This window comes from Gymnoscopelus microlampas, assembly GCF_963454915.1.
Source record: "Gymnoscopelus microlampas genome assembly, chromosome: 7".
Taxonomy (NCBI): Eukaryota; Metazoa; Chordata; class Actinopteri; order Myctophiformes; family Myctophidae; genus Gymnoscopelus; species Gymnoscopelus microlampas.
The window spans coordinates 45,501,304-45,571,981 of NC_139944.1; the positions used below are offsets into that span (position 1 = coordinate 45,501,304).

At 39.9% G+C, this 70,678-nt stretch overlaps 8 protein-coding genes across 8 annotated transcripts in view; 2 read left to right on the top strand and 6 right to left on the bottom strand.

Annotated features, from left to right (window-relative positions):
- Positions 1-2,055: 2,055 nt before the first annotated feature.
- On the bottom strand, positions 2,056-11,014 carry acy1 (aminoacylase 1). Its single transcript, XM_084061961.1, has 15 exons — positions 10,924-11,014; positions 9,875-10,018; positions 9,427-9,491; positions 7,008-7,112; positions 6,818-6,912; positions 6,480-6,556; positions 6,125-6,214; positions 5,624-5,680; positions 5,394-5,467; positions 5,203-5,252; positions 3,703-3,847; positions 3,162-3,230; positions 2,964-3,043; positions 2,787-2,847; positions 2,056-2,629 (listed from the first exon to the last, which is right to left on the bottom strand). The coding sequence occupies exons 2-15, from the start codon at positions 10,008-10,010 to the stop codon at positions 2,465-2,467; spliced, it is 1,269 nt and encodes a 422-aa protein (XP_083918087.1). The 5' UTR covers positions 10,011-10,018; positions 10,924-11,014; the 3' UTR covers positions 2,056-2,464.
- Positions 11,015-11,575: 561 nt separating this feature from the next.
- On the bottom strand, positions 11,576-18,458 carry abhd14a (abhydrolase domain containing 14A). The gene is made up of 5 exons (XM_084062575.1): positions 18,179-18,458; positions 16,189-16,475; positions 15,196-15,311; positions 13,963-14,198; positions 11,576-13,103 (listed from the first exon to the last, which is right to left on the bottom strand). Exons 2-5 carry the CDS (start codon positions 16,455-16,457, stop codon positions 12,921-12,923), a joined length of 804 nt encoding a protein of 267 aa, XP_083918701.1. The 5' UTR covers positions 16,458-16,475; positions 18,179-18,458; the 3' UTR covers positions 11,576-12,920.
- A 3,430-nt stretch (positions 18,459-21,888) lies between these two features.
- LOC311048839 (uncharacterized protein) lies at positions 21,889-26,110 on the top strand. The gene is made up of 4 exons (XM_084062151.1): positions 21,889-22,054; positions 23,245-23,589; positions 24,067-24,132; positions 24,319-26,110. The coding sequence occupies exons 1-4, from the start codon at positions 21,937-21,939 to the stop codon at positions 24,462-24,464; spliced, it is 675 nt and encodes a 224-aa protein (XP_083918277.1). The 5' UTR covers positions 21,889-21,936; the 3' UTR covers positions 24,465-26,110.
- Positions 26,111-26,552: 442 nt separating this feature from the next.
- hyal2b (hyaluronidase 2b) lies at positions 26,553-34,321 on the bottom strand. Its single transcript, XM_084063298.1, has 4 exons — positions 34,120-34,321; positions 31,529-32,497; positions 30,390-30,479; positions 26,553-30,304 (listed from the first exon to the last, which is right to left on the bottom strand). Exons 2-4 carry the CDS (start codon positions 32,474-32,476, stop codon positions 29,915-29,917), a joined length of 1,428 nt encoding a protein of 475 aa, XP_083919424.1. The 5' UTR covers positions 32,477-32,497; positions 34,120-34,321; the 3' UTR covers positions 26,553-29,914.
- Positions 34,322-39,259: 4,938 nt separating this feature from the next.
- Positions 39,260-42,950, bottom strand: tusc2b (tumor suppressor 2, mitochondrial calcium regulator b). The gene is made up of 4 exons (XM_084062477.1): positions 42,805-42,950; positions 41,735-41,974; positions 41,138-41,258; positions 39,260-40,318 (listed from the first exon to the last, which is right to left on the bottom strand). Exons 2-4 carry the CDS (start codon positions 41,890-41,892, stop codon positions 40,253-40,255), a joined length of 345 nt encoding a protein of 114 aa, XP_083918603.1. The 5' UTR covers positions 41,893-41,974; positions 42,805-42,950; the 3' UTR covers positions 39,260-40,252.
- A 2,377-nt stretch (positions 42,951-45,327) lies between these two features.
- rassf1 (Ras association domain family member 1) lies at positions 45,328-50,520 on the bottom strand (the record flags this gene model as incomplete). Its single annotated transcript, XM_084062244.1, has 6 exons — positions 45,328-45,477; positions 45,952-46,067; positions 47,104-47,389; positions 47,574-47,678; positions 48,616-48,743; positions 50,226-50,520. The coding sequence occupies 6 exons, from the start codon at positions 50,518-50,520 to the stop codon at positions 45,328-45,330; spliced, it is 1,080 nt and encodes a 359-aa protein (XP_083918370.1).
- Positions 50,521-55,400: 4,880 nt separating this feature from the next.
- cyb561d2 (cytochrome b561 family, member D2) lies at positions 55,401-57,171 on the top strand. The gene is made up of 3 exons (XM_084062329.1): positions 55,401-55,814; positions 55,921-55,958; positions 56,407-57,171. Exons 1-3 carry the CDS (start codon positions 55,619-55,621, stop codon positions 56,908-56,910), a joined length of 738 nt encoding a protein of 245 aa, XP_083918455.1. The 5' UTR covers positions 55,401-55,618; the 3' UTR covers positions 56,911-57,171.
- A 1,168-nt stretch (positions 57,172-58,339) lies between these two features.
- rad54l2 (RAD54 like 2) overlaps positions 58,340-70,678 on the bottom strand; it is a 22,161-nt gene continuing 9,822 nt past the window's right edge. The window contains exons 13-22 of the mRNA XM_084062323.1: positions 69,598-69,716; positions 69,136-69,254; positions 68,597-68,696; positions 68,217-68,422; positions 66,818-66,993; positions 64,520-64,716; positions 63,820-63,998; positions 62,736-62,825; positions 62,549-62,641; positions 58,340-61,909 (exon numbers count right to left, since the gene is read on the bottom strand). Of these exons, the coding sequence (XP_083918449.1) occupies positions 60,846-61,909; positions 62,549-62,641; positions 62,736-62,825; positions 63,820-63,998; positions 64,520-64,716; positions 66,818-66,993; positions 68,217-68,422; positions 68,597-68,696; positions 69,136-69,254; positions 69,598-69,716 (2,343 nt within the window). The 3' untranslated portion in view covers positions 58,340-60,845. The remainder of the gene's footprint in view (positions 61,910-62,548; positions 62,642-62,735; positions 62,826-63,819; positions 63,999-64,519; positions 64,717-66,817; positions 66,994-68,216; positions 68,423-68,596; positions 68,697-69,135; positions 69,255-69,597; positions 69,717-70,678) is intronic.

Consider the following 70,678-nt stretch of genomic DNA (forward strand, 5'->3'; position numbering starts at 1 on the left):
GACTCTGCTTTCTTCCATTGGGGCAGATAGTTGATTGGACCACTCTTAGACAGAGGAATAATAACACATTATTTCTGACGCAGTGTGTAATAAGGTTGCGGTTCATTAAAGCAGAGGTGATTCTGTATCCTCTGGTCTCAGCTGTATCAAAGTGTTGGTAGCCTATCATCTAGGCTCCAAAAATGGGAACACATTGTGTGTCTATATACAGCGTTTGTGTAAATCAGTGTACAGCACTGGTTCCCCCACAGGTCCTTGAGGGGGTTTCCAGGGGGTCCCTAGCAAAATGAGGAACAGATTAAACAAGTCCCATATTTTCATATTTTAAAATAGCCCCGCTATCTAAGCCCACAATGTTTTTGAAACATTTTGACAGGTGTGACAAATCTTCTCTTATGGGGGTCCCTGGCAACATATTTTCAAAAGGGGTCCATCCATGGCCAAATCTACAGCTGGCCAGGTCTACAGCAGCCCAACTGAAATGATAGCTGCACCTACTGCTGTTCCTTTGGGATTGAGGATGTACTTTCAGCTTTAGCCCTCCTCTCCCTGACAGCCCTGTGTGCTAATACCGCTGTCGTGTCCCAGGGAGAGAAGTCTAATTACCGACCGTCTTCCTTCTAATCCCCCATGGAGAGTCATACACTGTTAATTAGAACACAACTCCAAAGGGAATTGCCGATCAGACTGTCCTTTACCTCGTGTCAACAGCCTAACAAATCTGTGCTCCCTCTTCCATCAATGTGTCTTAATGTACATGATCCAATACCCATATACCTTCATACATTATGGCATATTCAACGTTTTCAGGCCAAGGACCCCCTAGCTGAGAGAGAGATGAAGCAGGGACCCCCTACTATATATTGTATAAAATTGTGTTTCAGATTAAAGTTTTTTTTACTTAGTCTGCTCTTTTTTCCCTCTACACCTATAGCCTCTTTGCCAAAAATAGCCGATCTACAAGCTCTCAACGCGTTGAGAGCTTGTAGATCTGCTATTTTCGGCTAATGTTCCCCTCAGAAAAGGAATTCTAGGGTTCAAGTGGTTAATGTAAAAAAACGAAATCCTCACACAAAGATTTGGCAGACCCCCTGTAGTAGCTCTGAGGACCCCCTAGGGGTCCCGGACCCCCTGTTGAAGACCCCATTATGGATTATTATCGTAACGCTTTGGGGCAAGCTGACCTATGGATGCTTGAACTGCCATTCATTTCAAGGTCAAGGTCGAGGGAGGCCATGGCCAAAATAGTAAAAGCTGGTGCTCTGTTCTTGTTTTACTGAGGTATTTATAAAAAATAATGTAACATATCATGTAAATATTATATAAATGTGATTTATAGAGTTCTCAGAAATCTCTAAGTACAACACATTTTAAAAGTACATGAATGAAAATAGAGTGCAAAGAAAAAGAAAAACAGGACAGTGGGATGGGAAGGTCGGTTCATAACATAACATGGTCCCGCACACGTCTTTTTAATTAATATTGTATTGTATTTCATTAGTAACACCTTGGCTTCATTTGAAATAAATAGCAGTTCAAAACAGTTCCAGTGGCCATTCTTGGAGAATGGTAAATTGATCAAATTGAATACATAGGACCACAATGGAAACAAGTCCCCAGGACTTTTTTCTGTTATCCTTTTAGCCTAAATGTCTGACTGTACCTCATGTTGTTTACATTTCTGACTAATCCAGTATTCAATCAATCAATACAAAGTCAATATGTGAGGGCTACTGCACGGTGGAGGACTGGGAAGTCAGATTACATACTACAAAAATGTATAAATCAACTTTCTTCTTTAATACTATATTACTTTCCATTATCAGCATTTGTCTAAATGTCAGAATAAAGGTACTTGGTTATTGTTTGATAAGCTGTTTACAACAAAATATCCAGTTGAGTTCACACACCACACACCAATTATAGAAAGCCATGTCCTGTATGCACAACATATTCCAAAACAGGAATGTGATCTGGAATGTGCATTGCTGTTATTATATAATACTGCACACACACACACACACACTAAGAAAAATACAGTACTAAGTATTAAGAAATTATTCAAATCTTTATTAAATAAAACTTGTCTCACGAAACATACAAATTCAAAAGTATACCGATTTACAAAGTGCCAATCAAAAGATTCCAGATTCAAACAAGTCTAAAACCGTTTTTTAACATGCTTATTTTTGTAATTTTTGTATTCCATTAGGACTGCTCATACTTAAACACACACACACACACACACACAACCTACAATGATGATATAATTATGTTGCTACAAAGCCACTACGGTATTGAGTAACAGAGCTACTGTAGCTGTGTCCTGAGTATTGCTAAATTAAGTGCTCAGAGGAATATTCAGTATGTTCTCATTCTTTGGTAATATAGGCAAGTTATTCAAGTTAATTCATCACTTCTTTATTAAAAATCTGTCAAAGCAAAGATTAGAGACAGGGCTTATCTAAGCCTCATTAGGAAGGGCTGGAACACTGGCCAGAGCTGGAATGAGTCTCTCATACACATCAATGCCCTTGATGAACACCTGCTCATTCAGGTATTCATTGTGATCGTGCAGTAGGATGGGTGTGCGGTTCATTGGTGAAAAGCCAATAGCAGGAATACCGACCTATTTTCAAGAAAAGCATCACCAAAGAAAACAACAGTCAGGTTGAAACATAGCGAACACGTATTCACAATAATTACTGATAACCATAACCTTTACTTGGCTTTCAGCGTAATTGTTTATCATAGTTTATAATTGGTATCCTATTCCTTATACTCACCGCTCTGATAAATCGACTATCTGTGGCTGCAGGAAATATCTCCTTTTCCAAATTAAGATTCCTGCAGAGCAGATGTTAGTGAGAGACTGTATTTGCCTCAAAAATCAAAAAGGTAAAAAAAAAACATACATTTAATGCTCAATCTAGTGGGCTTTGTACACAACGCTGCACACTCACATTTCCTTGCATGCAGTGCTGAAGGCATTCCACCAGGGGTCATGAAGGTCTGTGGAGGTCACATTCTGGTTCATGTGTTTCTACAAAGGAAGTGAATTTGTTTTAGAACCATCTGACACTTCAAAGCAAGAGAGCTTTTATTACATTTTAATTATTAATATATCTTTTATATGAAATACTGAGTGGAAGTTCACTGACCTGTGCAAACTCATAGGTAATCCCTTCTCCTGCTTCCTTGCACCACTGTTTGATCTGTTCTTCAAACTCCTGTCAGGGATTTAGAGGTTTTTGTTAAGTGGTAGCTTTGATCTTTGACCTGGAAAAGTAATATATAAGACATGCATACAGACAGTGGTAACTAAGTAACTAAGTACTTTTATTTTTATATTCTACTCCACTACATCTCAGAGGCAAATATTGTACTTTTACTCCACTACAATCATTTAAAAACTTTACCCACTTCAGCCCTATATGCCATTTGAAAATAGCCAGCTAATTTCAAAAGATTTGTATACATTTTGTACATTTGAAAACTTGTGAAATGGGACATTCTGCATAATGAATACTTTCTACTTTTGGTACTTTAAGTATATTTTGATGCCAACGCTTATGTACTTTTACTCAAGTAAATTTTGAGTTCCAGATTATTACTTGTAACAGAGTATTTCTACATTGCAGTATTGATACTTTTACTTAAGGAAAAAAATGTTTGAGTCCTTTTCCACCACTGCGTACAGACCTGAAGATTGACTGTGGGAGGTATTCTCAGGTCAAAGCTCACATCCATTTCAGCAGGGATGACATTGTAAGCAATCCCTCCTTTCACCATGGTCATGTTCACAGTGGTAACATCACCCAGGGTGAAACACTCACTGGTATTTAGCCTGCAATTCACAGACATTTTAGAGCAGTGTCATCATTACATAGCAATAAAATGAAAACATGACTTTCCAAATCAGTCAAAGGTCAAGATCACAATGCAAGATCAAACTTTAGTCCTATTCTCACACATGGATCATTTAGAACGACCATAAACATACCATTAAATGACCATAAACGGACATGGCATGGTGTAGCATCTCTAAATTAACTCAGCAGGGCAATAACCGCTGCACCAAAGTCACACAAGTCATGCACACAGACAAAAGACATTCACTGCCTTGCCTTTCTTCCAAAAAGCCTATTTCTCAATACCATGAACGCAAAGAACGGACTTGCGTTCTTACATGACATGGCAAACTTTCAGAAAACACCTCACAGGCTTGGTAATCGAGAATGAATGACCAGGACATGTGTTAACCACTTTAGCCCTATTTTCAGAATTGTCTAAATCTATCAAAAAAATCAAACATTTAAGACTAATTTAAAAAGACACTTCATACAGTAAATACAAGGCTTTCCATTATTGCTGTGAAAACTGAATGGTTTGGTGAAGTCCACAATAATATACATAATAATTATATATTATGTATATAATAATATACAAATATACAAAGCAAGTTTACTACGACTACTTTTGTTTTATTATTGCCATTTTTACTTTTTGTTTTCTTAAAGTGCAGGTGGCAGGTTATAGCATTATTAGAGTAATCCTGCATAAATCCAATATTCTGTTACCCCAGGCTTATTAAAACCCCCAGTGACAGTGCTCTTGTCCTGCAGGGACCAACCAGAAACAGCCCCATGACCCATTTAAAGAATAACCTTTGTGGAGTTTTGAATTGTTAGCACTACATTCTATAGCCCCAGAGAGCTGCTTTCTTACATAATATAATGTTTTGGCTCTGTGTTACCCTTTATGGTAACCGGAACAGTGGGCACCTCAGAACCTGAAACATTAGGGTGCACTAAGGAGATATCTACAACGATATCTATAAGCTCACAATGCGTCGCAACACGACCAACATACTCAAGAGTATAGGCTAAATAGCTTTACACTCTCTCAGCTGAGACACATGAGGCACATGTTGCAAACACTTTTATTCCACATGGGGGAAAAATAACATTCTCATGAATTCTGCAAACATTGCAACATTCAGCGTCATTGAGGTGCCTAGAGTTCTAGGGAACCCACTGTTCCTGCATCCCTTTTTGTGAAAATAATGAGTATACTACTGTAGCTACCAAACAACAGCAGATCATTAGGTCAACTGTTTTTAATGATAGAAGCTGCATTTTGCAGCCCCAACAAGTGGAATGTTTTTAATATATCTGGATTTGACATTAACTCTTATCTCACCTTTGTTTCTCCTTCTCTCTGAAGTCCAGGAAAGAGTTGATGATGCAGCGCTGTAAGAAGATAGACAGTCAAACAAACCCAGTCACTGTCAACATCCTTCTAAAGCCTCTCATAATCCTCCTAAATTATGCAAATTATAATCATAATAAAACACCCTCTAATGACATTTGGAATAACATTTTGAAACTCACCAGCTTCTCTGCAGCTGTGTTCTCCACAAACCTTGATCCATGGCCGGGACTGCCTGGACAATGGACTGTGATCCCTGCATGAAATATCTTACTTACTGTTGGCATCCCCATGAGTTTGAAACAGAGTAAACTACCGGTAGATTAAAAAAATGTAATAAATAACGGCATATATTGGGGAAGATGTAGTGCCCTCAAATGAGTAGCAATCAGGTGGTGTATTTGATACTCACACCAAGGGTTCCTCTCTCCATAGAACACTGTGAAGGCCTCACCGGGGTTGGCCAGACCTGATGTGAAACACACACACACACACACACACACATATTTATCAAAAGTAGCAGATCTGTAAACATCACCCCCCCCCCCCCCCCCCCCCACACACGTATAAAGGCTAACTCTGTTGGGAGAGAGACGGACTCTAGCACAACACAAAGATTGATGATGCAACCCAGGAGTATGTGGTCCAGCTCTTTGGCGTCCCCTAGCAAGTGGAACTCCATTGACCTACATCATGGCCCCAGAATCTTGTCAATGCACATACAGTATGTGCATTGAAAATCCACTATACATTCCTTAGTGGCTTGTTCCATCTTAATATGATAGTGACTGAGTCTCAGTAATTTCTCTGTTTTAAGTGGACCCCTCAACAATGCAACAATAAAACAAGTATCCATGTTGCTGCTGTTAATTCTGGGAAAAAACACGGTTAGGGTCTAAAGTTATTTATCTACCTTCATCAAGTGCAAAGCCAATGTTTAATTTCTGGAACTCAGGGAGCTTCACAAATGTTTCCATTCCTTTGTGACCTCCAACTTCTTCATCTGCGAAAATTAACAGCACAAAATGTGAATGAATGATTAACAACTGATAGCAAAGTGCAACAAGTACATTATTAAACAACAACATCTAAACGATTGAACCTTGAACAATTCCTTTGGTAAGTGTTTGCATATTTGGTGCATATATCATATATGGCATATATGGTCTTTAGAATTATGTCAGTAAAATAGAGGGTAAGAAAAGAAATGGTGTTCTTCCTAAATTGATAATTAGTAAATGGGATATAATAAGAATACATGTTCCTACCTGGGACAAACATCAAGTGCACGGTGCGCATGGGTTTCTTTCCCCCTGCTTTGAGTCTTCGGATGGCCTGGATATACCTATGATGGCAAGCAAATCACTTCAAACCATTGGCTCTCTCACAGTCATAGTGGGGGACATATGCAACTTTGAAAACAGGGGAATCACCACAGACAACGACATTGGTAACTCTTCCTTCCTTCGTGTGGAAAACAGCCAAAAACATGTTTTGTACACTGTGGACAAAAACTAATTGTTCACCATTTTGCCCACATGAAGTAAAGAGATTATAAATACGAAGCATAGTTATAAGCCACATATCCAAAGTTCCTTCTACTCACTGAATGGTAACAGACTTCATGTCCTGTGTTCCCCGAGCATAAATGTTCCCTTCTGCATCCTTGACAGCTGTGAAAGCATCGTACTTCCAATGTTCCTGTAGAGGAGATTATGGAAAGTTTTTGTTTCCGATTTTTTCAACAAAAGGTAATAACATTGTTCTGAAAGCCTCAACACAGACAGTCACTGTACCTGGTATACAGGTACCACATCTGTGTGGGAATTCAGCAAAATGGACTTCAGGGTAGGATTTGTCCCCTCCCATGTCATGATGGACACAACTCTGCGAGGGCAAACCTGCAAGGAGAGGGGACAAGTAGACAAGAGATACTAGAAACGGAGACAGTACAATAAATAGAGGAGAAAAAGCACTAAGATGGGAAAACTTGAAATGCTGAAGATAGCGGACATCAATAGAAAAGCTGTCACAAAATTGGCCAGGAAGGAAGGCACTGGAGCCAACTCAGACAATTAAAGCCTTATACATCTTCATCAGGTCATCATGACCTGAATTTGGCTGGAGGCACGGTGAAACCCCTTTGTTCTCAACATACAGTACATTTGTCTGTGTATCATTGAGAATCATAGCCTTGTGTTTGAACGTTATTAATCTCATAGTTTCATGAAGCGGTGCATGGAACAAGCATCGGTAAGTGGTAAAAAATGTATTTCGCTGTCCATTGCGACAAATGTTAACACTCCATGTTGTATACAATTTGCCAATATTTCTAAATATAAAATACTAATTATACGATGCACTGTATGTCTGAGTTTTAGATTAAAACGACTCAGCATTCAAATAAACTGTATAAAATGGGTCTTCAACAGGGGGTCCGGGACCCTAGGGGGTCCTCAGAGTTACAACAGGGGGTGCGCCAAATCGTTATGTGATGGGGAACATTAGCCGAAAATAGCAGATCTACAAGCTCACAACACTGCGAGGCGTTGTGAGTTTGTAGATCAGCTATTTTTGGAGATCCGGTGTATCGAGAAAAAGAGCAGACCAAGTAGAGCCAATGAAATCTATGAAAAAGTTTAATCGGCAACACCGTTTTAAACATAATGGGGGTCCCTGCTTCATCTCTGTCTCAGCTAATGGGTCCTTGGCTTGAAAAACATTGAAGACCCCTGCTCAATACTTAGCAAACTAATACTTATTTGACCAGGTTCAGCGCTGTATACAAAACATGTCATGTTGTGTGCTTGTAGATCTGCTATTTTCTGTGAATGTTCTAATTGATTCCCCCCCAAAATAGGGATGCCGGGGTTTAAGTGGTTAAAGAGACTATGCTAGTAAATGTATTTTTCTTAGAGAACAGCAAATTCCTTTCTGGCAAAGTATTGAATATCGACACTCTCTACGCTAGCCCTAGAATGTCTGTGATCTTGCATACATTTTATGTATTCCAAATACACAGCCATAGACCATATTCACACGGCAGCCATATTGCCATTAAGTCAATGAAATGCCACCCCAGTTGCCACCCCAGTTGCCACAGCAACGCAATGTTAAATTCCAAAATGGCCGCCGTGTGAATATGGACTATAGATCGGTCCCATCTGCATACGGTTAGCAGAGTGATCTGCTATGTTTGGGGCACACAATAGGCTCTATGCACAGCAGCCATAATGGACAAAAATTGGGCCCCTTCCTTACTTCCTTCACAGGTGTTACCAATGATTCTAATGAAGGCTCTGTTCCATTTAGTGTAGCACAGTGGTTCTCAAACTTTTAAATTTCAAGGACCCCCATAACTCTGAGTGTACAAATGGAACCAAATGGACCCGGGAGGGTCCATTTGGTTCCATTTGTACACTCTCAGAGTTACACCCCTTCAAGGAACCATGAGGGTCCCTGGACCACACTTTGAGACCCACTAGTGTTTCTAGTGGGCCAACATGCACAATATCAGCACCCTGCCTCTGTTTGACCAGAATGGAACAGAGCCTTCATTAGTATCATTGGTAACACCTGTGAAGGAAGTAAGACGAGGCCCAATTTCTCTCCAAAATGGCTGCTGTGCATAGAGCCTATAGACCATATTCACACAGTGGCCATATTGCCATTAAGTCAATGAAATGCCACCCCAGTTGCCACGGCAACGCAATGTTAAATTCCAAAATGTCCACCGTGTGAATATGGACTATAGGCAGGTGGTGTGATTCATTACCCCGCACCAATCACAACGCACCTGTCAATTGTGTGTGTGCCCCATTCGTTTGTGCTTCCCAAAGGAAGTTTAGATATATTCAGTCCTGCACTCATTCCGGGCCCCTCGCCCGGACAGTAAGTCGTCCGTGTGCAGCTAGTGGAAAAGTGTAGATATTTTACTAAACACACGTTTTCTGGGAGAACTTTCAAATGGATATGAAACTAGAGGATAATATCTGACTCCAAGTCTTAGGAATTAATCATTGGGTGAGTACAGACGCAGCGGGGAGCACTTTTATGCCGCGCAGATCACTCTGCTAACCGTATGCGGATGGGTCCGATCTATGGCTGTGTATTTGGAATACATGAAATGTACTGTATGTAAGATCACAGACATTCTAGGGCTATCTATCTCTACGCTTACTTACTTATAATCAAGCTAGGTACAGTACTACACACCTCAATTTTCTTCAGCGGCAGCTCAAGCTCTTCTGCTATTCTGTCCAGGAACCTAAGGGCAGCATCTGAAATTAAATGAATACAGAGCAATGTTTAAACATTAAACTTTAATAATCTTATGCTTGTCAGAATTCCACTGATATTGGTTGTGGCGATAGTATTACCACAACACAACAATGGTAAACTAAATCCATATTGTATGAATGTAATGCACAGAAAATAAGACCTCATCTCTATTTGGTCTTAGCCTTGGATCAAGACTATCATACATGTATTTTAATGACTTTGACATGTGCATATCATAGATATGAAAGCTAAAGTCAGACTCGATAGTCTTGATGCAAGGCTAATTGTGGTCTATTGGAACAGAGCTGACACACAAAGATGAATGATTGATAAGAAATAGACTTTGACAGATTACGTAACATGATGAAAACACAAAGCCTACCATAATCAGGGTCTGGGTGGACAGTCCTCAGACGGAGGTATTCTCTGAACAGACTCACAGAGGGGTCTTCTCCCACAGAGGAGGTCTGGCAGCCTGGACCACCTCCTGCTCCTGGACCATCTTTGTCAGGCAACATCCTTCAATCTGGACAGAAAGACATAAACATCTAAAGTTGATCAACATTATTCATACTTACAGTATGTGCATGACAGTGATATGCGATAAGTCTACTGTACATATCTTACTGTGCATATTTTTCTCTCTTTTTTTTCTTTTTTTTTTAAGTATAGATGATGTTTTGCATATCATTACATGTCTTTAAAGTCTCAATGAATTGAATACACAGGCCAGGACCACAATGGAAATAAGCCTCAATAAGAAAAAGAGGTTGCATCAGCAATGGGTTTTCTCAGTGGAGTGCTAGACCCAAAATCCAGTATACATATCAAAATATTCATTGGCACACACCAATAAGGTTTATTGGTGTGTGCCAATAAATTAAGTGGAAATGTGAGTATTTTGTCCTCCATTGATTTGAAATGTTGGATGTGCTATCTTTTTGGGATTTTTTTCAATTCCTACTTTTGAAATGGAAATAAGCCCTCAGGGCTTTTTGTGTTATCCTTTTAGCACCATGTATATAATCGTACCACTGTTAATACAGTAATCAATCAATCAGTCAGTTCCAGAATAACAGTCCCAATCTAACTGTAATTACCTATAACCAGGAAAGATACCGTTTTGTCCTTTCTGATATTATTGATACATTGACACACTTGTCTCAGTCCAGATTATAAATGTGGTGTCGATGAAAACTAGACATCTAATATCTTTGCTGACGTAAAGGTTGAGGTTCACCTTTTACCACCAGAGCTATGATAGCGAGTTAGCTGTAACTTCACATTATCTAGCAAACGCCTAAGACATCGGCTGCCGTTGCCCGTTAGTTTAGCAGCTTACAGTGAAGAGCAAGGTAAATACACCCTAGTCAGTTGTGCATTTTAATACAAGGTCAGGCTTATTATTCTGATGTAAAAGAAATCACCCACCGTAATGTTGTGAAGGCTTGTGTTGTTAGGAGGAACCTGCTGGTTAAACCCAGGTGTCAGCTGACCAAAGCTGCTGACTTCGCCACCAAGCTCTGTGCTTTAATGGAACTACCGCCCCCTAGCGCTCACTAACAGTGGTGGGGGGAAAAGTACTCACTCATTCTTTACTTAAAGTAAAAAAAAAACTGCTACAAGTAAAAGTCCAGAATTAAAAATGTACTTGAGTAACAGTAAAAAAGTATTGGTATCAAAAATGTACTTAAACCAAAAGTAGAAAGTACTCATTACGCAGAATGTTCCCATTTCACAAGTTTCCAATGTATCAATGTATAAAGATCTTTTAAAACTCTACAAAGTACCTAGCAATTAAAGTTTTCAAATACTGTAGAGGAGTAAAGAGTACATTTGACTCTCTGATGCAGTGGAGTAAAATTAAAAGTATAACAAATTGGAAATACTGTATGATGTGTGTGTGCATGTATGCATGCATGGGCAACCGATATCCCACTGAAAGACAATATTGGCATTTAGGCCATGCCACACAATATCTCATAGGAAGAGCATGAGTTGGTGTGAGACATGTTGAAATCACTGTCTTTGATGCTGCAGATGTCTGGTTTTAATCAACATACAACACTATAGCTGTATATATCTTTTTTTATTGTATGCAATGCATGTTATTCATATCTCATTTATACAGTAACTTTGTTTTTATACACGATTGTCCAAACAAAACTACTGCAAATATATTACATACAACTTTACATTTTAAATAAATAGCAGTTTATTTAATAATCTCAGCACGGACCATTGTCTTTTTATTTCTTATGAACATTCAGCAGGTAAATGATTCTATAGTTGATCGGCTTTCGTGAAGTCCAGTACAGGTCTGTCTTAGTGTCTTGAGCTGGAATGGTTACCAGATTATAATAAATATATAAATCCATTAGTCAAATGCAAAGTTAAAATGAGATGTGAAGCCGAAAACAATTTCCTGCTATGTTTGCATACTTTCAGCAGGCTATTTCACAGACAAAGATGGTAACAATGGAACAAAGACATTCCATGTTTAACATGCAAAGGGACACATGAAACACATTAAATAAATTACTAATACAAATCTGAAGCAACTAGTCCCAGAGCTAGTCCCATGTTCTTTTTTTTTCCTTACATATAACTGGAAATAAAAGGTGAACTTGACATTATGGATTATGGCCGACTACAATGTGCACCATAATCACGTTTACTAACATGTCGTTGCTGTCAGGCAGAAACCTTGTATCTCCGTGTTAAAACTTTGTGGGTTTTTTCCCCCCATAAATGAATGCCCTATTACAGTGTCACACAAAAATAGCTATCTACAGTACAAGCTCACAACGCTTTGTAGATCTGCTACTTTTGATAAATATATGTGTGTGTGTGTGTGTGTGTGTGTGTGTGTGTGTGTGTGTGTGTGTGTGTGTGTGTGTGTGTGTGTGTGTGTGAGAGAGAGAGATAGATCATGTGTGCACTTTGAGAGATTAATTGTATTTAGTGAGACCTTTACTGTACACAAATGCTTTATATAGTCCATATGCAAATATTCTCAATTATTTTATCAGACATCAAAGTTCCAAATTAATATTAGAAGAGGATGTGTGTGGATGTGGATGTGTGTGTGTGTGTGTGTGTGTGTGTGTGTGTGTGTGTGTGTGTGTGTGTGTGTGTGTGTGTGTGTGTGTGTGTGTGTGTGTGTGTGTGTGTGTGTGTGTGTTATGACTAAATAATAACTGCATTAGATCAATTGGAACAAATGTTATTTTTTCCATTTCGAGAAAAGTAACAGTTTTGGACATATGAGGTTTCCACGCCAAAGCGACGATGTGTATCATGTTATTGTCGTTCACCTGAAACTACACTTCATGTTAATGTTCTTTGTTCCAGGTGACAAGAATAATGTTCCTAAGTCTGTAACAATGTAACAATGAAATCGCATGAAACAGTTCCCCCTCCACGTTTCACTGCAATTTGCTAAGAAAGTCAAGTAGCCCTTGGTGAAACTCTCTGGGTTTGTCCATGTAGCATGCATGGCGCGCTCCGTCTAGCTTCAGAACCGAGTGATGTGGAATTTGCATGAGGTTCTTGTGGGACTGGGCGCCCAGATTTGTGTCCAGCGCGCCGAACACAATCAGAGTGGGAGTCTGCAATGGAAAGAGCAAGAAAGCAGAGAGACCACAATGTAAAGAGCTTTAAGACAAATGTGGGAAAAGTATGCACACACACACACAGACAGTACATGGCCTATCAGCATGCTTGAAATTGGTGAAAACTGTCCTGTATTTTGTTAACCCAGTTGAGCCTATTCACAAATTGTAGAAAATAACTACATCCAAGAGCTCACAACGTGATATAATGTGTGTTGTGAGCTTGTAGAGCCTACAATGACATGTCAAAAATAGGGACACCAGGTTGAAAGTGGTTAATTCTGTATAATTTAGTATTTAAGTGTTTGTGTTATGTAAGCACTTACAGTGGGAAAAAATGTCCCCCGCCGGAGGGGGCGAGCGTTCTGCTTTTTATTAGGTTTGTAATCAGCTCCTGTCTTTTCTCTATGAGCTCTGCCTTTGTTTATACAAAAGCATAAAGGTATATCCTTTCCTCACAGAACCAACATTATCAGGTACTCAGTTTTGAAATGAGGATAAAATGTACTCAATTTAGCCAACAATTATCTTGCAGAACTACTTTACATAAGTAACTTTACACTTTGTTCTTTGTACTCACTTTGTAGCATAGTTATTAATCAGTTAAACGTGAGTAAATACATAGCGGTATTATTATCTATTAGTTTGTTAGTTAGTTAGTTAGTTTTTTTACATTGGGGATGGATTGAAAAATAAATATTACACATTCGTGTTCCCTTTATGTATTTGTGTAAATCTGTACTAATTTATGTTCATATTTGTAAAACTATAATGTATAAGACATATGTACAGTATATGTTTATTTGATTTACAATCAAATAAACATGAACATTACATAGGCAAACCCATCACTCACCTGAATATTCTGATACTGCTGTGGAGTGTAACTTCGCGTTCCGACCGGAGCTATGGGAATAAATCCATGCAGCTGGACACTGTGCTTCATAAGGAAGGGTATGGAGTAGTGTCCACTCATAGAAGGGCTCAAAAGCACAGCTGTCCTAACGCCAAGCGCTTCCATGAACCTCCGGAGAAGATCCACCCGATTCTGATCCGTCTTCAAGGCATCCGAGTCAGGCGAGTTCCCGAATCCTCCAAGATAGAACAAGAATATTAGGAAAAGGGGAAGAAAAACGTATTGTAATGCCGTTTGCTACAGTGTTAGCATAATGTTATAGAGAAATTTGTACTACCATATCAGACATACTGTAAAATGTATTTTTCTTTGCTTTTGGAAGTTGACACTATGTTTATAATCTTTTCCAATCCTTCAACATTTCCAGGTGTTAAAGCAAAATGGGTATTGGGTAGATGTTGACATGTACAACGTATTAGTGAGATATCTTCTTTGACATACATTGCAGAGTCCATAAAATAATAAGTTACCATGGTAATGCTGTGAAGTAGTTACATTACAAGCTCTTAACACACTGTTGGACTGCAAATCATTAAAGAAGCTGAGTAATCTGATATATATTGGAGAGTTAATTCAGCTTTCAGCTGACCAGCTCAGTGGCCTTGTGGTTAGAGTGTCTGCCCTGACAATGGGAAGTCGGAGTTCAATATCCCGGCTGGTCATACCAAAGACTATTCAAAAAATTGCCTCCCTTCTTGGCACTCAGCATCAAGGGTTGGAAAGGGGTTAAGTCCCTGCGACTTACTAGCATCATGTCCAGGGGCTGTACATCAAGCCACCTCACGCTACAGAAACAGGAGATAGGCTCCTGCCCTATGTGCCACATGCCTCGGGAACCGTTGGTTTCAAAGGCTACTTACTTACAACTTCAGCTCTCTGAAGATCAAATAAAACCAATCACTATATCATATATTACTATTAATCTACTGTTTCGTCTAGCTTCTCATTTATTATACTCACATATGGCTACATATCACCTTATTATACTCACATATGGCTACATATCACCTTTGTATTATTGTTGTATTGTATTTCTATGTTGTTACCTTGTGGTATTGTGTGTAGATGTGAACATAAAGAGCAGCCAACCAAGTCAAGTCTAATAATTTATATGCACACACACATAAGAAATTGCTCAGCCAGTGTTGATATATGTTGAGATTGCATCTCTACCTGGCAGGTCCATCGCCAAGGCCTGGTATCCATTAGTTGCCAGTAATGCGAGTGTGCCTAGCTCTTCCCATGTTTTCGATGAGAAGGCCTGGCCGTGCAGAAGGACCACTTGCAGTCTGCAGAAAAATAAACAATGTTTTTTTCCCCCCACCAAACTTCCTAAAAGTAAGTGCTGTGTCCAAAATATCTCCCTATTGACTATATAGTGCACTATATAGTGATTATTATTATGCCATTTTGTAGAGGTGTTCAAAAGTATAGTGATAATTGTTATACCATAAATAGTGGACTCGTCTTATCCTACAATGAATGGTGAAAAGTAAGATACAACCGACAGTCACTAGCAAACCCTATCCATTATTGCACTTAAAGAAAAATGCAGACGTTTATCTGGCAAGAGAAAATGTGTTTTTTATTTTTGCGGATGAGTTCACTATATAGTCCCCCCCCCCAAGATAGAACTCCCTATATAGGGAGTACAGAGTAGTAAATGACTGAATGATTTCGGACACACAGCCTAGGGATTTGAATCCTCTGTGGTGCTACCAGCTTGGCCAGTTGGTCCAATGAATACAATTGCCTGTGTTCATGGGAGGGAAGATGGGCGGAGAGTAGTGGTGGATAATTGGGAAGACTAGCGGGTTCTTCCTCATGCCTTACATCGTCCTGATTATATACCTCACTGTCAGGTGAAAAGAAGCGGCTGGCGACTTAACTTGTATCGGAGGGGACACATGCTTGTCTACACCCTCCTCCCTAGCGAACCAACCAGTAGTGGTCGCGAGCGAGCCGAGCGACAACGGACTTAAGTACAAGGAAATTGGCAGAATTACTAAATTGGGAGAAAATGGGGACGATAACATTTTTTGGGAGAAAGAGAAACTCCAAAAAGTAGGTTTCACAACCAGTAGTAGCCTGACACACATTTATTTTTCCATAATAAAATAACAATAATAATCGAGACAATCTCCTCTAGCCATTGAGTCAGCTCACCTTGGCAATATTTGCCTACCAGCTCCATCAACAGGCAGAGCTTCTCTGAAGAACAGCGGGGGGTCTCCGGGTAGCTGCCCTGTGCGTACAGACACGTTTATGGTTGGTGGGGGAGGAGGTGACGCAGGAATCAACCCCAACCCTATTCTTTGAACGTCAAGAGAAGGCTCCATGCTGCCCTGACGGATGGACGGCAGTAGCAGGTACAGCAGAACGGTGGCCAACAACACCAGGCCCAAAACCACAAGGCGATTACGCAAGAAATTCATTTCAGCACAATGTATGATCTGCAAAGCAATGGTAGAGAAAAAAGTACATTGCTTGAAAGTGTATTAAATTCACTATAAGTAATCATGGCTGGAGATGTACGATACTATTTTTTCCTTCCCGATACCCATAACTTGCATATTGGTCGATACAGAGTATAGATCCGACAGACCAGTGTTTAATAAAATGTCTAGGACAGTGGGGTCCAGGGACTCTCAGGGTTCATTGAGAAGGTTATAAATGGACCTTTACAGGTCTGTAACTCTGGGAGTACAAATGGAACCAAATGGACCCGTAAGTTATGGGTGTCCTTGAAATTAAAAGGTTTGAGAACCACCGATCTAGGAATAAATACAAATTCAAAACAAGTTAAAATGCAGCAACAAGCTAGTAAAATAATAATGTAAGTAGTACAGTAAGAGTACAAAACAACCGTGCAACATCAACTGAAGCATACAACATATTACTGCAAATGAAACATCAATATATCATCATGTGACAAATTACGTGGTATAGGATCGGCATAGACTAGCATACTCGCCGATACCGATACAAGCATTTTGGGCAGTATCGGTAGCTACTGGTATGGGTATCGGAACAACTCTAATCATGGCCACACTGAAAAATAAAACACCTTGACTATTGTACTTAAATATTCTATCTTTGATCACAAGGATATTTAATATTAATTTGGAACTTTAAAATAAATAAGAATATTTGCATAGAGACTATATAAAGCATTGGTGTACAGTAGAGGTCTCACTAAATACAAATGTCTAAGTTACTCAGTATTAACAGCAAACATATGCTAAAGGTAGGGGGGATGCTATAGTTGGATGTGTATATATTATGTTCATGTGAATTGTCTGACTCTGGAATGTTCTTTCTTTGTAACATTGTAAGATTTGAGAAAACTCAAATGTTCTTTCATTGCAAGATTTGAGAAAATATATGTTTACACAAAACTAGTGGCCTGATGAACTTTAACAGCAGTGACCACTGCAAAAAAATATGAATCTAAACTTGATACATTTCAATGTTGTGGAGAACTAAAATCTTTTTTTCAGGTGAAAATAATCAACCAATGTAAATGAGCCAATTTATTTGAAATGAGTGACTAAATCTTGAAGGTAATTAATCTCTCAAAGTGCAAACATGATCTCACACACGCACGCACGCACGCGCACACACACACACACACACACACACACACACACACACACACACACACACACACACACACACACACACACACACACACACACACCCCTACACACACACACACACCCCTACATTTTGGTGCTAAATGCAGAGATCTAGGTGCCATAGCAGTATGTTCTGTCATACAAAGGATAGAACAGCAATAATAAAATGTAATGTTACTGTGGCAGTAGCCCTAGCATATAATGGGTTGCTACACTATTTTGTATTAGTCCTTCTCTATAGTGAGCAGATTTGGGAGTAAACCGATTTCTGAATGCACCTACTGGACGTTAAACAGAATGGATGTAGACTAGAGGAAAGGAAAGAGGACCATCCTCAGTTACAGTAGAGATGCAGTAACCTGAGGCGATGGATGGAGGAGCGTGTAACCTGGTACTGTGTTTATTCCCACCACGTATTCTCTGCCAAACTACACGGTACGCCACAGAACGAGGTAAAAAAAACTGATAACAACAGAACAGTCAGTCGATGAAAGATGACACATTTAGAGAAAACATACCAAGACGGGTTGGATTAACGTTAAACAGCTTATTCAGTGACAGAAGGGCTCCATCTGCATCATCATCATTATGTCTTCTTCTCACTCGCTTGCTAACGTTTAGTTGCTTATTATTCTGAACAGTGGAAATCCGAGTCGCTACTAAATGATCGATTTAAGCAGCAGGGCTTCAATCGAGACAACGTTGGTCGTGGCTGTTGAGATGAGTAAGTAGCCTCTGTGAATAAGAGCGCTTTTAGCAGCAGTGTTTACAGTTTGATGCTAACAACATCCTCAGGACACGAACCGAACAGCTTTCCAAGATGCTCTGCCTGCGTCAGTGTTGCCACATTTTGCGAGAGAAATAAGCAACCAGGTCTATGAAAACAAGCCCAGTAGAAGAAGCGACTTGAGCACTTTAAACCTGATTTATGTCAGTTGAGAGAAAGTGTTTCAAAGTGTCCAATAATACCAATATAACCATAATAGCACTCCACAACCATAATACACTCTCAAGTCTTTTTCCATTGTTGGCATACCTTAGACTTTCTCATCAACATACAGAACCACAACTATTAAAGTAGACAAACAAGAAACTAGTTTAGCTTGTAGAACTTAATCTCTTCCTGTCCTCAAGTATGGCCCTTTAAGATGGAAGCACTGTCTGTATACTGATAAGACCCAATTATTGAAATCCCCAAAATGGAAAATAGGTGAACCATGTTCACATTTGGACCAACCACATTTGTATGCCAGTCTCCAGGTTTTCTAAAACATAGCTAACCACTTTAACCCTGACATCCCACTTTTGGGCATGTCATAATAGATAGAAATAGAAATAGAAATTTGCTCATCTACAAGCTTCACAACATATGCTGTGTGATGTGTTGGGAGCTTGTAGATCGGCTTTCCCCCTAAATAATTTCGGTTTTATTTATTTGATTTTTGAAGTGGCTCGCTTAGATACTTTACAAAAAAATCATAAAGGGGGCGTCAACATGTGTCACTTCTCACTCAATCTGGGAACCCAGACCTAACTGAAAATGAAAAAAAAAAACTTCTCACTTGGTAGTGGGGGGGGGGGGGCATTGTTGACTGCAGAGAGGGTACATAAACAGCTTGTAAACAGTGACTCGACCTTGTTCTATTTTTTGTATACGCACAGTAACAATGGTGACTGGTGAGGCTCAGTTCTTAAGTGCCATAGTAGGGCGAGCAATGCGGTAGATAAACGAGTACAATTTTTCAGATTTCCAGCATGGAAGCGACATAACGGAGCTCAAATGGACGAGTTAACCAAGAGACGTAGGATGGCTTGGATCGCAGCTGTACGACGCAAAGACTTTACGTTCAACAATCTACCCGAGTACAGCCGTGTTTGTTCACGGCATTTTCACAAAGGTAAATTATTACCAAAGACATGAAACTGCTATTTTGTCTCTGCTAACTAAAAGTAACTAGGTAATGCAACTAGACTCGGGTAGCCTAGTCCTGGTCCAGAGCGTTAGTGACTTCATTTCCTCTCTAACGCTCTCCCAGGCGCGCTGCGCTCTGCTCATAGACCGAAAAGCAAGCAACTTTACAGGAAAACAAGCCCAAAGTCGCTTATAATAAGCGGACATGGCAACACTGGCGTCCGTGCTGCGATTGGCTTATCAGCGTGCACCCTGTACAATCCTCCGGACACGAAACAGTCTGCATATGCAACGTTCCGTGTATCCTTTAAAAAAAACACCCACGATAAATAGTGATTGCATTTTTATTATTATCGAATAGTCACACCAAAACATGTGAAGTCTGTCTGTATAATAGTGCGTAGCAAACAAATCTAAAGGGGGCGTCAACATGTGTGTCACGTGGTAACTGTGGCCATGTTTTGGGTCAGAGAGTACATAAATGACGCGACTCTTCTATTTCTACACAATCATTATCATTGGACGTGGATCACGGGGTTTGTGACGGAGCGTGTAAACAGTGGCTCTTCGTGTGCTATTACATACTTTTTGACTCACAATGGTACATACTTGCTCAGTTAATAAGTGCCATAGCAGGTCGGGTCGAGATATAGACCCTGGCAACTACCGCCCTATTTCTATTCTTAGCTCCATCTCGAAAGTCATGGAAAAAATAGTCTATGAACAGGTTGATAAGTACCTTGCCGAAAAAAATCTAATTTACGAATTCCAATCTGGTTTCAGAACAAACCACTCCACTGACACATGCCTTCTCTATTTGAACGACTCTATCAAACAAGATGTCGACAAGGGCAAATATTGCGGCATGGTCATGTTGGACCTCCAGAAGGCTTTTGACACCGTTAATCACCCAATTATGATCAATAAGCTCAAAGCAATAGGCTTTGATGACACGTCGGTGAACTGGATGAGATCCTACCTGGAGGGGAGGGAGCAAGTGGTGGAAGTAAACGGCACCCAGTCCCCTCCTCTCCCAGTGACTTGTGGTGTTCCTCAAGGAAGCATACTAGGACCACTACTGTTCCTGATATATGTGAATGATATGTCCTCAGTTTGCGACTGCAAACTGTTCCTGTTCGCAGATGACTCGGCTCTGCTGGTCTCGGACAGGGACAGGCTGCAGGTTGAGAAAACTCTCAGCACTGAACTCAACAAGATCTGCATCTGGCTCTCCGACAACAAACTCTCATTACACCTGGGTAAAACTGAATCCATCCTCTTTGGGTCCAACCCTAACCTTAGAAAGGCTGAGAGTTTCACGATCAAAGTGGGTGAAAATGTTATCACAAGAAAGGAGGAAATTACCTACCTGGGTTCCATCTTGGAGGCAAACCTCTCAGGTGACAAAAACGCTGAAAAGACGATCAAAAAGGTCCACAAAATAACACGGAGGATGTGGAGGCTTGTTCGTAAAGTCAGTAAGAATACTCTGAAGATTCTTATAGGGGCCCTCATACAAGGTCATTATGATTATGCATGCACTTCATGGTATCACAACACCTCCAAGGCCCTAAAAACAAGGCTCCAAACATCCCAAAACAAACTTGTAAGGCTACTTCTTGGCCTCAATTACAAAACCCATCTAACCCCTGATCATTTTGCTAGGCTTGGATGGCTTAGGGTTGAGGACAGAGTACAGCAACTTGCTATGGGCCTGGTCTTCAAGATACACCACAACATTGGGATCCCCCTGTATTTGTCAAAATACTTCCAAAATGTTAATCAAGTCCATGATCATAACACCAGAGGCAGCTCCACAAACCATGTTCAACCCAGATTTGGCACAACAAAGGGAATGAACTCTTTCTCATGCTATTCATCTAAAATGTGGAATGCCCTACCAAAAGGAGTAAAGGAGTGCAAAACCCTACTCACTTTCAAAAATGCCCTAAAGATACACCTTCAGGAGGCTGCAATTCAAAAATGGCCCCTGTCCAAGTCCTAACCTACCCCATGTCCTAACCTAACCCCCCCCCCCCCCCTCTCTTTCTTTTTTGTACATATTTTTCACCCTTCATACCAGTAACCTGTAAACTGATTGTATGACATTCTGTATAGTAGTGTGTATATCTGTCCGTCTCTTATATGTCAACATGATTTGTGTGCATGGGGATCTCATCTTAAACAAGCTACGTGCTTAACTGAGCTATCCAGTTTAGTAGACCTTGTATTGCGAATTTGTACTTCCATGTACTGTTATGTACTGTCATGTACTGTTCTCATGTCTTACTAAATAAAGTACATCAATCAATAGGAGTTGCATTTTTCACCTTTCCAGCATGGAGGCAACATCACGGACCTCAAATGGACGAGTTAACAAAGAGACGTCGGATGGCTTGGATCTCAGCTGTAGGGCGCAAAGAATTAACATTCAGCAAACTGTCCAAGTACAGCCGTGTTTGTTCAAAGCATTTTCACAAAGGTAAATTATTACCAAAAACATGAAACTGTTATTTTGTCTCTGCTGACTAAAAGTAACGAGGTACTGCAACTAGACTAAGGTAGCCCAGCTGTGTTGCTCCACATGAACTTAGTTCAACTTACACAACAATCTGTGCAGAGATATGACTATAGTTTGTTAAGTTTTTTGATTTTATTTATTGAATACTTTATTAGCCGTTTGCAGAAAAAAAATAAAAGGAAAGTACAGTTCAATACAAGGTCAGCCAAGAGAATATAAAACCCAAGAAAGCCAACGTCTTGTTTCCGTTGTACTCAAGGTTCTTGACCAACAGGTTTTCGTGCAACGACTACAGCATACAGATGCAATGCAGAACAGCTTCTCTAGAAACGACACTTTACAAGTGAAATGCAATTTACAAATGAAACACAATTTGCACGTGAAGGCAGACAGGGTAACGATGCCCCATTTTCAGTCATTGGTTATTCAAACACAGTGAGTCAGGTAGGCAGGCTGTTTGTAAATGTTGAGCAGCTAACAGCCTGAGCTACAATGTGGAGATGACCACGTTACCTATCTCTAAAAAAAAACAACCCAATCTACAAGAATTCGCTATGGACGCTATTGAATGTATAATCGCTTATTCCTTCATAAAGATACTGCATCATCAGGTGTAGTCGTGTAATTGGTGGTAGCAGTACGAAATCATCATCTGTCCATTCTGTGTGTTCATACGGGTCGAGAACATCAATGTCCGCAATTTTACTGAGGTAACGCTGTTTTTCCTCATTGTTGTGCTTGTCCTTGTATGGTATGTTGAGCGCAAGGTTCTTTCTATCCATAACGTTCACTATGTAGTCGGCAAAAAAGTTAATGTTTACAAACGCAGACCACCATCATCCATCGCCACTTTCTAGTCTTAAGCGCGTCTCTATGTACTCTCTGACCTCTATCATGGCTGCAGCACCAAAAGGGGGCGTGGCGACTCCCATGGTGACAACACTTTGCCATGCACTTCTACAGAGGGAGAGGTTCCAAATGGGGCTATAATGCAACTAGACTAGGGTAGCTCAGTCGTGTTGCTCCACATGAACTTAGTTCAACTTTTTTTTCAGTAGTTCAACTTACCGGTATACAACAATCTGTGCAGAACTATGACCCATAGTTTGTTAAGTTGCATAACTAATTAGCAATGTTGTTTTTTTCTCCAGGCAAACCAGCCATGGAAATGTCAGAGTTCGATCCTGACTGGGCACCTTCATTACACCTGGGGCACACACAAGTGAAGGCATCATCGATTGACAACCTTGGCCGGCTTGACCGGAGGAAACGGAGGAATAAGATACAGCAAGCTGCTGTACTGAGCAACACTGGCCCCGCAACAGCTCCAGATGTGGAGGTGTACGTCAAAGAGGAGGTGGTTGTCAAAGAGGAGGTGGATGATGAAGCGGCACTGGGGCAGCAGGTGGATGCTGCTCCCCTGCCATGTGTTGTGGCCCCGTTCTGTGCTGAAATTAACCGCTTGTTGGAGGAGAACAGGACACTGAAGGAAAAACGTATGTGTGTTTACCTACCATTGTACGAATGACGGTTTTCTTGTTTACACTGTAAATCTGCAGTTTGTGCACCCACCCAGATGTAAAATAAATGTGGGCCAGGAGAGATTTTTCGCTATGGAAGCAATTAAATGTATAATAGCTATTTACTTCAATAAGGTACTGCATCAGGTGTGGTCGTGTAAGTGTTGGTAGCAGATCAAAATCATCTTCTGTCCATTCTGTGTGTTCATACGGGTCGAGTCCGTCAATGTCCCCGATTTCGCTGTTTTTCCTCATTGTTCAGCTTGTCCTTGTACGGTATGTTGAGACAGAGATTATTTCTCTCCATCCCGTTTTCCGTTCACTATGTAGTCGCCAAAGCTAATTTTATTATCGGCGTGCCATATATACCAGCTAGAGAGCGATGGAGAAAAGCTTAACTTTTGTTCTAGTGAGTTTCATTGATGTATTCCTTTCCTCTCTCTCATTTGGCAGTGGCAAACCAAGTTCAGAGTATAAAAACAGAGGACTCAGAGGAAATGGTCACAGAACATCATGATGGTAAGTTCATATTTTGGGGATTTTCTGTAGTTTGGTACAGGAAGATGGAGATGTTTTATTGTAATGGTACAAGAAGAGAGCATGCAGTATTCATTAATTACAGTTCTATGATTATTTTGATATATTAAAAAAATCAGGACTTTTATGTGAGGATGATTTATCAGTTATATGCATTTCTTGTTTTAGATTCTGCAACACTGGAACTTCAGTTTTTTCCTTGTGACAAATGTGAGGCATCATTCACCGACAATCAAGAGCTGAAAGAGCATGACAGAGATGTCCACAGATGTGTTAAAGGGAGGAGACGAGAGCAAAAGGCCACGGTGCACTGATGAGGACTACAAACCTGTAATGACTAAATACAAAAAGAGGCAACACTAATTCACGGGAAAAGGGAAAGTACCAGGCTGAAATTAAAACACAAGAAGTCAGTGACTAAATAATACATAGAAGATAACTGGGCTGAAGTCAAAGGGTCTCAGTTGTGTTGTATGGACGTCACAGACGGGCAGAAGGAGCTGCAAGGCTTCCAGGCTTCTCCTTCGGTGACACATAGCATGCTTGCACCTATTGAGCAACATAGGAGGACCAAACAGAAGACTCAAAAACAACAGAAGGATCAAACTGACTGCTCTCAGAGTCCGAATGGAAATACAGATTCTGAAGAACTGACTAAAAAGGGGAAACACGAGTGCACCAATTTGATGGACGAGAACAAAGATGTAACAGAATTTGAAAAGCAGACTTAGAATACTTCAAGATGTTGTGAATTTGACAGCTGTTTTGACAACAGAGATGCATTCCAAAAGCACCTGTTCTTTCACTTGTGTAAACATTAAAGGACATCCATAGCTTCAGATAGAGAGACCATGGAAGGAGATGGGTTCTATTGTCAGCTGTGTATTGGAACACTGGCTGATGGACAAGACTTTGAGACACATGTTAAGAATGTACATCCTGTAGAATACAGTAAAGTCATAGAGCAGTGAAGGCCGGTCGCAGAAATGGACTGGACTCACAAGCTAACAGAGTCAGCGAGGCATTGCTGAGAGATTGAAAAACATGGCACAAAGAAGGCAACGAGGATGCACGTTACCAAGAGAGGCATGTGAAAATGCCAGGCTGTACCACTGAAGTGTGTAACAAAGACTTTGGCCTTAGGCACGACTTGGAGCACCACTATTACATCCATTCTGAGTTCAAAGGATCCTTTACATGTCTAGAATGTGGTTTGAAGTTCAGGACCCCAAGTTCATTAGAGTGCCGTAAACAAAAAGTGTGCCACAGTATTTGTTGAAAGAGCAACTGCTAAAGCAGTGGAAAAAGCACACACACAGGTCCAGGTCTAGAGGGTTTCTCCTGCCAGCAGTGCAGCAAAACATTCTCATATTTTAGCGGTCTGCAACGTCACATACGGATTCATTCCAGCCTACATAGCTGCACACAGTGCGGCAAGATGTTTGGGAGATGTGAGCATTTAAGACTACATGACGTCATTCACACACATTATAAACCTCACCTGTGTGATCGCTGTGGGGCTATGTTTTCCCAACGCGCATCCCTCATGTTACACATTGAAACAACCCACGTGTCAGCTGTTTTAGTTTGTTCAGTATGTGGAAAACATTTAAAGTATTTGAGAATACATAACATTCACCAAGTTAACACGTTTTTTTTTCAATGCAAGGACTGTGGGAAGAGTTTTACCAGGAAGCATGATGTTAGCGTCACTCTGACAGACATTGCACTGCTGCTGATAGCAAGACTCATAGCAAGAGACGGAAAGCGATTGACAACGCTTTCCAGTGTGTACGGTCTGTGGGAAGAGTTTTAAGCATCACTCTGACATGTCAATGTACCAACGTGGGCAAAACCACTTACATTGAGTCCACAGTTGTATAACATACCATACCACACCTTTTGGGACTAAATGATTCTTTAGATACTGTGTTAAGCTTGTAAAGCATTTAAATTCTTAAAGTCAAGCTTGTTAAGCATTTAAATTCAACTTTGTATGTGTCCTGTGTTTTTTTTGTACTGTTATTCTGCTGTCATGTTTTAATTATGACCTGCCAAAGGGACTGCAGATGATTATCTATGATCTGATACAGTAAATCAAATGCTAACATTTGTTTAACATTGGAACTTACAAATAAAATCAGAAAAAGTAAAATGTACACATTTAGCAGTTTAATTTAAATTCAGTATTCTATTCATACTGTATGTATTATATTAAATAGTTTATATTAAATAGTTCCTCCTCTTGATAATCTTTGACTGCAACATTCCATACACACCAGGGGATGTTTTTAGGAAGAAGAGTGGAAGAGTTCCCATTTATAACAAGGTTACCCATATTATCAAATTATGACTTGAAATCAGCCACCTGTGTACCAGAAGACATGACAGCTCAGCCAAAATAAATTCAGGTTTGTATTTTATTGAAATTCAAATCCCCAAATGTAGAAAAATAATAAACTTTCTTTGATACAAGACCATAGAATTTTAAGTATTTGGCATCAAGACAAACCAATGAGTAAAAGATATTAAGTTTAAGAATCATTCAAGATGCTCTGCTAGACTCATACAAGGTTGTTGCTGGTGTGAAACAATAGCACTGTAAAAGGCAAAATGCAGTAGAAAAACTAACCACCCAAGAAGAATTACGGCTAATTAATTTGTCATTATCACGTACCGAGTTGAAAACATATTTTCAGTAAGCAACACAATTGTACGAAAGTATTATTTAGGCTTTAATTGGGATGGCAACTCTTGACATTTATACTGGAATATGTTAAGAAAGTTCACCAAAGGTGCATTTGAACCACTAGATGGAGCAACCTTTTCACACAAACAAATGCAAAATTGGTCGTCTGTGCAATTATAAAATGACTGTACTGAACAATACTGACGACTGTCACCATATAATGAAGCAGAGTGAGGTTAAGTGTTTTAAAATGTACGATATTTTTTGGCTGCAATAAACACGAAATGAAGGTGAAAATATATCATGAAATAATCACTGAGTTAAATGCATATGATACTTTCCCAAGAAACATTCTGTACCTACGGTAAACTCAAACTATCAACCCTAATATCTGGCATTAATATAAAATTATCACCAAACAGCTCAAATGTATTTTTAAGTGGCAGACTTAATGTCCAAGGCCAATTTCCCCAGGGACAACCAGTCATCTTGAATACAATTGCGGTTTTATCTTTGGACTTTTCTGTATCTTTGGTCAGATTTAGAGGTATATCAAAGGATAAGCATGATAATTCAAAGCAAGTCCAAGAGAAATGGACATGCTAGCCATGAAAATGTTAGTCCCCTAGTTAGTTAAAGGACGACTTCACCACTTTTCAACATATCTTCATATAATAGGTCCTCACTAATGCTCATGATAAAATGGTACAATTTTTTCCTAATCAGTCTGTGTCTCAGAGGAGGGCTGTAGACAGTTCAGAAACCCGTCTACCAGTGACATCATCGATGGGGAATCCAAGCTAATAGAAACTGCAGGCTTTGTATTCCTGGAAAGTTGCAATGCAATAATAGATCCCATTGTTCTCGCCTTAATAAAAATCTGAATAAAAAATGTAATCTTTTTGGAGAAAAAAAATCCTGCCTAACGTTGATGTCACTGGTAGACGGGTTTCCGGACTGTCCACAGCCCTCCTATGAGACACAGACCAAGTAGAAAAATATTGTATCATTTTATCATGAGCATTAGTGATGACCTATTATATGAAGATATGTTGAAAAGTGGTGAAGTCGTCCTTTCAGGAAGAATTTGGGGGGGTTACTTTGTTATTCAGTTTTTCCCTATGCAATTTTATATTAAAGTACATTACAGAGATTGTTGAAATAGCAACAGATAAAACATCCCCTTCATACTATGGCACTAAGTAGGGGACAAGGCCACAGGGGTATTAGATCTCTAAGAAGAAGACACATTTCTTTGGACATATTCACAGTGAGACAACAGTAAGCAGTTGCATTCTACAGTAGCACAAGGCTTTCAGGGTGAACAAAACTTAATTTAAAAGAGGGACAAAGCAATAATAAAAAATAAAAATAATAAAAGAATGGCATTAATGCAACATGATTGAAGTAGATAAAGCCTGATGCACACAGGCTCAGGCATTCATTAAAGGGAGTTCACCCCCAAAATGACTTTTTTTTCTATCTATTAGTCACCCCATGGAGACTTGAATTCATGGCTATTTTTTTTGTCGCATTCCTAAGCAAATAATTTGATGACCAGCGGACCTGTAGGCAGCGGTGCCGGTAGGAGACACAAAGGAAACTCTCTCTCTCCTACAGGAACCGCTGCTGGTCATCAAATTATTGTCTGGAATGCGACAAAAACAAAACAATATCCATGAATTCAAGTTTCCATGGGGTGACTAATAGATAGAAAGAAAGTAATCTAGGAGGAGAACTATCCCTTTAAGATAGTAAACCGTTTGATGGAAGCGTCTTCACGATACAAAACCATATTCTCCCCAATTGCATAATGGCTATAAAGTGCAGAATTACAACAGTTTTCAGAAAAGAGTACTGTACCAGTACAATCCCAGCATCCTCTGTATGGGTAAACATTTAAAAGCTGTGACAACTAAATTAGCATGTCTTCCACTTCCACATATCCAGTTTATCAGCATCACAACTTGCACCTGTCATTTGCCAGCCTGCTAATAACTTATTAGCCAAATACAGATTCTCACACTTAACAAATACTGGATCAATAAATACACAAGAAATGCACCACTGTAGCATATAAATCAATACGTAGATAGAGCTACAACATTGCCATTTAGGAACAACATGGTGTCACTGGGAGTGTCTTGTTTTTGTGATTCCAGAGAAAGCTTGTGTAAAATATGAATATTACAAAATGACAGAAGCCAAACAGTTTGATTGGTTTGGTTGCAGTTAAGGTAATGTTGGTCAGAATTAAACCATGTTCTTTGTTTAAAGTATGGTGGTTGTTTTGTTTTGTTAAAGATTACACATACAGGTGTGCAATACCTTCCTCCTTTAATTCAATGTCTTGTCCTAGAAGGTTGAGATGAACAGTAGCCTACTTAGAATCCTAGATAAATATGAGTATTGATTATTAAGTGGGAAACAAAATAGCCCTATAGACCCTGTCAATGGAATTGACTAGGGAACAGCTTGGGTCCAAGTTTATTTCCCATCAGCTATTGATAGTCACAAACACTGTTAACAGGTAATACAATTGGACCGATTTAGAATGTTTATGTTGTCGTATATGAAAAAGGTTTATGTAAGGCACAATTACAAACTGAAAAAAGGCAGGTCCAGTCATGTGATTTCTGTGCATTAACACGAATTGAAGAGTGTGTAACTCATCTCCAAATCTGTCATAATTGCAGGCACAAATGTCGAGTGATAAGCACTCAAAACGTTTCAACAACACACATGGTCACGCTGAACAGTGGCTAGCACAATTTTGGAGAGAGCGTTGTGGTTGTAGAATACATAGTTTTGTTCAGATGCACCAGCAATCTGTATAGTTTTTCATCTGGATATCTACGAATGAACTATACTTTTCTTCCCTTCTTCCTTGATGCGTTAAAAACACTGTACTTTCAACTTGCTATAGGCCGTGTTTCTGGGCTTATCCTGGAATACAACATTTGTATCCTGATAAGCGTCCTTGAATACTGCACATCTTCATGTTGTGGAGGTAATGGTCAGCTCTTGGCTAGCAGTGGCACAGAACAACCAACGCCTGCTCAGGTCTTAGTTTCCTCAGTGTAGGAGGATAAGAAGTCCTAGTGGGAGTAGGAGGCTAAAGGGCCAAACGCCCATAGTAGAGGAGGCTCTGTTCTTCCCTTTTTCTTTCTGAGCACAGCCCTCACCTCTGTATCCAGTATAGCATTGGCACTGGAAGTGTGTGCGGAATCCAGCCAGCTCCGCTTGACCGAGCTTCCCTGCCACCTTCAACCGGCCACCCTGGCTTGAGATGGTAAAGGTTAAAGGACTGAGATGCAGGAACACGTCGCTGTCTGAAACCTTACGCAAACAGCGTCCATGGGAGCCGCACAGCTTCTGGCTGCACTGTTCTGCTGCTGTGGACACGTTGAGGAGGTACCGACCCAGCGCCCCCCGTAGATATTGGTTCAGGCTGGAGCAGCTGGCCTGGCGGGGACAGAGGGAAGAAGTATTAACCAACTCAAGGCTATACGATATTGCATGAAATAAGCTGGTTATTTATTGCACTTACATTGCTGCTTGCATAGGTAGAGTCTCCCCAGAAGATGACACCTGCAGCTCCAAGGGCAACACTCTCACCGATGGTGGAAACCAGGTCTGTCTACAATATAAGAACAATAATTCTATCACATAGCCAAAATCTATCATCTCAAGACTCGATATAAACGTCTATCGTCCATGTCTATTATCCACACACCTTATTGTACATCATTTAAACAAGTGAAACACTCTCAATCTTTTGGTTTCATCTTTTTGGTTTATTTTATTTGACAGGTAAGCCATCACTGTTTTGGCCTAGATTATTTGAGCAATAAAACATTGTGGCAAATGATTTGGGGATAAATAAGCTTGCATAATCGAGTCACTGAAAAATTGTTATTCGACTATCAGGCCACATGCCCTTAGGTTTAAAGGGAAACAGGCAAATCTTTGTTGCTAGATATTTGAAGCCTGTGCAAGTTGGACTACATGTTTGTGCTTTCTATACTTAGTTTACTATTGATTTTTTGCCTGTTTTTCTCCAGAATGTAGTCGTTATGCCAATTAATTCTTGCCAGTGAGGAGCGCCCACAGGGAGGATGTACTGCCTAGTGCCTACTACTCCTCCTGTTCAGCATTCCCTATGCAACAACAGATGTCTCGGTCCCAGCCCGTGAACATGGCCAATTGTGTTTGTGCAGACGCTCGGCCAAGCCGGATGGTTGGCAGGTACTTTACCCCTGCCGTACAAAAAAAAAAAAACTCAATACACACATTCACTCAATAATAAAGCCTTGTGGCACTCGGGTGGCACAGTGGTAAAGTGCCTGCCCACCACCGCAGAGGTTGTGTGTTCGAATCCACCGCGGTGCATCCGGCTTTGTCGAGCGTCTATACGCAATACACGATTGGCCCCCCGTGTTCGGGGGAGGGAAGGGGGATAAGTGTCACTGCACGTACTCCTACGGGATGGGGCGGCACCTGTCAGCTCCTCACTGGTAGGTTAGCCAGTAGGATACAACAGCAGTGACAACACAGAAATGTGTGTGGGGAGGAATCAATTGACATAACGACTAAACTGGGGAGAAAAAGGGGTATAAACCACATACAAAAAAAGCCTTATGACTAATGACTTGATGAAATATTCCCAAGATGATTAAAGCGACTAACCTCAGTTAGCAGCGTCAGATCGTTGGTATAAGTAGGCCGTGTGTAAACAAAAACAGGCCGTGCTAGCCCATCCCCTGCAGATGCCAGGCGCATTCCTTCCTTCACCCTGTTACGAGCAAAGTGGCGCCCAGACATTGTGGAGCGTAGAACAGTGCCCATGTATATGGATGGATAGAGAGCCATGCTTTCAGTCCATAACCAGTTGAGTTGGTCGTTACGGGTTACCTCAACATCAGGACAGCGGCCTGAGTAATTCTTGAGACTCTTGTAGTTGTGGTTATAACAGTCTGGAAACAGGTAGAAACCCCACAATTGGTTAGGCCTCAGATGTTTGGCAAATTTGAGTGTCTCCACCATAAACTTGCGAGCCGACAGTTCAAATTCCTGCTGAGCAACTTTCGCTACGCGTTCCGGGGGCCAGTCTTTATTTTTTTGGGCCACCATTTGTCGCGATCTCTCTCGATACAGATCTTTGCTTACCCAATTACGGATCCACAGTGGGCGCCATTCCTCCCAGTCGATGATGGCTAAACCTTTTGCCTCTGGCTCACGTATGTATTTATTCACACCTTCAGGCATCTTCTCATGGTGCCTAGTGAGGCTGGCAGCTTGTGGAAGGCCTCCATTTACCGCAGTACCGTCTTGCTCATAATAGGGATAGAGCCCGAGGCGATCCTTATAGAAAATTGTGAGGTTTTGTTTGACAAAACCCTCGTTGGGGGATGCCACGATCTGGAACAGCTCCAGGGGGAACCGAACGCCATGCCTAGGGCCACAGTCCTCTGTTGGGGCGTTCCACGCAAGTAGAACTGGCTTCTGGGGGAACAAAGGCCATCTCGTCTGCTTTAATTCTTGTGCACAGAAGACTGTCCACGGTGCGAGTAGAGTCAGAAACAACCACGGCATTTGTCCAGCCAGCACCAGGAGAATGCGAGATACAGACGCCATGGTCACTTTCTCTCACCTTCACTATACAGAAGGAAAAAGGAAAAAAAACAGCTGTTTAACATTTCTGTTAAAAACAAGATCAAAGCACAAAATAATTCAGAATATATTTTTAGAGCTAATCGGGGGGGTTAGAGAGCCTAACTTAGCCTTGAGTCAAGACTATCATAGATGTATTTTATCGAGTCTGACTTTCGTAGATACGAAAGTCTCTCTTTCATTCTTTTTCCTTTATTTATTGTGGGACACCCATTGAGAGCAAGCTCTCTTTTTCAAGGACACCCTGATAACAGCATATCAAATACAATACATACATAATGAAAAGCAATAACAAACATTTGAAGTGAAAGTCAGACTCTTTCAAATACATCTATGATAGTCTTGATCCAAGGCTAAGCCTAACCACTAGTCACTAATGTGTGTGTATATATATATATCTATATATATATATATATATATCTATATATATCTATATATATATATATCTATATATATATATCTATATATATCTATATATATATATATATATATATATATATATATATATATATATACTGTATATATTATTTTATAAAAAAAAGGTAATACAAGTTTATTTCAGAACGGCAATTCAAAATGCTTTACAAAAAAACATTAAGAAAGATAGCATTGAGACAGTGAAAACGACATTTGAATACAATAGGTGAGATCTAGGGGGTAACTGCTGAAAAAGATTTAAAGCCCCCCAAAAATGACCTCGGCTCTCATAGGTCAACAGTCACATCATGTAATGTCTCCGCTTTAAGTTGTAGGAAAAGCTGGCTACAATCAAACGAGATGCTAATGTTAGATAAACAATATGGCGGGGATATGAACAGTAAAGCTGTAAGTGGATCGGTGTTAATTGTTTTGCTGTGATGCTCTCTTCCTGTCCAGCTCAGCTCACTGCTAGCTGACTGTCCCCCAGTTCAGCATAGTTGAGCCGGAACGCTCGCCCCAAAACACACTCACCCATTCATTTCTTTTCGCGGACCGCTCGCCCACCGTGGATCTTATATTCGTTTTACTGGGGTTAAGGCTAAGAATCAGGTTAGGGCCCGGGTTATGCATAGTTTTACGGAGGTTACGTTTAGGAATATCTCGTAGTGCAGTGGTTCTCAAACTTTTTCATGTCAAGGACCCCCAAATTGACACTTATTAGTCCGCGGACCCCCATTTCAAAAGATATGCCAGGGACCCCCACAAGAGAAGATTTTTACGGCTCTAAGCGGATTCTCATTTCTCAACCATTTTAATTTCAAGGACCCCCACTTTGACATGCATTAGGGCTACGGACCCCCATTTAATGGCATTTCCATCTCTGGGACCCCATTTTATATTGTAAAATCAATGTTAATGTAACTCTGAGAGTGTACAAAAATGGAACCAAATGGTTGGTTCCATTTGGACACTCTCACAGTTACAGACCCATAAGGGTCCATTTGGTTCCTATCCATCATTTAGCTAGTGGGGACCCCCTGGAACCCCCTCAAGTACCCCTGGTCCCACTTTGGGAACCAATGTCGTAGTGACCGTTCTGAGGTCGCCGGATTTGACCCAGGGCGACTGTGTTTTGGGGTGCGCGTTCTTGTATTCAGTTGAGGCTAACAGTTAGCTAGCTATCTTACCTGCTCCGACAACTCGGGCTGCTCTCAAGACACTGGACTGCTCCTCTCATGTGGCTTTTAAAAGTACAGTATGAGGGAACACTCTCCCATAGTCCAGCCATGTGAAAGCGATAGCTCATACTCCGTGAAAGTAATCAATGTATATTAATATAACTCCTTGAAAAAACAGCCCGTTAGCTTTTTTTAAGCTGTGTTCCGTGCTCCCTTTTTGTGCAGATGATGGTAGTCACCATTCACTGGTGATGAACAGGAAGAGTTCAGTGTTGCCACATCTACAAAAACAAGCCCAAAAGAAGCGGCTACGGCTATTTAAAAAAATATCTGTGCTTGCTTGTTGTAGATCTACTATTTTTAAAAAGAGAGGAGGAAAAATTAAGCTAATTTTGGAATATTTTTGGAATATATATACAAATCTGGTATGGGGGTCCCTGGCACAAAATATTTTCAGATGGGGAGGGTGGGTCTGCGGATAAATGCATATTAATTTGAGGGTCCCCTTGCAATGAAAATGTTTGAGAACCACCGGTTTAAACAAGACAAGTAAGAACTAAGCAAGCCCCAAATAAGCAACTACACTTTAGAAACAAGACCCACAACAACGCAACTACCAATATTTATAAGCAACTTTACAAAAAAACAAGTCCAAAGTCGCTTATAATAAGTGGACATGGCAACGCTGGAAGAGTTAACAGATATACTGAGCTCGGACTTGAGGGGAGATTCTTAAATTTAAGAATTACACAATTTACCCTATTTTGTCATTTCGATAAATATTATAGTTTTACATTTTACTGTAATATTATTTAATTAACACCGTTATCATCGAACTTGATTGCCTTAAATCTGATAACAATTATACCCTAGTGCCATCGCCCCCCACACCAATCCCAGCAAATGGTCTGTCCTTCAAACCTTGATCAGGAAGGATCATGGGAAGTGTAGTCCATGTGCCCAGGCCAGAATTTTCACTAATCTGTATCACTCTAGGTGGCAAATTCTAGTTTGCTATTTAGAAAAGGATTTAAAAAAAATGATATTTAGAAAATAATTAAAACAATTTGTTAAATTACAAATTATAAAGTACATTTTCTTTTTAATATCAATGCATTGCTGTATTACAATTTAGACATTTATTTGTCGAGAAATATTGTTAAAAGAATGAGCTTGTAGATTAGCTTTTTTTCCCACTATAGGCCTATTTGAAATAGGGCACCCTTTTCCCTTCCTATGAATGTAGTCAAAAGTACAATAATTGTCTTTGGAATGTAGTGGAGTAAAAATCAAGTATCTAAAAATACTCAAGTAAAGTACAGATACTAAAAACAATGACTTACAGTAAGTACAGTACTCAAGTAAATGTACTTTGCTACTGTGCAACGCTGCAATTAAACCATATATTTTTTTGTGGCTATAGCACAAAGGTTTTCAAATGATTGTGAAGCAGGGACCACCACCCTGACAAAGAATCAACCTAGGGACCACTGTTGTCTTGGGTGGGGATATGGGGCTAAGATGAGTTTGTTTTTTTGGAAACACTCATGCATTCCATGTCCATGCATCCCACTGTTTCTCAACCAATGGTCCATGGACTACTAGTGGTCCATGGCATAATTATGCCTGCAGGTGGTCCATGGGAAAATGTTTTAAAATGTAAACAAATAAATAAAATACATTTGCTAAATGTATTTATCATGATACTATGCGCAACAAATGACATATTATATTAAATAATATTATATTTAACTGAAATATGCTAGTGGTCCAGAGCTCAAAAACGGTTCAAAACCACTGATCTATACCTATCTCAAAGTTACCCTAATTCTGTTCTCTTACTTTATCCAACCTTCCATTAAACTCATGTTAACTGATATACTGATTTGTAAATCATTTATGACTGAGCATACATGTGAGCACATTTCCTAATGTTTCCAAAGGATGACTCAACCAGGCACTTGTACTTCCCCTTCCTTGAGATTCTAACTCCCCATTTCTGTGGAATTTCTTGACCTCCTCCTCCCAGTAAATGACTGCATTGACATGTCATCATAGATCATTTAGTGTTCTGTTTCTACACTAGTGGGGGAAAAAAACAAACATTCCTACATTACTGAATGCATGGTGAGGGACCACGTGTAATACCTTCAAGGACCACCAGTTGAAAACCCCTACTATAGCACAATTAATTCAACAGTGAGTTATATAAATGCTTACACAAGTGTGCACACAAATGGGCTATACTCTGCAACTGAAAAGAGTAATGCCAGTGTGAAAACTACGCTACTTGTTCATTAAGGTGATACAAAATGAATAATGTTATTCCCACATCTTTCTACATACAAATTCTTACCAGTAGTCACTTCCTCTTGGTGTATTCGGCCTAGGTCAAACCACCGTCCACCTTGGATTTAGCCAGCGTATTCCCCATAAAAGTGTAATGGTTTAGTCTCTGTTGAACTCCACTGAGCTTCTATTTAAATATGTGAGACTCCACCTCCGTCCCTTCCTGAGTTTGACCCGTCTTATTAATTTGCAATAACCCCCACCACAAGTACTACTGCACTTATACAGAAAAACAATATGTTATAAGGGATGGACAAAGGTTTCATTTCCCTCCACATTGCAGTTCAGTGTTTAACCCATTATTAAAGCTTAGTGGAAAATGCACACACAGCACAAAACACATCATAGCATTATCTCTTAGGACAGAATCCAAAATGCCACTGACCTAAAAAATAAATCACATGGCAGAAGGCCAGAGCTTCTTGACAAAATACTCATCATAATTCTGATTTTGTGTAAACAAATAATAATAATAAAAACAAATATGACATGTATTATTGACATGTTCAGAACAACGAATAAGTTATATTTGGAATGAAAACTGTGGTTTGTAATTATAGGGTAAAAACTGTGACTTTTCACGTACTTTGAGCACTCTAAAAAAAAAAAGTAATACATAATTTTAAGCCAAGCCAGTAAAAGAATGCCCAACAGGTCAAATCTTTGTTTTATCTCTACCACTATCCAAGTCATTATTACAGCTCAATGAAAATGTCCACCCACGGCACAAACTAATTGCAGTTTCATCTCTCTCTGGACTCGGGTCAAAAAGAAAACTCACTTAGAAGAAAAAAATCCATTATAAAAGCTAACATGACGTAATAACATTTCATGAAAGCAATAAACTTAAGTGGATTTTGACACAACCCCGTTTTATCCTCAATGAAAAACAATATCACAGAGCTTTACAGAAAACCCCTTTCCCATGGAGATTGCAATGGTGATCATTTAGATTTTAGGACCTTCAATTCTCTCTTATCTCATCTCTCATTAACAGACACATGCACACACTACACCCCCCAGCAAGGGTTGCCCTTTGCAATTTCCTGTGTAGTTAGTTGGTACTTTCCATCACTATTATACTAGTTGGTAGTGGTCTCCATTTCAGATTACAGAACATTTTTTGCCTGGACTTAAATATCACTCAGTTTCGTTTGACAGATTCTTTGAAAAATAACTGTTTAGCAATGTATGCATGGAATATGAATTAACGGCTATAACATCAGCCTAGACCGCAATATAGGCCAGTGGTTCTCAACCTTTTCAGAACCACGACACCCCAAAATAATCATATTTGAACTGGGGACCCCCCCACCCTGACAAGCACTAGTTGTTGTAGGGGTTTAGGCATTACATTTTGTTTGACTCGGCTCCACTGATAAATATGGTGAAAATATCCAATCTACACGCTCACAACACCTCGCAACGAGCTTGTAGATCAGCTATTTTCACAATTTCTTTCTTATCCACAAGTTACCAGCGGAGAATGGGCGTCATATCCGGTTGTAGTCTATATATGTGCGGTGCCTCCGCAGGATGTCCCCCACCAGGCCTGTGCATACAGGGCCTGTGCCCCAGTAAATTCCCGAGAAAACAGGTGGATACTATTTGACAATTTGGCCCATGTCTAGTTTGTTGATGACATTTGATGCAGTAATGGTATTTTTATGTTTTATTTGTTTAGGTATTAGTATTGTCACTTCACTGTCATCTGGGGACCCCCCAAAAAAACATGTGTGGACACCCCTGGGGGTCCCGGCCCACAGGTTGAGAACCACTGACATAGGGGATAAAATAAATATCTGAAGCAAACCCAGACGTTGTTCAGCTATACTTCTGGTGAAGTGAATTAATAAAGAGACCATGAGACATGTTTGCCATTTTTAAGGTTGTAATTTAAAAAAAGATGCAATTTTAACAGTTTATAATAAATTAAAAGTGAACTGTAGTAGTGTGCCAAAGCAGCAAAGGAATTGCGGATCTCTTATTACTCATTGCTACTCTGTACATGTGCGGCTCTGAAGTCTGGTCACATCAATGTAACTTAAGCCAGTCTATCAGACATTACAATATCACATTAATCCACTTCAGAGCTTGTTGTTGGCCACTGATTGTCAACTCCATAGGGGTACGACTGATAAGCAGATCCGGGTTCATGCTTGATTGATAAAATAAAATGAGGATATTGTCCACATACGATTCGTAGGATATGGCCCTGATTGCTCAAGACGCTCAACCATCAGTCCTGAAGCACAAAAGAAATTAAAATAAAAAGCGGATGAAAATTCACCTTTTCAACCATAATGTATGATTTAGGACCACTACTGTTGTACTGCCCACAGTGCCCGGTTTACACTCAGAACATCTTCTTTTAAAGGTCCACTCAAGTCATTGGCAATCATTAGAGAACGCTATAGCTAACATGTGGTCTAGCATTTTGTATAATATAATAAAACATATTCCAAACAAAAACAATGCCAACATTATGCTGTATGCCTTGAACAAACTCAAAATTGAATTGATCTGCCATCCCAATACTACTGTAGGTAGGCTAACCCTTTTATTTTTCTAATGCTTTATTCAGTGTAGAGACAGGAAACCAAGGGCAGACAAAGAGGAGTGACATGCGACTAGGCCTGTCACAATTATTACATAAACGCCTAATCGTAATTATTTGAGATAATCGCAATTCTTTTGCATAATCGTTTCCATGTTGAAAAACGTTCATATATTTGCAAAAAAAATTAAATAGTGGAAATAGCCGATGTACAAGCTTTACAACTCGTCAGCGACGCGTTGCAAGCTTGCAGATCGGCTATTTCCACTATTGTTTGTTTTTTAAAGTATAAAGGTATTAAATATGTCAGCCATTTCTTTGTATATTTAGGTTATTTGTCATATCTGCCCTGTGCAACTTCCAAGCCTAAAAGCCAAACAGAAATGTAATTTTTAATCATGTGTCCCAGTGTTGAACGTCAAAAACACAATTAATCATTAATCGCAATTATTTGTGACAATTAATCGTCATGTAAAACGTCATAATCGTGACAGCCCTAAGAGACATGCGACATGCACCAACCAGCCGAGCCAACAGACAACTAAGGCTGCCTTTTTCTTCATGTGTACTTATGTCACACATAACTCCAGTCAGTGACAAAACGCTGGCCAATATTCAATTCCTTTTTTTTTTGTGGGAGCCAAATATCAAAACAACAACGTTGGTGTTCCACCCCGCCCCGCCCAAAAAAATAAAACATTGCACCAATAAAGTGCTAGACGAATGGAGCGTCATGTATCATGACCATAATGAATGACTGTGATAATAATGAATGACTGAGCGGACCTTCAACTTCTTCAAGTGTTCAGGAAATCACACCAGCAACCAGGGCTGCTACATTATAGTCAAGACTTTCTTCTTTCTTGAAGTTCGCCTTGTTCATAAGCACGCTGACATACATACTTACAAACACAGACCCTGAACAGTTTGCAGACCGTGTACTGCCAAATCAGATCATTTTCATGTTTTTAGTCTCTGATGTCTTTCAAACATTTTCAGTCCTCAGTGAGCTCTTTTGTGTCTTAGTTGTACACGAGCCACACAGTTCACATGCAGAGGATAAACCCACATGATCTGCCTATCCCACGCAAAGGGCATCAAATATCTTCAAGAGGCCATGATGGTTCGTACAAGGGTCGAGGTTTCCAGCTCTCTAGGCATAACTGGAAATCATAACTGGAAATTGTGGGACGGAGTTGACACAGTGGCTAATCTGAGAACACTCCTCAGACTTCATCAAACTTCACAGAGAACAACTGGAAAATCTACATGAATGCAAGGGTGATCCAGCTTTATCATTCCCTGTAAGAGAAGGCAGAGAGGGAACAATTATTTGAAGTGACAAAATATAAATAAAAGTGTCAGATTAAAGACGTAATTTAACATAGAGCTTCGAAGTCGACTTTGCCACTTTCCCTGACTTTGTCCAAGAAAAAGCGCCCCATTCGACCTTTTCAGTCATCCTCTATCAGGATATATTGCATTTTATGGACTAACCTTACACATATCTGTAATATAAAGGGCTAAAAATACTCTCCAGTAGGGGTGTGCCGATATATCGTCCCACGATATATCGCGATACGTTTTTACAATCATTATAATCAGGCATGCAAACAGCCCCGAGGTGAAAAGGGTGACAACATGTTGTTGTTTTTTAGGGTCAGGTGTCACACTATTGCCCTATTTGGATTGAAAACGGCTATTGTAGCTGAAAAGCTACAAGTTTGCATGTCTGAATAATGCAAAAACAGAATTATTTGTTTGCATTTACTTTTTTCCTCCCCCATATATTTTCATAATAAAAAAAGTGCATATCGTATCGAAGTTGTGAGCCAAATATCGTATCGTATCGTTTGGTGAAATTAGTGTATCGGCACACCCCTACTCTCCAGTCTCCACTGTATTTCAATCTAGTTTAAAGCTACCAGAGTCTGAGCAACAGAACTACAACAATATCCCCTGTGGCAACGTAACCTCTCGCAGCTATTCTGTAGAGCGATGGAACATTTTGTATCTTTATTTGCCCTGTGGTTGCAAGAAAGACAAAACACTGCAGCATTTTAAGTGAACTTTGATTATTTATCTTTGAGCAAACAAGCAGACAATTGTAAAATATTTCACCTGAGGTATCAAGTTTTTCTGAACCCTCTTCAGCTTGGCTCGTTTACGTCCATTCTTTGTCACAATTGTCTCTTCATAGAATTCGTGGGCCAAGTCACCATCCTCATCAAAGTACAAGGAACTGTAGCAGACAAGCGACATTATTAATAATATAGCATCAAGGTCATAACAGTAACGTCAAGTAACTAAACGTTTAACATACCAAGCCATAACTTATGAATTCAGTTGTTTGTAAAAGTTGCTGAAATATCTATGTAAAAACAAGCCACATATGTATTTATATTCTTCAAAGTAACACTTTGCTTTTTCACAGCAAGACATCGAGAAGAGGCTCTCTCTCTGTGTGTGTGAGTGTGTGTGTGTGTGTGTGTGTGTGTGTGTGTGTGTGTGTGTGTGTGTGTGTGTGTGTTGCCAGTAGGCCATGGAAGTAATCCCACGTCTTTGTTTTCAAGTGGGGAAATTCCCACACACCAAATTATATTGTCTCAAATAACCACATTAGTATATTTGAGCCAGTGATTACTTGCACACTGCTGTAATGCAATCCCTGGGTATCTTTCCTAGAGAGCAACATCACGTGACGTAGCCTATATTTACCTTCGTCTAGAAAACACGAAAGGAGTTGCATTTCGGAAGCTTCGTTTTGCCAATGATGATGAGTCTGGGAGGTCATTTCCATCTTTGGTTGGGTCGTCAACACTACCGGAGCCACTAAAAGGCCAATATCCTTTGGATTTGGAGCCACTACCTCCCATCTTCAACTGCGGGACATTATTTTCTTGGTCACAGGCAGCACTCACAGCAGTGTTGTAGATTTACTGTACCAGAGATTCAGCACTGCAGAACAGGAAAGCAAAGGAAATCAATGCAGGGGAAAATGCAAAATTGCAGTACAATAAAAAAAAGAGAGAGATTACATTAAAATCATACCAGTCCATCTAATTTGCAATACAATTTTAGCCATCATATCTGTTCTGACTTGAAAAGCAGAAAAGCCAAAGACCTTGGCTTGGATAGCCTACATTTAGAGAAATGTATGCATGGCTTAAAAATGACTAACAGCATACAAAAATAGATAAAAACGTAAACAGTACATTCCATGCTCAAACAACGTTATGTTAAATTCTAAAAAAAAGATTAGCAGTTGCTAAAACACCAATTTAATAGGCTCTCCCCCCCCCCCCCCCCCCCCCCCCAAACCAGGTCTGCTTATACGTTATAACACAAGAGCTCATGTTATTATTATGTGTCTAAAAGGCAAAGTAAGGATCCACCTCTATTTTGGGTGGAATACCATTTAATTGCTAGTAACGCCGTTGTCGTGCGACGGAGAATAAATATTATGCAACGTTACAACAACACTTCGCTCCAGATTATAATCTCCTGTCAATTACTAAACTATTACAGTACAGTGTTTATTACAATTTGCACTATATGCGCTAAAACCAAGATAGCATTAGCTTGATACATGCGGTTAATCTTTCAACAACAAAATTCACGCTGTATAAATCAACGTTAAGCTTTAGCTATTACTGTACATCATGATACTCCAAAACAGCTGCTGATGTTAGCATGGATGCTAGCTCATAGCTGCTATGGTTGCACCTTGAATGCTAAACAAACGTGGGCTAATAGCTAGTTAACAGCCAGTCTAGTTGAAGACATACCGATAGATGATCTGATTCGTTGTCTGTTGTCTTAATATAATCTTTGATTATGTTGTTGTACTTATGATATGATATTAAGTAGAGATAGCTGTGTTGCTAATGTGCACGAGCTAAGATACAGCTGCTAACCATCCTCTTGCTAACTGACTGACTGACGACTGGACTGACTGACTGGCAACGTAATAATGCAATACCGCCACCAACTGGCACGGAGTGTGAAGGACAGCGAGACATGTGATCACAACTGAAGTATGAAGTGATTGTTTCAGTGGAGGAGCAAACTAAAACCATGATGTTTATTCATTTGATGGTGACTTGGTGAGGGAAGGGAATGAATCATTCCTATTCTGAATGATAGCAGCACCCGAGGGCCGAGGAAATATGTTGCCCCTTTACCTGTCCTGTCCCAAACGGGCTCTTATTCCGCTTACCTCCAGTTAATAATATCGAATTCACTGCATTCTGCCTTGAAAAAACTTAATGCATCTTCAACCTATATCAGAATCAAAATTCTCAAAAAAAAAAATGTATAGGCTACAATTAGATTTTTCAACAATTATATTCCTGTTAAATCACATCTTGGGCCTTGGGGATTTACAATATTGAAGCGAGACGGAGACTTTCTTTTTTCCTGTGACAGTAAGGCTCTCCCCCAATTAGACAAAACCATTGTCTAATTGTATTTTGGCTAACCAATAATCAATACGGGATTGATGGGAAGAAGTACTATTGTCTACTATCAGTATTTTCTATTTGATGTGGTGATTATAATAAGAACTTGGGAGACAGGAAAACACACAGAAGTTACGACCTATTCAAACAATATACATTATTCATCAAATGTAGCAATGATAACTACAGTCAAATGATGATTATCATCCCCCAGTGCATAGAAACTGGAGATTATTTTCTAAGGGCTGTTGTTCTACACCTCTTAAATGTAGTTATCCCTCCCCCTTTAAAAAACTACAATGTCTTTTACCAGTACCAGTTTGGGATAAATCTTTGCTGGCACTGAGAGTTCGTCTTACCCTGGTCTACTTTAGCCTATCAAACCTATGCTTAAAGTTCACCAAAAATCACCAAAACAATGAGTCATTTCAGAGTTCCAATAAGATAGTTAAAGATAGCTCTATTATAAATACATTTTGATTTAGTCCAATATGGTTGTAGTTGGTCTCCCTGCTTCCCTGACACAACCACAACCTTTGACATGATCCTGTTTCTGGTCTGACACAATTTTTGACTTGAAGGTCAAAATTCAATTTCTCCCCAGAGCAAGGAGGCTCTATTAGCATTGGTAAAAGTTTCAGCATGTGTGCAGGAGACCAGGGTTCAAATCCAGGGTAGAGCAGAAAAGTCACATTCAAATAAAATATATTTTTATCACTAAAAACAAAAGCACCAAATAAGTATACAGTATTCTCATCAGTTTATTAGATACTTAGAATACACATTATTTCATGTTCCTACTTTCCCAACTAATTTCACAGTTCCATTAAAGTGCTGACATTTTAATAACAAAAGATGAACTTTACAGTGTATAATTAATTTGACATCAAGGACCGGTAGCACTTAGATACTGTACGTCCTGTCCTCTTCAGAATTCTATATACTGTACATTCCAGTGCAGCAGCATGACCGTGTCTTTCACAGAACTGCATTCAGGTAAGACTAAGAAATTAATATTATTCACACATTTCTGTTCAACAGTTTATTAATGTACAAAAAGTAGTAAGCCTAAGCCTATATATTGTAGTTCTATCCCTGCTTCATTGTGTCCTGTTAACCCGTTAAGACCTGAGGCCGATTCAAAAAATATCTTACTAAATCCTGACAGTTTTCAGAAAAAAACGTATGTTGCTATATCAGTGGTGCTCAAACTTTTTCATGTCAAGGACCCCCAAAAATGATATGTATTTGGCCGTGGACCCCCCATCTCAAAATACCTTTGTGCCAGGGACTCACAGAAGCAAAGATTTGAGTTAAAAATGTTCACCTTGGCCTGGGCCTTAGCGTGACGGTCCAGGCACCCTAGGCTGCAATGCCAGCCTGACAGCGTGTCGCGGGTTCGACTCCCGTTCCCGACGACCTTTGCTGCATGTCACCCCCCATCTCTATTCCAATTTCCTGTCAGCCTACTTTCCCTGTCCCTCTCTAAATAAAGGTATAAAAAGCCAAAAAAAAAATCTTAAAAAAAAAAACAATGTTCACCTTAAAAATATATATACGTATATTCAAAGATTTGCACAGTTTTTTCAAAAATAGCAGATCTACAAGCTCATAGCGCTATGAGCTTATGTATCTGCTATTTTCATATAGCCAAACCATAAAATTATTTTAGAATTATTTGAGATTTTATCCAAATTTTATTAAAATATGGCTAAAATCTCAAATGACACAGATGCTTTCCCCATTTTAATGGGTTGAGCACTTTATTTTCTCTTTCCCTAATGCTGTGAAGCATTCTATTGATTTGTGATGTTATTGATATGTCTATATGTTTAAGTGAGCGGTATGAAATCACCCAGGGCTTGTGATGCTTGCCATGGCTTGCTTCATCTTGTCCCTGGCAACTGCATAGCGCTTCACTATCTGCTGGACGCGCGTCTTTTCCTCGCGCTGAAGAATTCTCAGAAAGTTGTGCAACTCTGGAAGGCTAAATGCATCCCACTGTAGGGGCAAAAAAATGCTTTCAAGTTATCCACATATTAATTTGTAATTTCCTCTGAGCTCTTAAAAGGATCCCTGGCTAATAAGCGAAATATATATTTCCCTCTATAACTAAAATAAAACCCTCAAACACCTCAAATATTTTATTTATTTTAGAAAAGGTTAATCTTTTACTCAATATGGGCAATGCCCATCGCAAGTTGATGATGTCATTTGCCCATGGGTGGTCTTGCCCTATGGAATTTATTGAATGCATGTGCAAAAAAAAACATATTCAAAATATGGATTTGATGCTCATATTAACCTTAGACATCATCAACTTGCGGCAGGCGTTGTCCCTATTGAGTGAAAGACGAACAATTTCTAAAATGAATAAAATATTTAAGGAGTTTTATAATTATAATGTATTAAGACATATTTGGCTTATTGGCCAGGGATCCTTTTAACATCTTGAAGATGAAGACGAAAACTCACATTTACTTCTCCTGTTTCGTTCTCTTTCAGAACCAGACTAAGGACCGTTTCACTGGGACCAGCACAAAGACGCAGGTGGAGGGGACATTCATCATCAGACAGTTTTCGCAGGTTCACTTGGGAAAATAAAGAAAATAAAGCCAGAGTTATACTTAGTTGCACGCAGGTATTGTGGACTGAAAATAGCTGATGTACAACTTGTGGGCTTGTAGATCTGCTATTTTCGGTGCACAACCGAGTATAAATCAGGCCTATAAGAGAGAACAGTGTTTGGTAAATAGATACAATCTAATTCATCAATACTGTAGTCTTCATACTGTACTTGAAATACTCCTAAAACTTTATAATATTCTAGTTGGAGTAGTTCATGAAGTTCAGAGGATCTTTTGTACTCTCCGAACTTAGAGAAAATCCGCCATTTAATTAGCGGCTCAGAGGATAACCCGGCCTGTTATCTGTGGCCGGTAGGCCGAAGATTATTATTTCGGTCAGGCCAGAACGGCAGGGAGGCAGAGTTTACGTTTCCACCCCTGTCTGTCCGTCCGTCCGACTGTCTGTGAGCAGCTAATCTCAGGCACTGCTCCGATTGGCTACTACTGGCTGGCTTCCAAAACTTGTAGGAGGGGCCCTTTTAATGAAAAATGCCACAAATCATAATCTGATCCGATGTACCCCAAATTTAAATCACACATTGAGGGGCGCATCACTTGTGTCCATAGAGGGTGCCACAAAAGCACAAACTTGCACCGTGTGCTGTCACTGCTGTGCACCAGCTTCTTCATGTTCTGACGGCTGCACTCCACGACTAACACATCCGACTAACGCAACCTGACCAGCCAGAGATCTGCGCTCCGAGAAGTGAACCTTCCTAGTTTGGATTCGCTTTGTTGTGGGGTGTCGCTCTGTTGTGGGGTGCAAGCCGCTGAAGGATGGATAGGTTGGGGAAAGTTTTTGTTTTTGTTTTTACGTGTTGCCAAACCTGTCAATAAATAGATGCTGCAACTAGTCCTCATTTTCTATAGGGAAACAAAAAATAATAATAATCATAATAATAATGCGGCAGCCTGTAATGACATTTCATGTCAGATCTTGTTTTTTAATCAATAGAAAATAATTTGAGAAGGAGATCATGAAATTTGAACATGGCATTACCTTGATTTTGTCGCTCAATGCGTTCAAACAGTGAAAACTTTGCAGGGTTGTCCACCACGGTGAATTTGTTGAGCAGTGCTTCTATGACTTCCCGTGCCTGTGTGCGGGAGCTTATGTGCAGGTGTTTGGCAGTGTCTTTAGGGAGGTAAAATGATGTCCGACGTTCTAGCCTGCCCTCCTGTTGACCCCCTTCCTGTGTCAACGACATCTTGGGAGGTGGGAGAGAGATAGGTCGAGTCAACTGGAAATGGACCTTGACGAATCCAGTGTACGACCCATCCTTATTCTGCGAGGTGAGTGGATATATAAATGACAACATTGTGAGTTAATCACAGTGATATACACAAGTAACAAATAACAATATAAAATGTAAATGCAAAAGACAAAATAATAATAATAATAATAATTATTATTATTATTATTATTTGTGCAAACTCAAATAATACATCAATTACAAATATATCACTTACGATCACCATGTAGTGGTTGCTGCTAATCTGAACATTATATTCTTTGACCTTCTGCTGAATTTTGCCAACAGTCAACTGTCGCTTATCCCAACCGAATTGGTCGTCCTGAAAGGGAGAACAGATAAATACAATGTAGAAGATAGGCCACATGATGTCATGGGAGAGCTTGTCTTAAAAGCTTACAGGCAGCATTGATGAAGAACACATAAAGAACACAACTTACACACATGGTGTTCACACATCAATTTACACACAAGTATAGAAATTATTGGGCATAAATACGTTTTAATAGGGCATTAGTTATAAGATCATAATCATTCTTGCGTAAGGAAACACTTTGGATATTTAATGAGCATAGGAGTGTCAACAATGCACCGTATATAAATACAATTACATTTCATATTTACAGTAAAAATGTTCAGGCACTCCTACACATATACAGATAAATATTACAAGTATGGAATGGATGACAAGAAATAGAGCATTAATGTAAACGTACAAGTACAAACATTGAACAGTTCAATAAAAATCCAATTATAATTAGTTGATTGCATGAATTGCTCCATGGTGTTTCTGCCTTGGCTTTGGCGCTCCAATGAACACAATTGTCTGTGATCATGACATGAGTGGGAAGCATGCGGGGGATTCTTTGTCAATGTACTGCACTCCTACAGGTTTTGGTAAAATAAACAAGACAGTCTAATAACGCCATATGGCTTCTCTGTGCAACGGAAAAGGCTTTGAATCTAAAATCTTCTTCAGTCTTACGGTATAGTGGCCGAATTGCGTTCATTCATCCTTTACATTGGGATACAGTGATTTGCATATATTTTTGAGCAATGCCTACACATCACCAATGATGTGCTAACAGGCTCTAACATGAGCTTTGTGTGCTAATGCTGATGAGCTGTGAGTGGTGTAACATCATCAGCTGACTGCTCACTGTATGCTGTATGTCTGACTGAAAATCCACAGAATGTAATGTCATGTAAATTACATGACATTTGCTAGTATAACTACATTTGCTTAAAGTGTTTCTTACCACATTTGTATCTGTTTCTAGGGTGTCTACAGATACATCTGTTTCTTGGCCTGTTGATGTGCTGATTTCTGGGCTGCAGTGTAACTGGATGAATGGGCGGCAGCGGTAATGACAGGTGTAGCTGCAATCTGAGAGGGGGGAGAGAGAAAAAGAGAGAGAGAGGAGAGAGAGAGCGAGAGAGACGGAGAATTTATCATTAGTGGAAATATACATAGCAGATTTGCATCACCTTTCTAGTTTCCAGGCTCTGAGTGTCTGAGGATCAGAAATTAGTTTGCAGTACTGTATCTGCTGATAGGCCAACAAATATATTTGGTGCAGATCTCATAAGGCTTTTGCCGGCTTCGGAAGGGCTTGCTGAACCGAAAATAGTTCGGTGAGGACTATAGTGTTTTATACTGAATGCTACACCCTGCCCACTCAATATTCTGCTTGGATCTCCGGTGTTTGTTTGTTGTCAATCTCCGACGTACTTTCATATCATTTCTGGCGACAGACACAGTATGTGCTGCCTCTCTCCATTAATGAATTGCCATCTGGCTGTGTTTGTTGTAATGACACAGACGAGATAAGGGCTACAGTACACTATTTATTTTCTGACTGTCGTGCCGGTCAAGACTATGCAGAAGAGCAAAGAGGGACAATACAGATGGCAGGTACGGAGCCTCAATACATACATACATAAGCAAAGCAACATACATTACATTTATAGTCGCACAGAGAGGGATTATCCACAGCCATCGTTAACAGTCCATGGTATGTTGCTGACAGATGGCGGAAATAAAACAAGCAAAAATCACGAGTGCATTGAGTGCAAATATTGAAGATGCAAGAACTACTGAACAAAGTTCAGAAATGCCCTGCCGAAGTTCTTAATGACCTAATTTTGCTCTTATTGACAGACCTACCCTAGCCGAACAAAGTTGGGCATTGGTTATGCTGCAGCTTGTAATGAAAGAATAAGTGAATACAAATGTGTTAATTGAGTGTATTATATACTTTGTATGAGACTTTGAAGTTGATTATAAACTACTTGCCTTTCTATTTGCTTTAGCCAGCTTTTTGGGCCATCTTGATGGCTCAGGAGGCTCATCACGTTTGTTATGCCATGGCTTTTGCTCATATCATGTCCTGTCATTCTCCACTCTATATGTTGACTGATAAAGCACAACTCCTCCCTTAAACAAAAACATTCCCATGAAGCTCCCCAGAGCTTCCTGCTGATAGGGTCAAGCTCTGAGATAATGTTTTGCCTGTTTGAAAAAATAACACATCCATTTTTTTTTGTTTTTTTGTTACAATCCTGGAACTTTGGAAATGATGAAAATATCATGAATAGGTTAATCTATTTGAGAATGAAAATGTACTGGACCTGTCCATACAGGAAGCAGCCATATACTTGGGCTGAGTATTTTGAGCCTGTTAAGGGTAATCATAATTTGTGCACGTAGTTCCGTATGAATTCTATGAGGCTAATTATTTGGAAGACGGAACTATCAAAGTTAACCATGGCTACTGCATCTTTAAGCTCCTTTGCAGAATCGTAATTACTCAAGACAATACAAATCAGTTTTATCCTATCTGTAATTAACTGCATTTTTTTTACTCACTGGCACAGCGTAGGCTCTGTTTGTAAAGACCCCAGATGAAGTCTCCACACAGGTCACACCAGGTGAGATGGGTGTAACTGCAAGGCTGGAAGTCATGTCCCTCGGCCGCCTCTCCTGGCCAACGCAACGGTCCCTCAATAGTTACAGTATCTCCAACCATATGGACAACCAGGGACTGGCCGGGTTGCCTCAGGGTTAATGGTGGAGGGGCTGCCCGGATTGAAGGGGTAGCTAGCTCAATATGATCCTCCCTTTGACTGAGGTCCTTCAGCTCAATCAGTTCACCTTTAGACATCTTGTCCCTGGCACGGAGAGTCACATGTCACGTGAACACTCGCCATCCAGAGTTATCATGAGTTTATAGGGATCATGTCCAGACTTATGAGTTTATAGGGAACCTCTCGACATGTCATCTCAACAACCTTCATGAGGACCTGAAAAACGTCAGATGATGATCCAGCTTTATTTCTTGATTCATTCCATTTTGAGGTGGATTTGTTGTGGATTAACAGGTGGCCAGAGAGTCCTTGGTCCTGCAATTGTTTCCACAACATATAGTGAAAGTTAGTAACAACAACAACAACACTTGCTGTACATATTATACAATATTCCAGCGCTACGATGGGTCAGGACCCGAAGTGGGGTCATACATTGACAACTGGAAACGTTTAAATGTATCCTTCCCATTAAGAAGACATTTTCTTCATGTTTTAATTCAGATTCTGGCCATGGTTATAGGCTACCAGTATTTTCTTTGTGCTTCCATTTACAAATGTGTAAAGAAACACTTCCGTAGGTTTTAAACTACATTGACAAGACACAAGCATCACAGCATTGTAAATATGTTTTCTATGCTTTATTTTTTTTTAAAATATGCTTAATTTAAACTTTTAAATTGCACTATATATCAAAACATTTCCCCCATAAAATGAGGTCCTCCTGGTATAAAAAAGATTGAGAACCCTTGCTACTGTATGTAGCCTATACTATATTTCGACAAATGTGTAAAACATTGCCAGTTTCCCCAAAATAGGAACGCCAGGGTTTAATTTCAATCCACCTACACACACACACACACACACACACACACACACACACACACACACACACACACACACACACACACACACACACACACACACACACACACACACACACACACACACACACACACACACACACACACACACACACACACACACACACACACACACACACACAAAAGAGAGATAAACCTTTATTATGGAATGGATTCATGAGATTATATTGAAATGTAGGGCAAAATGGCAGTTATAATCCTGTACAAACTGGGGGAACTCATATTCATATTGCTTTATGTGTCGCTGTAAAACAGCAGCATTATTCTAGAAAAAGGAGTTCAAGCACTCTACTCTAGTACAATTTTGAGGTTGTACTAGTTTACTTGAGTATTTCCATTTTCTTATATACTTCTACTCCACTACATTTTGGAGTCACATGTTATTATTTTTACTCCACTACATATTGATTGGTATAATTAAAATAAGCCCCTCCTTTGACAGCTGGAACATATAGGCTACACATTAATGCATCAGTAATATTGTTCTGAAATGAACCATTCTGTGCAATGAGTAGGCTTACTTTTACTTTTGGTGCTTTGTATCCTAATACTTTTACTCAAGTCAAATTTGAAAGTATTTCTACACTGTGGTATTTCAAAAATGTACTTCCTCCACTGCCAGACTGCCAGTAGGCTATAGTAGGCTACTGGATAATTTCCTTAAAATGATTTGAGTGCACACGGTGCCGTATTACATGACATTTAATTAAAATTTAAGTCATTATAAAAAATGTATACAACAAATATAGATCTTACTAGCGGTACATGCATGCTATGATAAGCATTTTGCAAACACAAAAGGGAGAAGCAGTGGAAGGAGGTGTGCATGGCTGCATGCAAGTTGCAACCTGTTTAGGTGTTTTGTGTCTACTCTAAAATGAATTTAAAACTGTATCTAATTCTATATTGTTAAGCCTACTAACATCGAGACAAAATAAGCATTTTCTTTTTGTTCAATTGAAATCAACATACATGTGTAGCCTACTTTGTTGGAACTTTGTTTAACATGTTCCTCCTGAGTTGCATTGTGACTTGAATATGAACAAACTGCTCAATCTGCCAACTGGGTCACCTCATTCACACAGCGGGGCAACAAGGGCACATTGTAACAGCCTCACCAAAGAACCTGTCTATTTCTATAACTTATGTAGTGTTAAAGTTTAGTGTGTAAAGGCTACTGTCAAAATATTAGGCTATCTTTCATTTATTACAACATCATGCATCACCAACTCAAAACAACCAGCAGGTCCGTCTTAATGTCCTAATCCTATAGGTTGATCTAAAACGGGAACAGCCTGATGATGATAAATGTATTCTGCTCTCCTGACATAAAATGCTGAACATCCTTACCTCAGTATATTCACCATGCAGCCACACAGAGAAGCGTTTCTGAATGTAGAGCAGTGGATCAGTTAGTTATGGTTAGATAACACATCGCTTCGATGCACAGTGTCCCAGTGGCCGGTGCACGCTCCTCCACTCGCGCATGCACACTAGCCTATATGTCACTCACCGGATTAGGCTAGCTACTGTTTAATCCAGGGTAGCCTATTTATCAGTGGTGGGAAAGTAACTAAGTATATTTACTCAAGTAGCCAACTGTAAGTAGGCTAGAATGTTGAGGTTTCTTTTATTTTTTTACTTAACTAGTATTTCCAATTTTCAATACTTCACTCTAGGCTACATCTCAGAGTTTTTTTGTAGACTATACTTGCTCCACTACAATTATATGAAAACTAGTTACTTTGTAGATTTTGGTTATTATTACAAAACATTGACCACTTCAAAGCGACGCGTTGTGAGCTTGTGTATCTGCTATTTTCAGAAGATTTTATATTTTAGACATTTGAAAACTTGAAATGGGACATTCTGCATATTGAGTAATTTTACTTTTGGTACTTTAAGTATATTTTGATGCTGATGCTTTTGTATTTTTACTCAAGTACATTTTGAATAGGCCTACGGGACTGCTACTACTTGTAACAGAGTAGGCTATATCTACAGCAGTATTGATACTTTTATTTAAAACATGTGAGTACTTTTTCCACCACTGATCCAGGGCCTGGTATTTTATTACCTCCAGAAATAGCCTATATGACTCATGGGTCGGGGTCTTTAACGTTTTCCAGGCCAAGGAAGGACCCCTTAGCTGAGAGGGACCACCACATTTTGTGTAAAATTGTGTTGCAGATTAAACTTTTCATAGATTCTATAGCTTCATAGACTTGTTTGACAGTATAGGCTAGCCGCTATCATCAGGGTTGTGTAAATTAATGTTTTTTGTTTGTTTGTTTACGGATTATATTTTTCATGTTGGATGTTATTATGTTAATGTATTTGAAGATATTTATTTAAACCATAAACCCTCAATACTTGGTAAACTTGACCTTTGGTTCTGTACTTGGACTACTAGGGTTCAACCAGTGATTCATGTAAAAAAAAATTAAGAAAAAAAAAGTTCCTCTCACACAAAGACCCCCCCTCCCCCATAGTAATTTGCCTTCAAAGTGTCTAGCTCAGATTTTGTTCAAGAACATACATTTAGCATACATAAATCTTTTTACTCATATTGTTAGTTTTTCTTAGGGCATAATAAGTTACTTGAAAAGCCTACATCGCTTTAAAACAAGTTGTTTTGTGCACGCTCATAGCGTCTGATGTGACAGATCATAATGATATAAAACAAATCCTATCACTTCCTGTCGATTTGATCCCTGATAGCTGATCAAATCGACAGGAAGTGATGCCCACCATGCCCTAGGAAACTTGTGGATAGGCCTATGGTCTAAACTTAACAAACCTGTTGTTTTAGTTGTTAAGTAGGCCTATTGTTAGATTTTTGGAACCGTAGTCTTTTAATATAGCCTAATTAATGAATAGGTTTATTTAGAAATCAGGCCTGGGGGAAAGCCTTGAGGTTCAAATATGGTGTCCTAAGCGTAGCCAAGCCTACTTGTTCTATGGGCTATTATATTTATTTATTTATATTTTCCCCTGTGGTCAAACACTGTATAGCTATAGCAGTTATTATTAGCAGCACACAGAGATAGAAACTGAAAACAAGCAAAATGTGCAGAATGCATCCATGTGTTGTGACTCATGTCTATCTAGATGCCTTGACTGGTCCAACCGCTGAGTCACACTCTTAGGTAGAATTGGAGCACAATAACCAGGGAATGGGTGAACAGTGAGTGTCCATTGAGAAGTTGGATTGGAATGAGTGGTATATTGGTCTCTAAGACATTGCAATGTTAAACTATATTGCAGTGGTGGAAAAGGTATTCACATGTTTTACTTCAGTAAAAGTAGGCCTATCAATACTGCCATGTAGAAATACTCTGTTGCAATTAAAAGTCCAGAATTACTTGAGTAAAAGTGCAAAAGTATTGGTATATATATGTAGGCTATATGGTAGCCTATATAATATAACATAATTCAAAAATATGTTTTAGGCCTATATATACTGGATGTTTATTCAAACACATTATAATTGCATTATAAATGAAGGCTATATCACTCTACCAAATGTTTTAAAACATTTTATGATAAGAAAGACCACCTTCCCGATCCATAACTTGAATTAAAACTGATGAGGTTCTACTTAATGACTACTACAGTGGTTCTCGACATTTTTAGGTTGACTACCTCCAAAATAATCATATTTGAACTGGAGACCTCCCACCCTGACAAGCACTTAGAATTGTAGGTGTTGACTCGGTTCCACAGATAAATATTGTGAAAATGTTCACCATTTTTGCTTCTTTCTTATATTATTTGACCATTTGAAACAATGTTTGACCACTTTTTATAGTATATAGTTTGCTGATTATTTTTGATGAAGTAATGGTCTTTCTTTCTTTTCTTTCTTTAGGTATTAAAAAGGTCTTAAAAGGCCTAAAATTGTCACTTCACTGTCATCTGGGACCCCCCCGCCCCCCAAAAAAATCGTGTGGGTAACCCTGGGGGTTCCGACCCACAGGTTGAGAACCACTGGACTACTACACCAGTTTACACTACTACAAACTTCCTTTCCCAGCATGCACTTGGGGAAAACAAGGAAGCGTCCACGTCAGAAGATCACTACTATTATGAGACCGCATCTGAACATTTTTACTTATATAAATATGTAGCCTATGTATCTTACCATGAATGGTATCACACAAATGACGGTCTCTTTAAGATGAAAAATTCGGCACTATAAATATCCCTAAATCCCCACATTTGGGGAATCAATGATTTCTAGTATTTGGAGGAAAGATGAAACTCAACCGTAAATGAAAGTTCACTTGAGGTAATGTTATCAAACCAGCGCCTGGTTATTGATTCACTGATTGCGGGCCAACTGAGCAAAATGGCCCAGATCAAAGCATCGGAACCCGAGCCTCCTCGGATCAGCTACAGTGTTGCTAGAACTGCCTGCGTGGTACTGACCCACTTTACATGTGTTGTCTTTACGGGGTTCATTGCAGTTCTGTCACGACCAGGGTCAAGTGAGTGGCTCTTTTCTTCTTCTTCCCATATCCATATCTCACCGTGGCTTTTGCCCATTCATTATTTTTTATTTGTTTAATAAATCTAGTTATTTTTTTTTCTTAGGTTGGTTTTCTTGGCATCCTTTCCTCATGACACTGGCAGTAAGTTGATGTTATTATCAGTGTGTTATCAACCTGGAACATGACTTTGAAAGAGTTTCATCACATTATTTAGTATGCTAACTGGTAACTGGATAGGTGGACACTAGGGACATCTGGGCCTCTCGATGTAAAAGTGGCTATTTTGTCCAAAATGTTAAAAAATAAAATATTTGAAAAATGTTCTATAAAGTATACATGATTAGAACATGCTTAAACATTCGACAATTAAGGTCTAATATTTATAAAATTGCTACAAACCCTGTATATCCAGTCATTTTGGGGTATAGACAAGAAGTTGAAGGATAAAATTAAGTCTGATAATGATCATGCACCATGCATGTTCTCATCATGTGTACTTTACATTACTTTCAAATATTACATTTTGGAGCCCAGATGTCCCTAGTGCCCACCTATCCCGTATCCTGCTAACTTATACTTTCTCTAACAGTTCGTCTTCTTCATGACTGAAGCCATCCTCGTCTTCTCTCGCCACGGCTCCCCTATCAGGAAACTTCCACATAAAACCAAGGGCCGCCTCCACTGGATCCTGCAGTGTCTCTGCGCTTGTTGCGCTGCCCTGGGCCTGACGGCCATCAGCTACAACAAGCACCTCAATGGAAAAGCCCACTTCACCTCATGGCACGGCCTCCTTGGCCTAGTGACAGTCTGTGTCGTCGGGGTGCAGTCGCTGGCAGCTCTACCCCTGATCTATCACTCTTTAGCCAAGGGATGGTCCCTGGCCAAGTTGAAGCGCTACCATGCAGCATCTGGTCTCATCACATATCTCCTTGGTAGTGTGAGTGTTTTCCTGGGCATCTGTTCCGCCTGGTTCACCGCATCCGTAGGGACATACACGTGGTACCTGTCAGCACTCTGCCCGGCTTTTGCTGCCCTGGCTATAATGAGTCAAGTGACAAATGCTTACATGCTTAGAAAACGCTTGCAATCCTGACAAAGTCCATAATAACATTCAAAATCACTGTGTTTGATTGTGTTATACAATCATATTGATACTGTTTCTAGTATTTGTAATGATGACCAAAATATCTTTTTTTTAATTCTATTACGGAACTATGACATTTGCACAGTTATGTTGTTTGTAAATAAGATTCATGTATCTGATATATGAATTCTGATTGTTTAATTATTTCTAGACTGAATCCCAAAATATATAATGCACAATGCTTCAATTAAAAAATGTACCTACTATGCACACTGCAATAGAAGAGTGTTTTATTGTTAAAATAACATTGATAACACAGTCATATTCTGCTCCACTCTAGGCTGCATATACGAAATGACAGTTCTTACTGGATCAGCCGTCTATGGATCAAAGTGAACAAAAGGGTTAAAAAAATGTAATTACAAAAAGGTGATAGAATATATTTTTCCATCATAAATAAATAAATTTGGTAAACACATTGAAATAAGGAACAAATTGCCAGAGGTGAGCCAACACCAATCAGAAGTTATAAAAACATTTAAAAAATTGAAATAGTCTCATGAAACATAAAAAAATATGCACATTAAAATAATTTGATATGACAGACAGGGCTTGTTTATACACGGATAGCTATAATATTTCACAATCTGTCATATACTGTAGATTCAGATGAGGTGTTTCCAACTGATTTGAGAAGACTTGAGAACAAAGGCATGGGGCCAGAATGATTTACATGTTGAGCAGATATGATCTTTAGTCAAAGTGCCAGCTCTGTATCTTAGACAAGACAAACTAATCAGGCAATGCTCAAGACAGGCTTGAGCACACGATGTTAATGAGAAAAACATGACATACAGACCAATAGATAACGAGCCAGCAGCAAATGTAAAATGTGTACAGTGTCGTGTCTGGGGGATTTGAGGCACAAAAAGGCCCTGCAAAAAAATTATATATATGACACATTTAAATTCCATAGTGAATGATGTAATGTTACATTATCCAGTGTTCTCATAGTGTTGATAAACACTGCTTCTAGCCTGTATATCAATGGTGGAAATGGACCTCTCAACCCTAATCACCTTGAGGTGTCGGTACACTAGGCTACTACAGGCCAGAGACCAAAAAATACATAAAATTCCTAAGTACGGTGTAACTACACTTGTTACTACTGGAATAAAGCTACTTCGGTTTAACTGCTTTTAGAGACACTTTTATGAAAAGCTACCTCACACATCAAATTGTAAGGCCATCAAAAAACCTTCTGCCACAGTTCTTTGTGGTTGAATATTCATGGTTGTGGATTTGTGATAAGTGGCTAGACTGGCTACATATGGTACGCTTCAGATGTACGGAGATAAGCTGCACAATACGACAGCTTCCACAGTTTGGGAAATATTTATCCTCAACAAGTTAGTGAAAGTGTTTTTAAAATGACAAGTAAAATGTAACAGTCAATGCAAGTAGGTAGACTGAGAAGCAACCTATCCATAGATAGTGGGCAACTTCAGTAACAAAAAGAAAAAAGGCAAAAAATATAATGAACTATCAACACCAAATCATTGTTGTAGCCACTTTGGATTTTGATGTTGGTGCCTTTAAGTCACAATGCTGACTCTACTATAAACTTGCGCTTTGAGTGTAACACCAACTGTCTCAATAATCAGAACTTTCTTCCAACGTATGAAAACGTGTACCGTCATAAATACCACAGGCCCTATTTTGCACGTCTTAAGTATCAGGTCTTATGAATCAACTTAATGCCATTTGTTTCTCTATTTTGAGTGGCCAAACAGCATTGGCCACACCTCCAGGTCTTAAGTTAAGTTATAAGTCGTGGTACTTAAGACGCGCAAAATAGGGCCCAGAGTCTCAAGACCCCTTTGTGTCATTTAAGGCTAAAAATGAAAGAGCATAGTCCAAATCCATGTAGCAGCCCCTGTGTTATAAAAGGCTAACATGAAATTACATTCATTTTAGTTAAGGACTCTGATAAGGTAAAATAATTCATGGTTATCATGTTTGTAATAATAATTAACAATCATCCCAAAACCACTTCTTCCCTTGAACCAAATTCTGCACACTGCAGTCTGGACTTGCAATATAAACAACAATAATGACCACTATTTACAAAATATCATCATTTTCAGGTACAGTATAATATAAAAAAAAGATCCAGATCATTGGTGTCCTTTTTCCAACCTGGGATGCTACAATGTCAACCAAATAACTAGACACTACAATAACCTCTCTGAAAGCAAACAATCTAGTTAGTCTCAAAGGGTTTCTTCTCAATGCATTGTCATGTCAATTACTCTAACCATGATTTCATAAGCTGCTTTCTATTGACATCTTCAATTACCACCAACATTTTTCCAGTCTTCTCTACCAGAAGGGGGAAGTGACACAATTCAAATCAGTGGAGCTACCATTTTTAACAGTGAGTTGTGAGTTGTCTCAATTAATTTCACACAGATATACAGTATTAATGAGGAAATCTGACAAATATTTTTGATAAAATTGTTCCGAGCTCAGAAGTCTTATCCAAGTCTTGCTTAGAAATATAATGAAAGAGGCTGTGCTTGGAAAGCACCATGAAAGATTCAACTAAATGTCAGCAAAAATCTGATCCTATGGTGTCTGTTGCTAGGGACGAATAGGACTTATAAAAGGATCATACTAGTGGTCTGGCATCTTTAGCCCATTGACTACAACTACTGGTATACTTGATTACTGCTGACGATTTTCCCAAGGATACTTTGTATTTGTTTTTAAAGTAAGTCATTGGATTCCATACATTTTAGTGTGATATGAAAATCAACTTGCAGAGTTGAAACTGGAAACTTTTAGTGATCCAAAATTGACTTTATTGCATCTTTATTGTTGTCAAAGTTACGGTATTGTTGCGCTTGAATGCATTTAAACCGCGGCTTGATTTAACAAGTCTACCCAAAAATAGTCCCAGGAGAAAAGATTGATTTACGAATGAAACTGAAATGTCAATGTGAAAATGTGATGTTTAGCCAACATTGATTCATTTCAATTATACAGGTAAGTTCGGTAAGATTTTAACGACTTTTGAGAAAATGTTAACAAATGTGAAAGTCATTAATGGGGAAATGGTCTATGTTTATATATGGCCAAAGCTATGAATAGACATGTATGGATGGTGTTATGGACATTTAAGAGTCCATCTATATAACATGGTGTCTGGATTTGAGATCATTAGGAATGGGAATTTCAGTGAATTTCCACCATTTAGCCAAATGACAAACAGTAAACTGTTTAAATGACAAGACTATAAAAAATATGCCATAAAAGTTGTAACCGACAATTTCTCTAGGTGTATGAGCCTATTTGTTTCTACCGTATCTGTATATCCATCACTGGGATATACAGATACTAATTGTATTGTATTCGTTTTGTTTTTCCTCAGCATTGTATTCTCTCTTCTCAGTTGACAGCACTTACTGTTCTACTGCTACGTAGTAAAATGTGCTTGTACACTTTCAATATAACAAAATTAGGAAAAATAACAAATAGTTCTAAGAAATGATCAGAAAAAAGGCAAGTCATAGGTAAAAGGGAATGCTAAAAACATAGGAGTTCAATTAAATACAAGTACAATTTGGGATTTTCATAAATCACCGAAAGCTTGGCAATTAACAATTGCCCAAATGAAAAACAAATCATATATTTTTAAAAAGGTATGACTTTTCTGATGTGTATTAACAAACTCAATTATTTCCATATTTAGGAACCGGAACCCTGTTGGAGGTAAATGGATCAACTTTAGCTCAGCCTCTAATTTAAGTGTCCTCCAATTTTCACATATTCGTGTTATGTAAACGCGCAGTAATTCCCATTCCTAATCGAGGGGGGTTCCCATTTCTAATGGAGGGTTTACCACGTGTAATGGGAACTCTGTAGAACTCTGTTGTCTCTGGCTACTGCCCTGTCACTTCTATGACGTCGTCGTCGGAGCTACTGCCGCCATTGTCTATAGTCAGATGTGTGTCCGGTTGGCTCAGAGCTGCCCCCAAAAGACTAGAGGTGGGATTGTTAAAATGGGAGAGAAAGCTGGACGCAGTAGAGCTGGGGCTGGTCGTGGGGAACGCCCCCGCCCCAGACAGGAGAGAATTGGGGTACATTCTGGGCTCAGACAGCAGGGACTGACTGTAGTTGAGGGGGAAGCCTGAGGACAGCAGACCGGCCATGTTGGGGTTCATCAAATAGGGCGGCAATGAGCCCGAAGCCAGGGAAGAGGAGGTGGACGCTGAGGGGACAGTTGGCATGGAGGCGGTGGAGGAGAAAACAGAAGACATAGACGATGACGAGGAGGAACAGGCAGGGAGGTATCCGTTCCCAGTGGATGAATGGCTCAGAGCGTCTGTCCCTGCAGAAGGGAACATGTTCTGCAGATCACCCAGTGACTGTCCTGGTGTTCCACTGCTTCCACCCATCAGAAGCGGGTGACTCTGAGTCACCCACTTCTGATGCGTGGAAGCAGTGGATCTTGTGTTTCCTCCTACGTTTCCCAGTGATGACGAGTTCAGGCCCGCGGGTGGAAAACCGAGCCCACTGCCATGGGATAGACCTGGGAAACGGGATGCAGCAGAGGCACGTTTAGTTCCCATCTGCTTTTTGCCGCGGCTTGCAGTACTCCTCTTACGTTTGCCGCTGCGCACTTCTAAAGCGGAACCGAGGAGGTCGTTGTCATCATCGTCATCAGTATCATCATCATCATCGAGGTGCCTGTCAAGGTCTCCAGTCCGACTGTGCAGCGAGCCGTCTCCGTCCCCTGCCAGCGCAGCAGACATCTCTGATGGAGACGGCAGTTCATTTCCAACCGCAGCGTTGGAATTCTCTGTGTAGCGGCTGAGCTCTCTGAGAAGCTCGGGGCTGTCAGGGGTGGAGGGACGGGGCTCACCGTCTGGGGTGTGCTGTCGCTGATCCTCAGGCGATGAGCAGCCGCCATTCCTGACCGAGCGGATTTGGGAACCCTGCAAGTCTGAAGAAAGTGAAAAATGCCATCACATTAATTCCACAGGAAACTTTCAGATTACCTCGTGACTGGCAAAAGGGATGGTAAGAGCCAGAGGTGGTAATAATGTACATAATACATGTACCGTAAATTAAAATACAGTCACATTACTAGGGCTGTCACGATTACAAATTTAAGTTGACGATTAATTGTCACTCAAATAATTGAGATTAATTATTTAATTGTGTTAGGTATTGAACATATGATTAAAGCAAAAAATATATACAAATCAATTATTGACATATTTAATTTTATTAAAAAAAAGCAGAAATAGCGTATCTACAAACACATCACAAAGTGACGCGTTGTAAACTTGTAGATCTGCTATTTCTCTTTTTTATATATATTTGAAAATGAGTGACATTTTTTCAACATGGAAACAATTATGACGATTTTGCTAAAATAATTGCGATTATCTCAAATAATTGTGATTTAGACAATTATGTACCGTAATAATTGTGACAGGCCTACACATTGTGTAATGATGTAGTTATTTTTAAAAGGTTATGTGACTTTAGCTATCATAATCCTGAATTATCATTCACAAATATGTCACAGATCATCATAAAGCCCTCGTGTTAGTGGCATTATACAAGCCTTGTATACCTCGTGACATAGCAGAATCTCCCATTGGCGGTCTAGTGATCTTTCCAGAACGGATAGCGAAGATCCTGCCATCATTCGTCCTAATGTAGGTACCTGTGTCGGAGAGAACAGAAAGTCATGATGGAGGCAAATTGATGACGGGAGGAACGGTTTGCAAACCGAGTCCATACTATGTTGTTGATGTTACCTTTAGACCCTTTGATGACATGGATGCTCTCTCCAGCACCAATTCGAGCTTGTACATCTGTTGTGCTGTTAGCGCCTGGAATTACAATGTCTGTGGATTGAAACAAAAACAAAAAGAAATGTAATTGCCAGAAACATTTAAACTGCCTACCTCTTTATCCCATTAAGACCTGGAACGCATCTGTGTATTTTTTTTTATTTGAGCTAAAAAGCATTATTTTACACTTTGGCTATTCAAAAATAGCAGATCTACAAGCTCATAGCACTACGAGCTTGTAGATCTGCTTTTTTTGAAAAATCTTGACAATCTGAGCAAATCTTCAAACATTTTTAACTTGAATATTTGCTTCTGGGGGTCCCTGGAACTAAATATTTTGAGATGGGGGTCCGGACAAAAATATATATAATTTTGGGGGTCCTTGACAATTATGAACAATGTGCGAACCGATGATTTAAAAAAAAATACAAAAGACATTTGTAGAATCGGCTTCAGGTCTTAATGGGCTATTTGACATGATAATAAAAACAGCCTTCTGGTAGTTGCTAAGCTGCTTGTGCTGGTGCTTGTGAAGCGTTTTGATAGATGTGATGGGGAGCTGGGGGGAGGTGCAGCAGTGGAGGGGGAGGGGTAATTCCCCTTGTTTACCAAGGCCTTTCCTTAGATTTGAGTACCCTTTGGTTTTATTTTATCCATAAATTTTAAATTGTTGTTTATCCCCATGGATGTTTTTTATCTTGGCACTGTAAAGCACTTTGTAAACAATGTTTTTGAAAAGCGCTTTATAAATTAAGTTTACTATTGTTTAACGGTAAGGGCTATGTATTGTACGGCACAATGCTGCTTTAAAGACAAAATTATGGCGTTTTGTCGAATGCTTGGATGGCATTGGTAGCTTAAATATCTTAACCACTTCAACCCCAGTATCCGTGTAAACGTTCGCAGAAAAGAGCAGACCTACAAGCTCATCAAGTCATCTGACGTGTTGCGAGCTTATAGATCGGCTATTTTCACCTATTTTGACCACTGGTGGTGTGTCTGGTACTGAAAATAGTTTGATCGGTAAGAGAAGCACAGTAATGTTTACCAGTTGTGGTGACAATCCTCTGCACATAAACCCCAGCCTTCTGTAGATAGTTAACAGGAAAGCTGCCACCAGAGCTGGAGCCAGCCATCCCCACCTGACGAGGCATCATGGGGATCGGGGTGGACTGAATTGGCCGGACGCTTGCCACCGGCTTGTCATCTGGCCGTGCTATGGGACGCCTGTAACATAAAAGATATAGTAAGTATACCAAGGTGTTGCCTTGTGTCACTTTTCCACTGCATGGTACCAACGGAACTCGCCTCAACTTTCCACTGCAGAAAGGATCCCGCAATGTAGTTGGTTGGCATAGCGACATCCAACCCTGTGTGGTTGGTTCCAAAGTTAAAGCTAAACAATACTATCGTTAATTAAGCTAATGCTAACACTAGTGCTGTGTGGACTTGATACCTACTACACGTGTATCGCCAAAAACAGTTTGTAGCTGAGATAACGTTCTAGGTGATAAATAAATAGGTCATACAGTTGCTCAATATGGATTAATTACACAGCTAGCCACGATTCTCTCTGAACAGTAATCTGCAGTTCTTCATGTCACCTTTTGGCTTCACCTCAGCTAGTTTAGAAATTCAATGAAGGCAAGAAAAGCTTGAAAAAATAACTAACATAAATAAATAAATCGGGCTACACACAAGAGTGGTTTAGAGTTGTTAAAATTATTTATGAAAGCTTTGAAACCCACCAGTTGCGCTGGCTAAATGCTGGTATATTGCCCAGAGTCTGGTCACTGGTTGGGTAATAGTGGGCGTAGGACGGACGAGAGTAGGGCACGGAGGCACGCTTCTCGTCTTCGTAGCTCTTCTTGGCAGCTCTCTTCTCTGCTTTGGTCAGCTTTGACTCCTTCCGGTCCACCAGCAGAGACTCGTGATGGAAAGGTTGCTGTGAATTGAATAATGATGAATTAATTACTTTGTCACAACATAGCCCAGTGGGATCGAGAGGCGCCTAGGTAGATTCAACATGACCAGATGACAAGGTGTTACGATCCCGAGGTCATAATATCAGATAGATGGCTAATCTGGGAACAAATTCTTTACAGAGAAGTTTCTTGACAAATGTGTTTGTAAAGGTGTCTAGAAACACATTTCAAAAAGTTGAAAATCAACTCCCCTAAGGGAACCTGTGACAGCTGCTGAATGTTAGAATAGTCGCACCTTATCCCGGAAAAAATGAAAATGTTAAATTCTGGTAGCTTGTGAGGCGTCATACTAGGCGTTTTTCATGATTTCGAATCCATTGCAATCATTTGTTTTACACCAAAACCACTCCTTGGCCCACACACACACTTTTCCAGCTCGTCACATACGATTTTTTTGTGTGAAAATAATTATTGGTGGGTGGGTGCATTTAAAGAAGCTTTATTAGTTTATTTCAGTTTCTTGAATCCTACGAGATACTGCTCCACAAGATCAAACTCCTCAGGAGTCAAGGTCGCCTGGAGGGCGGGCCTGGTACCTCCGGAGGGTCTCCCCAGGGGTAATGGAGTAATGTAGGAGCAGGGCTAGAGTGCACCTCAGGCAGGTAAAAGGGAGTTTGAGAAGCACACCTCATGCTCCCCCATTTACCCGTCTGAGGTGCACCCTACTAGCGCTGCTATACTCCTACACTCCCCCCAGGGGGACCCTCCGGAGGTAACAGGCCCTCCAGGCGACCTCCACTCCTGAAGCATTTGACATCGTGGAGCAGTATCTTGCAGTAGTCGAGAAATTGAATTAAACTAATAAAGATACTTTTTAATTTACATACACCCAGCAATATTTGGCCTGGGTCCGCTTGACATTTCTTCCAGTTAAGGGGGAGTTTTTTCGTTGCCACTGTTGCCCAAATGCTTGTTCCAAGATGGGACAATGTCAGGTTTCTGCATTATAATCATTATGCTTTTTGATAAGGTGTTAGGTTAGTGATTATTTTTTTGGTTCCTTTGATTTTATTATTAGGTACTGTAAGTCTAGGTTGCTCATGTTTAATTATTTATTGTTTTATTATTTCGCTGTTAGCCCACCCTGAAGTTTCAGGGTTTTAACACATTGGCTGCCAAGAACGCAGATCTGCGTTCATTTGCGCAAAAGCCCGTTGGCTGCCAAGGACGCAGATCTGCGTTCTTTCAAAAAAAAAATGTTTTCAAAATAAAAGTTTTTTATTTTTTATTTTTTTATTTAAAAAAAAAAACCAAAGACCAAGGAGATATGATTTACCGAAGATTTAGACTCCCAGACACTTCCTTGTATCTTAAAACTTAAAAATTATGTCTCGGCTCCTAAGTGCTTTTTTTTCTCATTGAAAAAGTCTGGCAGCCTACTGTAGGGAAAAATTAAAAAAGCTGGCAGCCAATGTGTTAATAAACCCTTAAAAAGGCTGAAAACACTTTGTTGCTAGTGGTTCTTGGGAGCAGGAAAGAGGGCCCAACTTACTCATGTTGTGCCATGGTTTCCCCTAGGCTGGGTTGTAAACACAAGGCTAAAATGTTCTGGGTTCAAATTTCATGAAGGTGAAATAAATCACTTGCTGACATTTCCTCTTTTCAAACCCGTATTCAAAAACATACTTAACTAGAAAATGTGCTCCTCGGAGCACAGGTCTCCGCCAGTACTGTTCCTGAAGTGTTACTTGATTAATCCTGTCTTAAGTGTTACTCCGCCATTTCTCAGCCATTTCGTGATTATTCCTGTCTTACCTCACTTTGAAAGAGACCAAGTCTCTTTCAAAGTGACACATCTATTTATAGGCCGCTATACGTTATGCGTCTCACTAGCCAATCAGAGCACACTCTGTCAACGTATTGTCACGTGAGGCTTGACCAATGTTAGCTAGGCCAAGGGGGGGGGGACGAAAAGTGAAAACATAGTCTCCTGGCGGAGACAATTACAGTGATGGCCTGGGGGAGACGTTGCACACATTTTGAAGCTCAGAAACCATTAAGTTGAATCTGTGCTGATTATAAGTTTAAAGCCAGACCAACAGCTAGGCGTGTGTGCTGTACCTTGGTGATGAGGTGTGGATAGAGCAGACAAGCTTGACTGATGACTGTCTCCAGGTCTTCTTTTGGTTCCAAAGACTTTTTGGTCAGGTTAGGCTCCTCCTCAACAAAGTGCAGCAGTGACTCCACTTCCTTACGGGTGAAGTTCAGCACCGGGTTCAGGTCATCCACCACACGGTCTGAATAGAACACCACACAAGATTTAAAGAGTGAACTGAATATACGCAATTGCAGAGTTTAACTGAGGAACCCTTTTTGTTTTTTTTGCCCACTAGCAGGAACACAGGGCTTTAACCCATTAAGACCTGGAACGCATCTGTGTCACTTAAGATTTCTCTGGCTATTCAAAAATATCAAGCTCATGGCGCGGCACCGAGTGCCGCGCCATGAGCTTGTATATCTGCTATTTTTAGAAAAATTGTGAAAAAATATTTTTAATATTTTTTTCAAAATGTTAGGATTTAGAAAACATTTTTAGAATCGGCCTCAGGTCTTAATGGGTTGAGGATGATGGATGGGTGCAGCATGGCCTCTAGGGGCCTCTAGTGGGCCTTTTAGACTTTGTCTGTTTGATTTAGAAAAGCAAAAGGTACTTGAATACACAAGTCCAATGTTACAGTCTATAGCGGTTAAGAGGTGCGCGCACATCCAAACATTTCGACGAATGCTGGATCAAACTAAATAAACTGTGAAAAAAAGGAAAGGGCCCGCACACCTGACGAAGGCCACATCGGCCGAAACCGCTAAAACTTTTCCTTCCTTTTTAGCGGCGCTAAAAAGGATCCGCTCTATACCTAAAGATATAGAGCGGATCCTGCTCTATACCTGACTTTGTCCGTGTTTACCGTCAACGTTCTGATTGGTCAGACCCGTCAACAACACATATCGATGTCAAAATGTATCAAAGGCGCCGCTACCTTCACACAGGGTGTGATTTTTTTTAGCGGCGCTAGCCGCTCTATACCTTTAGGTATAGAGCGGATCCTGCTCTATACCTGACTTTGTCCGTGTTCACCGTCAACGTTCTGATTGGTCAGACCCGTCAACGTTCTGATTGGTCAGACCCGTCAACGTTCTGATTGGTCAGACACGTCAACGTTCTGATTGGTCAGACACGTCAACAAAGTGATTGGTCAAGCTTCACGTGACACATGGCTATAAACACATTATAAACACATATCGATGACAAAATGTATCAAAGGCGCCGCTACCTTCACACAGGGTGTGATTTTTTTCTTAAATAGCAAACTAATGAAAACTCCATTAAAAGAAAAGAACACAATGAATAGGCTCAAGATGCAGTCTACACACAGGTGGCGTGGCACATCTAAGGCTAAGAGCTCTTCCTCAGGCACCTTTGGATGCAGATAATGTGTAGTATTTTTGAGACATTATCTCTTACCGGACATGCCCTGTTTGGAGACCTGTCTGTCATAGATCTTCTTCTCCAGGGTGAAATCACAGACGAGGCGGTAAATGTGGCAGGCTTTCCTCTGACCATAACGGTACACTCGACACACTGCCTGAGCATCGTGGCAAGGGTTCCAGGACGCATCGAACACCACCACACGGTTGGCCCCAATCAGATTAACCCCTAAGCAGCCCGCTCTGTGTGGACAATCACAACAATTCATTAAATATCAGTGGACATTCCAGTGGGGAAGTGTGCCAGATTTAGGCTCTGCCGTACAACGGTGTTGCTGCCAAACAAATAGCAGATCGAAAAGCTCACAATGCGTCGCGGATGCGATGCAGAGCATAAATTAAGCATAGAACAGCTACCTGGTGGACAGAAGGAAGAGCCATGTGTTGGTGTTCTCTGTGTCATTGAACTGGTTGATCAGTCTCTCTCTCTCTGAGGCAGACGTACCCCCATCCAATCCTGTATTGTGGATAGTAGAAATGAGGAATGTTATGCAGGACATCGTTACTGAATCCCAGAGCATCCAAGCACACTAGGAAGCTGAAAACTATGGAGTTTCTTTCTGGTGTGAGTGAATGGGTGGATGGATTTTAAATCCACACCAACGCAGGCACATATGTAATTATTTAGAGGTTAGTACATTTGTCCTCCTCAATCGTTAGACTTGTTCTATGTGGGTTTTTAAAGAAGAATTCATAATAGACAATAATGAATCTCTGCTCTATACACAGAACAAATTACATAGAGGCGGACAGGACATCCGTGGTAAAATCCCAGCCAAACGCGCCAATGAAATAATATGCACACATTCACATTCAAGAGTTTTCCATGGCAAATTAAAGCCCACATTGTGATTAAGTAGTTGCTATGGGAACAGAGCCGAGGCTGGATGACTCACTGTAGTAGTTGAGATTGCGGACCCAGGTCTGATTGTGGGCGTCTGGGGGAGCGATGCCTGGAGGCATGGGCCTTTTAGATAAGAACTCTTCAATGACTGACAGTGTGGACAAGCTTTGGCTAATGGGCAAACAGGAGAAATGACAGGTATTACATACAGGGTGGTTTAACAAGCTCAAATAAGCAAAGCATTTATATAAAGGTCATAGAAGAAGTTGGGTCTGGATATTTGTGCGGAAGAGATATTGAAAAAGAATATATATATATATATATATTTTTTACAATCAGTGTTTTAAATTATAGCATTGTTTTAAATGTAAAGATTAATTGGCCCCAACTATCTGTCCAAACCAGGTAATAATACAGACATTTTCCATTTTTAGATGAATACATTACTATCACCGCTAATTCATCTATTTCTAATAAACTATTCACTTAATGTTGGATTGTATACGGGACTAACCTGAAAACCAAAACTTTGTCTCGTCTCTTAACACTCTCCTCAATCAAATGGAAGAGCAGAACCATCTTGGCAGAGTTCTGCAAAAGTCCTGGCTGGTAGTTTAGCATTATGCCCTTTGCCTGTGATAGATCAATGGGAAAAATAGATGCTGAATTAGACACAGGCCTATGGGGAGATACCAAGAATGTTTCTTGGCATCTCCCCCATAGGCCTGTGTAGGTGAAATGAACACAATGGCAGAGTCAATATTTGAATGTCTTATTTGCTGAATACTCAGTGATCACAATGAGAGGACTTAATAAGTGTTCTGGGGACACCTTGACCAGTCAAGACACACATGACTTTGCATAGCAATTGCTGAAATATATTCCATCTGACCACATTGTCAATGTCAAATTGTCACAACCTTCCCCATTCAATATGAGTGTGGGAGTGGGACATGCTGTCATACAGTATGTATGACTGAAAGTTATTATGTAGGTAACTCTCCAAATATGGCAGAGTTAAGTGAAAGTTTCCCAACAATTTTTGAGTACCAATAGTAAACCCAAGGGTTAAGGGATTGCATGCAGTATTCCATAATTGTCTATGGTTTCAGCAAAAAAAAAAAGACATAACTCACAATTGTCAGGGGTTATAATGCAGTTATTAACCCAGCTGATGGTGATTTCTATCACTGCTTTTTATTAGTATCACAGCGTAGCCTTTAGCACTTGCTAGGCAGCCTGCTTTCTAGTGAGGAATAAGCTATATAGCTGCTTATATCTAAACTTTATATTATACCATCCCTTATAATACTTCTACAATACATTATGATATTTGACAGCTTGTAAGAGCCTAGATGTCTCCACTAGGCCTAATAGCTATTGTTTTGGTACAGCCTATCTTGTTATGGTTCAGATCGTCCTTCAGGCAGCTACAGTATAACTATGATCTCTGCCCTGTGCTCGAGGCAGAACTACCGTACCACTGACATGAGTGTTAATGTACTTCTGACCATGATATCATGTACATAAAGCATAACCACCTCCAACTATAATATTGTCTCGACTCTTATGTGCCTTATCGATTGCTGATTGAT

Coding starts and splice junctions, on each gene's coding strand:
- acy1 (XM_084061961.1), bottom strand. CDS start 10,010: ATGTTGCCTGACAAAGATGGTCCAGGAGCAGGAGGTGGTCCAGGCTGC. Junction 9,492..9,874: donor CCACCCAGACCCTGATTATG/GTAGGCTTTGTG, acceptor ATTTAATTTCAG/ATGCTGCCCTTAGGTTCCTG. Junction 2,848..2,963: donor AGCACTGCATGCAAGGAAAT/GTGAGTGTGCAG, acceptor TCTGCTCTGCAG/GAATCTTAATTTGGAAAAGG.
- abhd14a (XM_084062575.1), bottom strand. CDS start 16,457: ATGAATTTCTTGCGTAATCGCCTTGTGGTTTTGGGCCTGGTGTTGTTG. Junction 14,199..15,195: donor CTTGGCGATGGACCTGCCAG/GTAGAGATGCAA, acceptor TCTATCTTGGAG/GATTCGGGAACTCGCCTGAC. Junction 13,104..13,962: donor AGCAGTATCAGAATATTCAG/GTGAGTGATGGG, acceptor TTTCCATTGCAG/ACTCCCACTCTGATTGTGTT.
- LOC311048839 (XM_084062151.1), top strand. CDS start 21,937: ATGGACGAGTTAACAAAGAGACGTCGGATGGCTTGGATCTCAGCTGTA. Junction 23,590..24,066: donor CAGGACACTGAAGGAAAAAC/GTATGTGTGTTT, acceptor CTCATTTGGCAG/TGGCAAACCAAGTTCAGAGT. Junction 24,133..24,318: donor GGTCACAGAACATCATGATG/GTAAGTTCATAT, acceptor TTCTTGTTTTAG/ATTCTGCAACACTGGAACTT.
- hyal2b (XM_084063298.1), bottom strand. CDS start 32,476: ATGGCGTCTGTATCTCGCATTCTCCTGGTGCTGGCTGGACAAATGCCG. Junction 30,480..31,528: donor ATCTGACGCTGCTAACTGAG/GTTAGTCGCTTT, acceptor CTTATATTGTAG/ACAGACCTGGTTTCCACCAT. Junction 30,305..30,389: donor CTACCTATGCAAGCAGCAAT/GTAAGTGCAATA, acceptor TGTCCCCGCCAG/GCCAGCTGCTCCAGCCTGAA.
- tusc2b (XM_084062477.1), bottom strand. CDS start 41,892: ATGGGAGGTAGTGGCTCCAAATCCAAAGGATATTGGCCTTTTAGTGGC. Junction 41,259..41,734: donor TTCGTGTTTTCTAGACGAAG/GTAAATATAGGC, acceptor TGTCTGCTACAG/TTCCTTGTACTTTGATGAGG. Junction 40,319..41,137: donor AGAAAAACTTGATACCTCAG/GTGAAATATTTT, acceptor CTTCTCTTACAG/GGAATGATAAAGCTGGATCA.
- cyb561d2 (XM_084062329.1), top strand. CDS start 55,619: ATGTTATCAAACCAGCGCCTGGTTATTGATTCACTGATTGCGGGCCAA. Junction 55,815..55,920: donor TCTGTCACGACCAGGGTCAA/GTGAGTGGCTCT, acceptor TTTTTTTCTTAG/GTTGGTTTTCTTGGCATCCT. Junction 55,959..56,406: donor CTTTCCTCATGACACTGGCA/GTAAGTTGATGT, acceptor TTTCTCTAACAG/TTCGTCTTCTTCATGACTGA.